General features: G+C 34.0%; 5 protein-coding genes and 2 long non-coding RNA genes across 10 annotated transcripts; 3 read left to right on the top strand and 4 right to left on the bottom strand.

Moving 5' to 3' along the window:
• The first annotated feature begins 820 nt into the window (after positions 1 to 820).
• On the top strand, positions 821 to 1,958 carry LOC113737235 (protein RESPONSE TO ABA AND SALT 1-like). The gene has a single exon (XM_027264493.2). It carries the CDS (start codon positions 1,238 to 1,240, stop codon positions 1,937 to 1,939), a length of 702 nt encoding a protein of 233 aa, XP_027120294.2. The 5' UTR covers positions 821 to 1,237; the 3' UTR covers positions 1,940 to 1,958.
• Positions 1,959 to 4,251: 2,293 nt separating this feature from the next.
• Positions 4,252 to 5,774, top strand: LOC140038931 (uncharacterized). Its single transcript, XR_011842435.1, has 2 exons — positions 4,252 to 4,617; positions 5,517 to 5,774. It is a non-coding gene; the product is annotated as an uncharacterized lncRNA (long non-coding RNA).
• Positions 5,775 to 25,680: 19,906 nt separating this feature from the next.
• Positions 25,681 to 27,662, top strand: LOC113736397 (9-cis-epoxycarotenoid dioxygenase NCED6, chloroplastic-like). Its single transcript, XM_027263338.2, has one exon. The coding sequence runs from the start codon at positions 25,785 to 25,787 to the stop codon at positions 27,582 to 27,584; it is 1,800 nt and encodes a 599-aa protein (XP_027119139.1). The 5' UTR covers positions 25,681 to 25,784; the 3' UTR covers positions 27,585 to 27,662.
• A 4,761-nt stretch (positions 27,663 to 32,423) lies between these two features.
• Positions 32,424 to 40,841, bottom strand: LOC113736276 (uncharacterized). Of its 2 annotated transcripts, XM_072084595.1 has the most exons (10): positions 40,582 to 40,841; positions 38,558 to 40,314; positions 37,395 to 38,383; positions 37,225 to 37,311; positions 35,665 to 35,817; positions 35,314 to 35,474; positions 35,087 to 35,234; positions 34,711 to 34,833; positions 34,505 to 34,592; positions 32,424 to 32,881 (listed from the first exon to the last, which is right to left on the bottom strand). In XM_072084595.1, exons 2-10 carry the CDS (start codon positions 39,987 to 39,989, stop codon positions 32,694 to 32,696), a joined length of 3,369 nt encoding a protein of 1,122 aa, XP_071940696.1. In that variant the 5' UTR covers positions 39,990 to 40,314; positions 40,582 to 40,841; the 3' UTR covers positions 32,424 to 32,693. The 2 variants fall into 2 exon arrangements, with proteins under 2 accessions (XP_071940696.1, XP_027118969.1); XM_027263168.2 differs by having other exon boundaries at positions 37,395 to 40,314.
• Positions 40,842 to 42,342: 1,501 nt separating this feature from the next.
• On the bottom strand, positions 42,343 to 47,030 carry LOC113736274 (probable voltage-gated potassium channel subunit beta). The gene is made up of 4 exons (XM_027263166.2): positions 46,310 to 47,030; positions 45,557 to 45,703; positions 43,736 to 43,900; positions 42,343 to 42,726 (listed from the first exon to the last, which is right to left on the bottom strand). Exons 1-4 carry the CDS (start codon positions 46,871 to 46,873, stop codon positions 42,613 to 42,615), a joined length of 990 nt encoding a protein of 329 aa, XP_027118967.1. The 5' UTR covers positions 46,874 to 47,030; the 3' UTR covers positions 42,343 to 42,612.
• A 1,243-nt stretch (positions 47,031 to 48,273) lies between these two features.
• Positions 48,274 to 52,573, bottom strand: LOC113736387 (purple acid phosphatase 23-like). Of its 2 annotated transcripts, XM_027263328.2 has the most exons (8): positions 52,075 to 52,567; positions 51,784 to 51,975; positions 50,576 to 50,912; positions 50,157 to 50,374; positions 49,870 to 50,060; positions 49,368 to 49,649; positions 49,134 to 49,256; positions 48,274 to 48,498 (listed from the first exon to the last, which is right to left on the bottom strand). In XM_027263328.2, exons 1-8 carry the CDS (start codon positions 52,337 to 52,339, stop codon positions 48,370 to 48,372), a joined length of 1,737 nt encoding a protein of 578 aa, XP_027119129.1. In that variant the 5' UTR covers positions 52,340 to 52,567; the 3' UTR covers positions 48,274 to 48,369. The 2 variants fall into 2 exon arrangements, with proteins under 2 accessions (XP_027119129.1, XP_027119130.1); XM_027263329.2 differs by lacking the exons at positions 48,274 to 48,498; positions 49,134 to 49,256 and having other exon boundaries at positions 49,509 to 49,649; positions 49,860 to 50,060; positions 52,075 to 52,573.
• Positions 52,574 to 53,545: 972 nt separating this feature from the next.
• LOC140038618 (uncharacterized) lies at positions 53,546 to 54,388 on the bottom strand. 2 transcript variants are annotated; one of them, XR_011842193.1, is made up of 3 exons: positions 54,231 to 54,388; positions 53,998 to 54,100; positions 53,546 to 53,880 (listed from the first exon to the last, which is right to left on the bottom strand). It is a non-coding gene; the product is annotated as an uncharacterized lncRNA (long non-coding RNA). The 2 variants fall into 2 exon arrangements; XR_011842192.1 differs by having other exon boundaries at positions 53,998 to 54,125; positions 54,231 to 54,387.
• Positions 54,389 to 72,089: the final 17,701 nt, after the last annotated feature.

Genomic DNA, 72,089 nt, shown 5'->3' with positions numbered 1-72,089 from the left:
AGTTCGTGACTCTTTGATTGTATCAAGTGCAATTATTTGAAGTATACTGTTGAAGGATTTGAAAACTAGCCATTGAGTATAAATTCAGAGAATGGTGCTAAAACTAGCCTGTCATTGAATGAGCTACATGCATCAAACGCACCCTTTCAATTCTCTGAATCACAAAATAATCTTAAGAAAAAACTTATCTCCACATTGGCCTGCCTATAAAACTTGAAAATATCCCCGCTTCCCCAAAATTGCCTCCCATAAAAGTTAATCACTTATTTTGCACTGTATTGAAAAAAGGCTTTTTAGCCATGTATAACTTGAAAAAAAAAATTTTAAAGGACGGTCAATGTAAGAGAAATTTCATTGCAGACTTCAAAAGAAATGAGCATCATATTCTTATATATATATAGGCGGCGTATTGCATTCAATTCAGCTGTAACATGACGTTGATGAATTACTATTCTCATATGTGCCTTTCTGTTACTGGAATTTTTCATTTTTTTTGTCCCTTTTGTTGTTCTTGGAGACTAATGGTACAAACTTCCCCAGCCATTTTCAATAGTTGTATATGGAACAAAATCAGGAAAAAAATAAATTATTTTACTTCTGCAGCAAACTTCCTGTGTCAAGTTAACAATTTTATATTTAATTTCATGCACAGTATCCGAAGAAAGACCTCTCTTCTTTTTCCCTTATTTTCTATATTGCTTTATTTATTTCTTTATGTAGTATTTCTCAACCGTCAAAGTCTTGACAGGTTTGTTTTTGTCATCAAGTCCACTGTACAAATAAAGCACAAAAATCAACCAGAATTGGGGTCAGAAGAAAAGTAGGAAACAACAAAAGATGTAGCATACATCAAGACTGGACCGAGTGACCGACCGACCCAGCTTCTCTTCATTATCATCTTCACCGCCATTTTTCCCAGCTTAAAGAGCACCTAAACATATACAAACAAAGAAATGCACGCACACACCCACTCACCTGAAGATAGAACAAGTCACATCCGCACTTCATTATTCTTATCGAAGAAGGAAATTTATTGGAACTACACAAATCAATCAGTTTTTTAATCAATTTTTCCCATGTTGTCGGCAACATCAACTTCTATGAGCTTCCCTGCCAAGAAAATTCCGGGTACTTCTGCTACTTCAAGAAATACAAGATTAGAAACATCCCATATAAATTCTCCTACTGGAAAACAGTCTTGCTTCTTCAATTCAACTTTGGAGGCTAGAGTTCCAAAATGGCTCAAGCATTCCCTGCCTTTTACGAGGGTTGGATGATGAACCACCAAAACTTGCTTGAAAAACTCTTGAGCTTTTCATCTTTAGACGCTTTAGCTGATGATAAAAATGACAAATGTCAAGACTTGCTTGCTGAAGTTCTAGCTCACTATCAACAGTACTATGAAGAGAAAACAAGAGCTGTAAATAAGAATGTATTTCTCATGCTTTCTCCACCATGGTTGAGCTCCTATGAAAGAGCTTTGCTTTGGATTTCTGACTTCATACCGACCACTCTTTTTCCTCTGATTGATAACTCACTAGGAGAAGATTTGGCTGATGAACAACGGGAGAGGATTCAGGTGATCAGAGCTGAGACTAGGAGACTAGAGAAGGAAGTTGAACAAGCAATGGCTGCAGTTCAAGAAAGCATTGCCGCCCCACCAATCTTTGATTTGCTGAGAAGACACGAGAGAACTGTGGATGGCGAAATATCAGAGCTGGATGCAGCTATGGATAAGTTTAAGGAAAATATGATGAGGGTCATCGAAAATGCTGATGCTCTTCGAGGATCAACTGTGACGAAATTGGTGGAGATTTTGTGCCCTGTTCAGGCTATCAAGTTCTTGGCTGGTGCTTTCCAGTTTACTCTTCGAGTAAGAAGGTGGGGTTCGCAAAGGGATGCCCAGAGTTCTAGAATAACAAGAGACGTTCATCCGTAAACGGGATGCTTGTTTGGTATTCCATTTATATCATGATTCTGATGTTTTTAGCTTTTTCCTTGTGCTGTCAAAGATGATTGCTGTGTTTGAATTTGGAAAGAAGGCTGCTAGTTCTCTCATTTGGTTATGTTTTGGCCATGGGGGACCTTTAGCCTTTAGGGGAGCCTTATATATATATATATATATATATATATATATATATAGGCTATTATTATTATTTACATTTACTCATACTTCTAGTTCTATTCTAACCTTTCTTAACCTATACTAAAGGACGACCCAACAGAATCACAACCAATGTTATCCAGAGTCTTGAGTCCTTTGTGTTTTTGTCAGCTTGGGGAGGTCTTCTATCCAAAAAAGAAAAAGTTGTGGAGGCCTCAACTTATTAAATCTTCCCAATCCAAAAGGAATAAAGTTGGAAAATATCTTGTCTCGCCCCATTTAAACCTAATTTTAAACCACTTCAAAAAAGAATATATCATAGTCTCAAGTGACAAAGAAGTGATTATAAGAATATATTATGGATTAATTATATATACACTGATAATGTATATACTATCACCGTTGAATGAATGATATATGTACATAATTTAAATTTTAAATTCAAAATCAGATTAGTCGCTATCAACGTATATCCATATATTATAGTCCTAAATGACAAATAGGAACACATTGTAGTTCCAAGTGACCAAAGAGTTAATATTAAAATGTACTTCTCAAACACTGTAAAGAAGGCTAATATATATTATAATTCTAAATGATAAATAGGAACATATTGTAGTTCCAATTGACCAAAAGTTAATATTAAAGTGCACTTCTTGTACAATTATAAATCGTATATAGACGGTTTAGATGCTACATGGCCACAAAATAAAAAAAGGTAATAATACTAATTCCAAAAAACAGAATAGGTGTAGAAGTTGAGAACTTGAGTACTTCATTTGAAAGTGGATTATACCACCCTCCAACCAACAAAAAAAAAAATGCAGTAGATTATACCTTTTTGTTATTTTTTTTCCTTTCTCTATTCAAACCTAGAGTAGTTTACACCCTGAAGTTGGCAAACTGCTCTTTATGTATTTACCTTTATGTATTGGGCTTCAATTGGAACACCATTTGAATTTGGGCAATTGTTTCCCATTGCTTTGAAACTACTGAAACCGAAACTACTGTGGGCATACATTAATTACCCAATTGTGATTTGTTTAGGCTTTACCCAAAACAACCCAGTATCTTTATAGGGCCAATTATTTTTTGCCCAAATTTTTTTGAATATAATTTCTATGTTTACCTAAACATAGAATAGAACAAGGACAGCCCAGATACAAAAGTTATGCACCAACACTCCAACAGAAGTAAGATGGTCAAACTCTGTCCAAGAAGAACGTCTTTATAGATTGACGAATGTAAACAATTTGGAGAGTGACAACGATTAGTTTTATTGACATTGATACATGTATAAAATTCGAAAGCTCACAAAAATTCTTTGAAGTTTTATCACATCTTGCGTCGATCTATCAGCGCTGCTGCGACGTAGAAGGAACAGGAAAGGATCCTATATTCGTTAATCCATGAACAAGATCTATACAGCTTGAACTAATATGGTACATTATCCTGCCCTTGAAACTATCATCTATGGACGCGAAGAACGCTGTGTAGAGATCTAAAAGTGTTGTTCGTTTGGGTGGTGTGTTTTCTGGATATTTAGTTAAATTTTTATTATAATTTACTTTAATTATTTTATATATAATACTGGTGTTCGCCTGAAACACTAATATTTTTCCAAGATGAACCCTTCTCAGAATTCAATTATATGTCACTCACTACTGGTACCCTCTCTAACATATTTTTGTGCTAGTGTTTTTACAGTGCTTTAGATGTGTGTTTTTGAATGTTATTGTAGACAGTACTTTAAGCATATTTTGTATTTCTAAAATAGGCCAAAAACACACCTAGCATCGATTATCTTTTTCTCTTCCCTTTTTGGTTGTGTGTTGTGTACATAATTTGGTTTTTTGTTTTTTAACGAAAGGCATGATTATATTCAACAGCAGGCGCATGAATGAGTTTTTTTTTTGCCCTTTTTTAAACTTGGATCCCACAACTAAAGGTTAAAGTTGTGAGGACATTTTTCTTTCACCTATATTTTCCACCTAAAACCTGTGTTTTCAGACTCGGACGGGACCGACCGATCAAACCGCTTGAACCAGGAACCGGCTAGGCATTCGGTCCGAGCTAGCTAAAAAACTTGGATATTAAAAAATCAGTCAAACTTGGTCAGAACTCAGGTTTGACCGGTGAACCAAGAATCCAATTAACCACGATTTTTTTTTTCCTTTTTCTGCCTTTTTTTCAGTCAAAAGTTTGACACTTTGACTGACCAACTAAAAAAGCTAAAAAAATGACTGAAAAAAAAATCAAACGAAATTGACAAAACTCTGCTAGTCTGCTACTCTGTTTCTCTTTCTCTAGTTTTCTTCCTTTCTTCAGCTCCGATAACCCTAAAGGCCTCCACTACCGTCTCTTGAGCTTCACCGATCGTTTCCTAATCATGATTGCTACCGGGTCATCTGTCCTTCAACCTCTAGCCTCCACCGCCGCAACACCACCAGTTTCTTCAGATTTCAAGGCTTAATCAAGGAATCAACATGTGAGGTGAACCAAAGCGGAATCTGGTAATTTTTAAAATCGTACACAGTCGTAAAGGCTATTATAGCTGATTCATTATGCAAAAGTTGATTTGTGAATGGAATTTAAGTTTTTTTTTATTCATTATGTTGGGTATTTGGGATTTGGATATTATGGGTGCAAATAAAGTTGTTTAGTTGGTAGTGGTGTTTTTAATTTCTTTATTTAAAGAGACAAATTGTTGATAAACTCAAATATGACAATAGAAAAAAAATGGTATCTGTTGATTTAGAGAAAACGAATTAATACCAATGCCCAAAGGAATAGAATATAATGATGATAGGGTATTTGGATTTGGGGAATCCCAGAAATGGGTTAAAGTTATTTAGGGAAATGATGAAGCTAGGATTTAAAGGCAATGAAACAACTATAGTGAACGTGCTTACTGCTTGTGGTAGGTCTGCTAGATTGAAAGAAGGAAAACCAGTTCATGGAACTCTTATTAGAGAATCTGGCAATTTGAGTGTGATTGTTAATACATCCTTAATTGATATGTATAGTAGATGTGAAAGGGTGGATAATACTCGATTAGTTTTTGATAGGATGCCGATGAAGAGTTTTGTTTCCTGGGATGCTATGATTTTAGGTCATTGTATTCATGAAAATCCGAAAGATGGGCTCAACCTATATGATTAGATGACAAGTGAAAATAGTAGATTAGAAGATGGGAAAACTCCTATGACTAATAAATGGAGTTTGGGCACTTCTTTTAAAATGATAGTCAAGGAAATCATTATATTCTTTTAAAATGTAATTAATATCAATTACTTAAACTTTGAATGCCTCTCAATCACGTAAGATTATGTTTGTTAACTTTATTTAAGTTTCATTTAGTTCTTGTCTATTTTTGAATATTTTTATTTGTGAGTATTTAAATGTTTTTTAGGTAAGAAAGACACAAATATTGTGCAACTTGATGATGAGGATGATAGTGATGATAATGAAATTGAAGATAAGGATGATGAAGATGAAGATGAAGAATCGCTTAGATAGTTCTTTGGTTTAGAAATTGAACATGTTGGTTTATTTGGATTGATATTTATCAAGGATTGAACATGAACTTGTTGCCTTATTTGGATTGCTATTTGTTAAAGATTAAACATTTATGGGAGTTCTAATTTATAAATTTTGTGAGTTTGATAAATTTGATGAATTGAATATAAATTTGGATAATTAGGTTCTTTGATTATATTTTGTAAATTTGATTTATAGAAATATATATATATATATATATATATATATATATATATATATATATATATATGACGTATTTATCCAATTTGACCTTTTATCGCCTCCAATCGAACACATTGATCCTGACCCTTGAACTTGAGTTGATTCCTGTTCAAGTATGAAAACATAGACTAAAACACATGCAAAAAGTCGAAAATAACGACAAAATATATAGTTTTGTCGAAGCCTCTTCAAAATGGTATAGCGGTTTCTACCATTTCTTTGGTATTAGACTGACACAATGGTACATGGTATTCTGCCTCACATCAAGTCAATAGGAACCAAAGGACAACTGACAAGGTTGACTTCACCTTGAAAATGAAGCACAAAATAAGAGAGTAGAACTAAAAGATTACCGGTAAGCTGATAAAGAGGTGTGCTGAGAATTACATCACATGATAGGCAGGTTATGAATGTGAATGTTTAGTTATATATTAAAATGATAATATTTCAATAAAAAAAATTTTGGTCTCCAAAATTTATAATTTTAAGCACATTTAGAACAATTGATGGAACTTAACATTGATTAACAGTCAAAATCGTTTTAGCAATAAAATTCTATTTCAATTTTTCCTATATTATAACCTCCTAATTTTTGTTCTGTATATCAAATATGTATTATTATCCAATTTTAACTTATTTAACGAAGATATACTTTTTAGGTTAAATGATAATGTTGTGCCTATATTATTCTATATAGAGTACATAGTGACTAACGACACTATGTTATCTAATTTGAATTATTTATCTATAGAACCAAAAAAGTAAAACAATCAAAATATATTTCATTAAAAAAAACTATAGTAGGTAAACTACATATAACCAAGAGACATTTAAAATACTTTGAACTCGTGCTAAATTGCTCTCGTAGTAGGGGCACAATTTATATACTTTTCTCAGTTTTCTGTCTATTAAATCCAAAGTTTCAATGGAAAGTTTTAAAATAGTTACTTTGCTATTTGTTTACCTTAATATTTTACCACAACCCTCCCCCTGTTACCTTAAGAATCTTATTGAATGATTCAAAGAATTATACAAAATATTAATGTCATCTTAAATTCAATTGATAATCTATTAAAATTGAAAAAAGAAAACAAACCTGATTTACTTATAGTTCATATTCTTTATAGTTTGAATGGATATCTAATTGAGCGTTTAAATATCAATACAAGTAACAAAAAAAAAAAGAATTCATTATCAATTAATTCTCCATAATGCAAAACCATACATACATATATAATGCTACATTTGGGACCAGTTATGCAAGACTAAAAGTCTATGAGAAACAAGTGGGATGAATACACAAAATAAAAGAATAAAAGAAAGAAGTTTTGTGAACCTTTGCACATTTTCAACATAATTTCAATCTAATTTGCATTTCTTTTCCTTTGAAACCGTTAATATCACTATTTAAAATCTAAGATACCATGATGATCCAAATTCGAAACATTGCTATAAAAAATGTAAAGTCAAAACTATTCAGTAGTGGCAACTTGACTTTGATCTTTAATCATCATTTTTTTGTCAATTTACTAAATATGCTTAAGATTTGAAACACTGGGGACCAAATTTGTTTTGATCCAAGCATTAATGACCAGTCTTACACACATGCAGAGTATTATAAACAGGAATTGTATTTCTTCCAAATTTTGGATATATGTTATGTATTGATTTAAATTACAAGTTTTAAACTTATTTTCTTCATAATGGTTGGTTAGTGATGATTTAGTTTTAATATTATCGTGATATCATTTTCTAATAAAATGGAGGTGATTTGTCACTTAATCATAAATTTTTATCTCTTTTTGCCTAAAAATATGTTCAAGTTCAGGAGTACCAGCTGTAAAAAGTTTTTATGTTATTTGAAAGAAAATTATTCATTCATTAGTAAATTTGGGCATGTCATCTTGTATTATATTATCCATGAAAATATATGGAATACTTTTAATGTGAAGATTGTTTGTTGTCCTACTTTTAGAATAGACAATAAGCAGTTATATTTTCGTATTTACACCTATTAAAAATATTTCTTAACTGTATCACTACATAGTTTAATTAATACGAATATTTGATTTCAAGCATGTATACCTTAGTACAAATACCATTAGTATTACTAGTGATAAAGGGCGCACTCAATCTATGTACAATTTAAACAATCACTTTTTATATGGAACAAAATGGAATAAAATTTTAATAAACAAAAAACTTTGATCTTTTAAAAAATTTTTAATATTATTTTAATGAATTTGGTAATTATAATGTTTGTGGTTGGTTATTGGTGAAAGTTAGTTGTGGTATTGGTTCACAATACATAGCCAACATGTTAATCAGATGATAAAAGTATAATTAAGTGATGGATTAATCTTTCCTACACTAACAGTGTATACACTATCAAAGTTGGATGAATTACAAATATGTAAAATTTGAATTTAAAATTAAACTTTTGCATATATGTCATAGATTCAATAGTGATAGTGTATACGCTGTCAGTGTATATAAGTTTTGCTCGTAAGTGATTGCGATGATAATGCTGAAAATTTAAAAGTGACAAATATGGTCTAATTAAATTTCACCTATACGCACTACGGTTATTATGTCATCAATTCATTCTCATTAATTTGGTCTAATACCATTACAAATGCATTTTTAAAACATTTCTTTATGTTCTACCCACAAAATATAAAAAACAATCATGCAACAACATATTACTTCTGCTACAAATATTCCATCTCAACTAATTAATTAACCATTCGTTTACTTATTTACAGTTATTAATTCATATGATTGGTTTAATTAATTGCACATACTAATTTACGATCATTTTCCTCCTACCCATGATTGGTTTAAGGGCTACTCACATTTAATACCCTTAAGGTATATCCTATTTCTCAATTTACCCCATAACCTTTAATTTTGCTCACTTAATCCCCTACAGGACAAAATTGCCCTTGCATTATTTTGACTTTTTATTTACCTTGTTTTCTTTTCTTTTATTTCTTTTCCTCTTTATTCTTTATTTAATTCTTCCTCTTTCCCACAAAAATATTCACCTTAATGATTGAAATTAAAAAAAAGGAATTGCAAAGATCTATCTTCTCCTTAAATGATTAAAAAAAAAATTCAAATCACTTTCTTAAAATATAATTTTTTTAGCCTTTCAATTCTTTTAATTTTGGATTTTCATCTTTCCTTTATAGTTTCTCATTTTATTCTCAAGAAAATATCATAAAATGAAATTGTTTTCCTTTCTTTTATTTCTTTTTCTCTTTCTTCTTTCTTTCATCATTCCCAATAGAAAATTCCATTTCAACGAAAATGTTTGTTTTGAGTTTGTAATTGCATATTTTTAGGTGAAGATTAAAAAGGCATCAAAAACTAATTTTGATTTTTTGTTTGATACCACGTGTCACAAATTTCAATTGATGATTATTAATCAGGTCACAATTTCATTTTAAGATATTTTTTTGGGAATAAAATGAGAAACTAGGAAGGAAAGAGGAAAATCAAAAAATAAAAGACTAGAAAGGTTAAAAAAATTGTATTTTAGGAAAGTGATTTGAATATTTTTTTAATCATTTAAGGAGAAGATAAATCTCTGTAATTTCTCTTTTTTAATTTCAATCAGTAAGGTGAAAATTTTTGTGGGAAAGAGGAAGAATTAAATAAAGAAAAAAGAGAAAGAGAAATAAAAGAAAGGAAAACAAGGTAAATGAAAAGTCAAATAATGCAAGGACAATTTTGTCCTATAGGAGGTTAAGTGAGCAAAATTAAAGGTTAGGGGGTAAACTGAAAAAATGAGGTATACTTTATGGGGATTAAATTTGATTAACCCTTGGTTTAATTCTCCTCGTTAGTTGCTTCAACCACTAACAAGTTGCTTTTTAACTTCCCCGACTCTGCCCACCACAACAATAGCTCTGCACTTTCAGTTCTCTCAATCATCTTTATGTCCATTCAATTTGGGTCCCATAACCCTGTCACAACAGCACCTCGTTCCTCTCAATCTTTATTAAGCCTTATGTCTCCCGGTAAAATTTACCACTCATGTGCCTGATCCAAACCGCTTTGACGTCAGTAATTGTGATCGTGTCTAACATTTACGTGATCCGTACCCCTTTCCAACCGATTGGTACAAACCACTATACCATTTTGTAGAATTTTCGATAGTTTTGTCCATGCCCGTGTTTTGGATTTTGCATGACGTTTGTACCAAGACTGGAAAATCTTGGACAAGGCAATTTGAAAAGACGTCTTTTCAGCTGACAGCACGTATGTTCGTATAGATTTAGGGATTAATGCCAATTTAATCCTCCAAACTAGGTTAAAATCTCAATTTGGCCTTTTTAAACTATGAAAAGTTTTAATTTGGTCCTCTAAACTGAAAACTGCAGTCTAACATGGCCTTTCCAACTTTATTCAAATTCATATGTTTAATTAGTCAATAAGGAACCTACATACCGATTAAAACATATGTATGAATAATTTTTATAATTCTATCGTCTCAAACGTCTCTATTCCTTTTTTTCCCTCTCTTTCTACCCTAAGAAAAGTTTCCCTCTCTTTCTACCCTAAGAAAAGTAACAAGAAAAAGTGAGATTGTTGCTAACAAGACAGGCGATTGACTTGTGACATTTTAGCCGCAATTCAATCATGTGATGAACTTCTAACAAATTACATATTTTTGAATTTGATTTTTCAAGTAAAATGTAATTCAGTTAAACAAAGTACAAAAGACCGATCAAAATGAGGTAAAAATAACCAAAAGCCATCTTTAATGACACATTACATAATCAAATCGTAATAACAAAACAATGAAAAAAAAGTGCTTATTCTTGTTGATGTGATTCTTTTTAAGGGAGAAAAAGAATATACACAAGAGGAAAAACAATTGAAAAGTTAAAGAAACTAGAAGTATAAAAGTTCATATCTAGAAATGTAGCTTTTAGGATGCACCTTATTGAGCTTTTTAAGTTTGGAGGGCCAAATTGAAACATTTTGGATATTTTAGAGCGCCAAGTTAGCATGAATCATATAATTTTAGATGCATGTTCCAGACTTTTGTTTTTTAACCCAAGCATGTACCAGACTTTGAGTGACAATGAAATATTGTGCACTTGGTTCATGCAGGGTCCAGAATACGGTGTTTAAAAAATTAGGGAATAATTTCGCAAACCTCCCCTAAGAGATTTAACAATTATAGAGATCTCTTCTCAAGTTTTAAAAATTACATATACCTCCCCTACTTTTATTATTTATGTAGCAATGTAGACCCAACAATTTAGATTGTCTCTCAAAAATCCTAAATTGCTATTTTGCACAAAACTAAAAAAGATCACTTTCTTCCACACTTTGCATCAATCGATTATCCTAGCCCTTAACAACCATCCAAACATAAATTCCAATTTCAAATTAAGTAGCTATCCAAAAGATCTCAAATTGCTATGCTATACAACAACAATGCTTGCCATGCAAAAAAAAAAAAAAAAACACACACACACACACATCACACACATGCATACACTTCCTATTGACAACCAATTTTATACCCCAAAATTAAATCACAATATCCAAATACCTTTCAAATATAAGCTAATCTAGTCTAAAATCACCATTATAGCAGTTCCATGTTTTTTAAAATATTAACATCTAAGAAGTAGAGAATAAATTCCACCTCTACAAAAAAAATCATAACCAACAATTATTAATTCAACGAAAGAAATTCTTATGCAAATTATTGACATTTTACAATAATTTTTCTTGACAACAAATAAAATAAGACAAATTCTATATATATTTTTTGTTATTCTTCCTATTTCAATCATAAATTTCATTATTTATTTCTTTATCACTTCAAGCCTTTTTATTTCCTTTTAGTTTGACAAATAATCTGCTATTTCTGTTGATTTTGCAATTTAAATTTGTTAATATCCAGAAAACTGAAAACAATAGAAAAATGGCATAGCAGTATAATATCTGGAAAACAGATGAACGGAAATAGGCACAAGATAGAGAAATAGGATTTTGTTTTTCTTGGATCATGTAGATCTATTGCCTTAGACTGTGAATTGTCTACCAAGTGGAGGCATTATAGGTACTTTATTATGTCAAAAGAGAGACAAGTATAATAACTTAAACCTAGGGGGAATTGAGTAAAATTGTCAGAAATCTCAAGGGAAGTTTCTAAAATTATTCCAAAAATTAGCTAAGAAGCACATTTATTTTGTGCAATCGTTTTCACAGCCAAGAAATATGATGCACGTTGTTCGAACTGCATCCAAGCAATCCACGTCGGTGTTCAATTTTTTTTTAATTTTTTGATAAGATAACAAGTTTGGGTAGGTTCGACTCCGATCATTATTGTGGGTCAGAACATGCCTATGAAACCATTGATTATTCACAAAAATTTTTACAGATTGCCTACTAACTCATCTCTTACATCGACGGTAGAATTCAAACACATGATTTTTTGTGAGAAAATCATGTATTATTGTCAATTGAATCAATTTGTGTTCGCAGTATTCCATTGATTGTGTGGTCGGTCATGCATGACCTGAGTAGCGGTTAGCATTGAATGCATATAGCTTCAGTGATCATTAACACTTTTCAAGGATGGCAGAATACTAGTGGCTTTTAATGTCAAACAACCTAAATTAAAGCCTGCTTGACCCTATCAATAGTCCTAATTGTATATTAATGATCTTAAGATGTGTGTACACTAACTTGTATATCCTCAGATGATTGTACACGTTTTCTTTTATATTGTTTCTTGATTACTAAATTAATATGTGCCTATAAATATAGACCATTTATGCTAATATATACTGGGACACCACTTTATCAATGTACATTATCTCTCCCAATCGCTGATTATTATTCTAACATAGTATAGGAAAAGATTTTGCACAACAAGTTGTTGATGGTCGTGGAGCAAAGTTCTCTTTTAAGGGCTTAAATGAATTATAATTTAGTACATAAAACGTATTTACCACATGTTTAAGGATGCTAGTCTCCTATTCGTGAAAAAACAGAAAAAGAATGATGCCAATTAGGCTTAAATTTGATCAGAGTATCAACTCATTGAGCATAAATTCTTTAAAGCTTCATTTGGATCAAAGAATTTAACGAAAGAATTAAACTTATTGTAGACTATTTTTCAGCATACAAGTCCTTTCTAAAATAATTAGAAGGATTTGAAATCCATCAAATCTTAAATCCTTTGATCTAAATACGACCTAAAATATGAAAAGGGAGATGTTGAGTAGGAGAGGATGAATTTAACACGAGGAAAACAAGCCAAAAATGCTCAGGCTTGAAAAACACAATACTATGAAACTAGAAAACAGTGCAAATGTGACACTCCTAATTATTAAAGTATCTAGATCAGAAGCCCAACTGTTTTGCAATTTAACGTGACGGTAGTGTTAGATAGAGATGCAATAAAAAATAATAGCTAAATAAAACTTCTATTTCTTTTTTTTTCCTTAGAAAATTTAATCTTTAATGCCCTATATATATATTTTTTAGTATTTACACATAAGTAAGGTACTATTTTTACTAATAGTTATTGATAATTTTGGTTGGTAAGTCTCTCAAGGGCTTTTAAAAGGGTTAGATTGTGCATACCTCGAACTGCTCAAGTACCTTGTGTACTACGGTTTCCAGTAATGCATTTCCCATTCACGAATTTTATGTATTTATGTCGTTAATTAACCAAAATAAAACCAGACCATTTGCTGAGTTATTATGTTTGTTCATGTAATGCTAATAACGATATTCACCACTTATTGTCACTGCTACGCTGTTATAGTATATACTGAATTCTAGAGGCAATCACCGCATCTTCAAGCTACTGGATTTAGAGGCTTCATTTGGATTGAAAATTTTGATGAAAGATGTGAAATCCACATAAATTGCTCTGGTTGTTTAGATTCTTTAAAAAATATTTGAATTTGTAATTTATCAGATATATAAATGCATTTTATATACTAAAATAATTGTTAATTTACAAATCTAAATATCCCATAAATAAATTAAACAACTATTGGGATCATAAGAACTTAGACAAAGAAATTAAAGCTTTTGGAATTTCCAAATAAGAAAAGCCTTGCTAAAGCAGGAAAGGAGGACATACACACACATATATATATATAGTATCTACCTTGATCCATCGCTCGAACTAGAAAAGTTCATGAAAGAACCTTGAGAAACTAACCCCATTGATTAATGTGAAATCCAGTAAGTCCCTGGATTAGATAATCATATTTTGTTCACCAATCTAAATCACGGAAAAAGGAAAATGATTGCCTTTGCAATATATCTTTTTTGGAGATCGACTAAAAAGACAAAATGATATCCAATTGGCATAAACAAGGGATATGCCAATTTATTATACGTACTTTTAACTGGTTTTGATCCTTCTGCTATCAAAGACGGAGTATTTCTTTCATTGTAACACAAGCAAATACCCTGTTATCGAATTTATAAATACATAACAGTGATACCACGACCACTTGCTTAGTACTTTACTGAAAATACCTTACAATTCTATCATACTATTACTTCCCATGCACCGGGCAGCTACCACTGTCTTTCTAAGAGCTACTTCGTTAACTCGTTTTGGTAGAATATTTCTCGTTGTAGAAATATACACAGCTTGTCCGGCAGCGCTGGTTTGTTGGGGGGGGGGGGGGGGGGGGGAATTGAGGAGTAAGGAGGTAAGTGAGTCAAGCTACTCGTGACAATTTGACATTCAGATTAGAGAAAATTACTATCTGACTCTTTATTACATATGTGCGAATTATTGTTGATCCTTAACTGTCCCTTTTACTTTAACAGATGTCAGGTTTGGCCTCCCTCTAATTCGTTGTACATTTTTCGGATATAAATAAATTAAGGGATGGCATCCCTATTAATTAAAAAAAACTATCTGACTCAATTTTATTAAATTCGAGTTCAAGATTGAGTAAGTTGAGTAGTAAATTGAGTCGAATTCGAACTTTAAAATACTATACTCACAAGCCTAATTGAGCCTAATCAAATATTTTTAGTATTATTTAATTTTTACTTTTAGTTTTATATATTTACAAAAATTTTGGTTTTTAGTTTTTAGTCTTTTTTTATTGATGGAATCGCTACTCCCATTTAAACATAGCTAATTTTTTTTTATTATTTGAATACTAGTTTAAGTGTTTTGGTTTTTATAATTGCACATGAGTTATTAAAAAAAATTTTGATAAAAATTTTTACAAAGAATTAATCAAACATATTCGATTGCGCTAAAGCAGGGGTAATTAAGCTACCTAAACAGGCAGGGTCTAAGCTATCCAGTACAATAAATTAACTTCTGGACACAGAAAAATGAGGTGATGAGTTATGCACGACTAGGGATGGCAATGGGGCGGGGGACACCTCCCCAACCCCCGCCCCGTTGCATTTTAATTCCCCTCGCCCCCGCCCCCTTCCCCAGTCCCCGCCTCCGCCCCACCCCGCTTCCCCTGCGGGGGCACCCATGGGGTTAAAAAAATTTATTATATAATTTCATTATAATTAAATTTGAGCAAATAATCAAGTACTAAAATATCAACACATCACCAAATTATTATTCATTGTAACTTCACAATTGAAACTCATAAAAATAATTAAACAAAGGTTATTTGAATGCAATCTAATATGATAAAACAAATATAACTAAAATAATCAAGTTTTCACTTTTGATACAAATACAATCACTAAATTATTATTGTACTTTTTTTTAGAAAAAAGTGTTATTGTATTAAGTGTAGTTAGGAATTTAACATAAATGTATTAATAAATTTAGTATAAATAATTAATAATTTTTATTAATAGACATGTATAATTAGTAGTATAATTGATAATATCATTATATATATATAATTATGTACATATATATATTTTCAAACGGGTGGCGGGGCGGGGGGTGGGGCGGGGGAGTATACCCCCGCCCCGTTTCTAAATGGGGGGAAAAAATTCCCCCCCAACCCCCGCCCCAATGACCTCCCGCAGGGCGGGTGCCCGCCCCCGTTGCCATCCCTATGCACGACATGGCTAACGGTAAAAAGTGCTAAAGTTACAACTTATTTCTGCATTTCCCAATCAGGATTTCCTTTATATATTTTCTGAGATAGTTTACTTCCCTCCAAATTATTAATAGCTTAGTTGAGTCCATTTCCATCCCCTCACCCCCCTAGTCTAGGAATAGTTGTAAAAATGTTGTACTAAAAAAAAAAGAAAAAATTCCTTCCAGATACGGTCATATTTCGCAAAATTTTATAAATCTTCTTGTAGCCTCTTAAAATTTTTGCAAGTCTTCATTTTTGTCTATGTAGAAATTAGAATTTATTCCCCCTAAAATTTTAATATCCTTATGCATCCCCTTCAAAGATTAAATATTATCACATATATCCTTAAAAAATTAGACTTTACCCCTCAAATATTTTATGAAAATGTAAAAGTACACCTTCTAAGTGTACATCTTTACTAGTTTCGAACCCCCAAATCTCAACTTGTGCTTCTGTCAATATTTTTATTGTTATGTATGAGTCTCGTATAGCAATTTAGCAAAATATGCATGTTGTTTGAAATGATTTACAACAATGATATATACCTGTTAAATGCATTTTACACTATTATAGAATGACTACACTGACAATATCTCGTCTTGTTATTTTTCAACCCCACCTTTTTTCTTCAGTTTTGGTCGTCAACTTTAGCATGTGTATAGTCAGTTCGAGTGAATTCAACATTCTCATAAACCATTGAGGATGAAGCTGCGGACAATCGCCCCTGCAATTCTACAAATTCTCCACACCTTTATGCAAACAAAAACCTTGAGGGGCTAGAAATTAGATTAAAGTTACCCGCCAACACAAATTGATTCAATTGACAAGGACGGACTACTTCCTCACAAAAGATCGTGTATTTGGATTCCGTTATTGATGTGAAAACTGTGTTAGTAAGCGATTTGTAAAAACTCCTGTAAGCTATCTACCATCTTAAGGGCATGTTATAACTCATGATGATGAGCGAAATCGAATTCAGTCAAACTTCTTTCTACCTAAAAAAAAAATTAGAGTTACCTAAACTTCATATGAAGTAACAAGTTACCATGTAATATACAGATTAATTCCACAAAATTTGCGGCCCCCGTGATAAACGACTTTTCAGTTTTCGTTTCTAACTACCAAAAAAAACCAAGAGGATATGATGTTAAGAGTTCAGTTATCCATGTGATACATGTAATTATTTCATGGAAGATAGTTGATGATCATGAAGATATTTCGGTTGCTACGTGCTTTTTGGTCCTTGCTGCTTTCAGTTGCCCTTCCACGTATTTGGAGCTATAGATTAAACAGCACATCCTTGTATGTAATCTTAGTTTATATGAATTAAAATTAGCTTTGATATATTACCCTTTTAGGATTTACTAGTATTTTGGGTCAACTCGGTTGTCCTTTAATTCAACTAGTAGTGTAGTCTTCTACATCCAAGCAATCCACAGTAACAAAAAGACAAACCATATGCTCTTAGTTTTTTTTTTTTCCTAATAATTGGCATTAGTCTACTCTACACCTACTCCTACTCTAATCCATTTTAGGAGGAGGACCCAATTGAATCAATAAAAAAACCAACAAGAACTAAACCATTATCGGATTAGACTGATGCACTGTACGTCCATATGAATTTAACCTACTTAAGTAGTAAGCCACATATAGTGGCAAAATTAGCTTTGATATATCACCCTTTTAGGATTTACAGTATTTTTGGTCGACTTGGTTATCCTTTTCTTCAACTAGTAGCGTGGCCTAATACATCGAAGCACTCCCCAGTAACAAATACATCCAAGCAATCCACCATCACATTTATAGTCTTAACACATCCAACTCCAAGCAATGCATTCACAGTAACGAAATACAAAACCATATGCTATTTCGTTTCTCAAACTTCCAACCAAATGCTATCAACTAAAGCTTGTGTATTTTTTTGATAATTGAAAGGTTTTGAATTCCAAACAAATTTTTCTATAACTTATAATTTTGTTCATCTTACCATCTAATCTAATCAAATTCTATTAAATATTAACTGAAGCTTGTATTTTTTTTCCCAATAAATATAAAATTTTAAATCTAATATTTCATACTTATAATTTCTCCAGTCTTTTCATATAAATCAATCCTTCCCCTCCCTCCAAGCTGTAAAGCTCTTGTACTTTGATATACTTCGCGTGGGTAGTCAGACACGTGTAGAATGGGCCCTACATGTTTAGAACATCAGCAAAATTGTCTGGAGCCCAATCATGCATCTGGTCATTAGCCCCAGGGTTTTGGATTATCATGCTGCCACGTGCTCTAAAAACATGTTTGGTGAAGAACACGTGTCTGACTATTTGAGGTTTATACCCGCGTGAAGTGTATCAAAGTACGCGAGCTTCAAGCGATGAGGGAGGGGAAGGGTTGGTTGTTGTTTTAAACATGTAGGGCCCATTCTACACGGGATGCGTACTGCACCCTCCGTTGAAACATGCGTTTCAAATTCTCTGTCCTCAAAATAGTTCATGTCCCCTCTATCTCTTATTTGTGCAGTTGACACGTATCTTTAACTTTTTGTTAATTCAAACTTAAATAAAATCGATAATAATCGATTTACAAGTTTTGTTAACCTAAATTCAAACAAACCAATAATAGTTGATTGACAGGTTTACTCAAAATCAATTAAAACAGATAACTCAAAACTATTAAGTAATTAATTTTAAATCATCGTATTTACATAATTACGAGATGTAAAAAAATTAGAAAGAGCTAAATAAGTTGATATAAACACACACATGGTTGATAAGAATGTTAGATATTGGAATTTGATTCTCAAAAAATCATCTGCTGGATAAAAATAAGAGAATAGTAATAAAATTTCAACCACTCTTACTAAGTACACCTAAAAACCCTGCTAATACTTGAATAACCATGGTCTATCAAGTTGGTTTGCAATATCAAACCCTTGCCTATTCATAATTCAAAACTTCTAAAGATTGTCGGATTTTCCATCAGTTGTGCATCTACAAACAAAACCACCAGGACATGTTCCATATCTACGACGTAATTAAATATCTACGACGTAATTAAATACAAATAGACCTGCTTAAATATCGAATGACATTAGTCAAAAATAAAAGCTTTTAACTATAATGTTTATCACTGAAAAAGTTTACTTCAATCACTTTGACTACTAAAGGCTTTACGGCATTACTGAAAGGGGATTGTACTAGTTTATTACTGAAAGGGGCTTTACGGCATTACCAAAGGCTTTACTTCAATTAGATACTAGTTTATGAACTATATTGACTTCACAGTGTATATAGATACTTATATGAACAATGATGTTGAGAGGGGATTGTACAATATTGTTCCCATCGCATACAAGTTCCAATGAATACAGGTAATTTCTAATATAACAAGACAAATCATGAATCAAATATATTGTAAAATTGGCATATATGATCTATTGATTTGTTTTACCTGGATAAAGATGAAATTGAATTTTACTACTTGATCCTTTGAGCGTTTTTGCTGCAAGATTAAAGATATAATGAGTGAATCAAAATACTTGTTAGGGTTTAAAAAAAAGATGATTTGGGGTAAAAAATAAAGAAGAGTTTTAGTTGATTTCTATGTTTATGATCAACAAGACTTTTTTGTTAAAAAGAAAATAAAAAAAAGTTTTAACATATCTGTTTTAATTGATTTTGAGTAAACCTGTCAATCAACTATTATCGATTTGTTTGAATTTGGGTTAACAAAACTTGTAAACCGATTATTATCGGTTTTATTTGAGTTTGGGTTAACAAAAGACTAAAGACACGTGTCAACTGTACAAATAAGGGACAGAGGGGACATGGACTATTTTGGGGACAGAGAATTTAAAGCCTAAAACGTGGGGGGAACAAAATCGCAACGGATCTTCTGTCCACATCCTGTGTCACTCTCTGTCCCACTTTTTATTATATTGCTATTTTTCCTACATAAACATCATTTTTTAATTCTTTTTTGTTTCATTAAGATCCAATGACTATTAATTGAGTAAAAAACAAAATTTAACAGTTTCAAAAAAGCAATATATAATAGAAAATTAAAAAATACAGCAGAAAATTCATAAAAAATCTCATTTTTTATGCATTTTGATTTTTTGAGTTTGTTAAATTTTGTTTTTTACTCAATTAATAGTCATTGGATCTTAATGAAACAAAAAAGAATTAAAACATGATGTTTATGTAGGAAAAATAGCAATATAATAAAAAGTGAGACAGAGAATGACACATGATGTGGAACAGAAGATCTGTTGCGGTACAAAACTCTCTTCCAATTACATGGCCTAAGCTAAAGAAACCCCATATGCTTGACCACGTGCAGGCCCGTATGCTATCCTCGAGTTCATGTTGACTTTGACTAAAATTTCCTACTGCATTTTCCCCCATTTTTTGGAACTCAAAATTTGGTACTTGGTATCTAGCAGCTTATTATAAGATTTGAAGACATCAGAGTTTGTTCCCAAGAATCTGAATCCCGTATATGGTAAGCTTAAATCATGACAAATTCATGGTACAAATACAAAACTACAAATCCTCTATGAAGTATGTTTGTTAAAAGGCCCTTTGTCTACATTTTACACCCGTCCTTCGTTCTTCTCCCCATTTGGGCGGCAACCAGAAAAAGGGGAACAAGGATTTTATTGGATTGTAATTGAAGTTAGGCCAATAGAATAAGGCTCTAGATTGTTTTAGATTTTGCATAGGTTAACCCTAGTAGTGTCTATTTAGAAACAATTGGAATCAGTTAGAGTTTTCGATTGTTGTAGATATTGCATAGCTTGTCGGAGAAACAATTATGTACAATAATCAGAATCAGTTAAAGCTATTTTTATTTTGACTTTTTTCGACTATTACAAAATACAAAATGCGTATTGAGAGCAAATGAAAACATACTGTGTTTGAATAGAAGGAGAGTTATATGGGAAAGTCAAGTAAAGGAAAGTGAGGTAAAGGAAAACGAAAATAAATTTTCCAACACGTTTGGTTACTACGAAAAATATTGAGAGAATATAAGACAGTTAGTAGTAGTAATTGAAAATTCTGCGAGTAACTAGCTATTTTCCTTCAAAATCCTGCAAATTTTGCAGGATACAAAATGCAAGAAAAATTTTCAACATTCTTGCCAACCAGACATGCATGTCATACTTTTCCCCGCAAACAAACGCTATCTAAAAAAAATCAAAATCCATAACCAAATAAAATGATCAAACAAGAACAAATCCTTAGGATATGAGACAATAATTTATGTGGCAAAGAAGAATCCAGATACATGTTGTATTTAATGAGTGTGTGTGTTGGTGGTTGCTTGGTACGGGAGGAGGGATTTGATCCTTTGGATTTGGACTAGTACTGCAACTTTGATTTGACCTGAAGGAACATGGAGTAATTAGCATAAGCAAGCACGCATGCATGCATGTTTTGTACAAGGAGGTCCAATGCTGTTGGCTTAACTGGGCTAACTGCATGCATGCACCTGAGACTGAGAGTGGAGTCTTGACTCTTTATTGGAGGAGAGGGTACACGACAAGATCCAGCCCCATGTTTTCTAGCCTACTGGTGAAAAAAAATGCCAAGATGTGAAGTAGAGAAACCAGGAGAAAAGCTCAGAAAATGACTTCCCCGAATCCGTGTCTTAGATTTCAGATGTTAACATTTCGGTTATCATTGATATGTACTGCTCGTTTTGTTTCTTCACTAATCTTTTCTGACAGTGAAATGTATTCTCCCTCTTAGAAAATGACTTCCCCGAATCTGTGTCTTAGATTTCGGATGTTAACATTTCGGTTATCTTTGATATGTACTGCTCGTTTTGTTTCTTCACTAACCTTTTCTGACAGTAAAATGTATTCTCCCTCTTTTGTAAAGCTTTCATAGTTGATCAATAAATGAAAAGTTTAATTTTACTCAAAAGAGAGAGGAAACGTTTCCATTATTTCAGAATAAGATCAGTAGCTGTACATTCGGAAGCAAAAATGGTCGAGTGAAGTAGAAGGCTAATTTTATAAAAGCAATAGCCTAATCAGTCAACTGAGAGACCTTAAGTTGAATTAGCGGCCGGAAGGATGTTCCTAAGGGCATCCACAATGGTTTACACTCTAAAGAGTATAATCTACATGCTACGTCAGCATTTCATTTTCTCCTCTTTTATTACACTTTCACTCACAATGGATTACACTCCACAAGATGTAATAGTATGGGTCCACAATTAAATCAAATATTTATTTTAATAATGCATAACGCATATCCCATAAATAAATAAAGTAATTTTTAAAAATAATTTTGTTATTTTTAAAAAATAAAGTACTAACTTTCATTAAATTTTTTACCTTTTGAATTTTTTATTTTCTAAAAATGATATTATTAATTTTTAAGTTTGAATAATATATCTTTTTCTATCTCTCAAAAATAATATATTGTTATTTTTTCAAAAATAATTATGCAGAAAATTAAACAAATATTTGATACCTCAAATGCGAAGATATCATAATAATCCATACTTAATTAATAATTCGGAATGTAATTTTCCATAACATAATATTACATAATTTAAATCAAATAAAATACAAATAATAACAAAATGAACGTTGCTGGCCAAAATTAGAGTCAGGCTCTTAAATTTTGTAGTGGGGGCCACCCATTATACGCATCATCAGCATGATGCGTGTAATGGATATTACACGGCCACAATGGGTGGCCGTGTAATACCCCTGGTGACATTACACTTGCGTTGGAGATGCTCTAATTAAGCAATAAGAAGAAAGAGCTTATCTAAGTTTTTCCTGTTTTGGCTAAACTTCTATAATAAATAGTATTAAAGTCTTGACTTGAGAGACCAGAAATACTAGTCCTATGTCACATATATAGTTCTTTATATGCATGAGTAGTGTCTTATAATTTTCTTAGGAGATTGTGGATAATTTTTGTCAAACTTAAAGAAATGGGACATTCAGAAGAAATATAAGTTGTATGGTGTGCCAAATGCACAGAAACGCGTCTACTATGTCAAGATTAAATAAAATTTAAGATAAATAGCTGTAAATCCAAGAGCACTTTTGCAAGCATTTAATTGTCAGATCTGCTGATTAACTGCTTTAAATCTAGATTATGATGAGATCTATTGAATCGACCCAAAATATTTCAGATTTGGCAATCAAATTCTGAAAAACTTCATATCTACTAGTAATAGAAAAAATGAAAAAAAAAACTACCTAAAATGAATCTTAGAAGAGAAGAAAATTTTTACTATAAAAGTCTATAAGAGGAAAAACTCTGGCTAAACAATTTAGAAGAGAAAAGTTCTCACTAGAAAATCCTAAAAGAAAGTCAATTCATACAAATAAAAATAAACTAGAGACAGATTCCTCCCACAGGAAAGATCGGAAAATTTTAAGAGAATATTTTGGTTAGAGAATTTTTTAAGAGAGAAGAGAGAGAAATTGTGCTGGGATGGGAGTTTCTTTGAAGTTTGGGAGTGCATTATTATGGGTGAAACAAGTATTATCATGTTTTCCTTTCATTAAAGATGGACGGTGACATCAGATATGGACGAGGAAGATCTCTTTGTCGCAACTTAAGATTTGGACATGCAAGGGAGGATATTTTGGTGTTTCTAAGTACCAAAGGTCGAGTAGCCAGTGTTAAGCCCACCAAAAAAATAAAAAAAGTTTTTAGTAACGTGTTTACATTTAAAGTGGTTTGGCTTCAAAAAATCTAGGTGGGTGCGTAGTATACTCGTCTGGTCCAATGGTGATTCAATCCCCTTTAGGTTATTCCTGAATCTCCTTAGGTCCGCCCCCTCCCCCTAGTGTAGGATATATTAGATTATACAACAATTATCGTCTCCGGAAAAAAAAAGTTTATGTATGAAGATTGTTTCTTTGATTTTATTGTAATTACATGTTAGTATTATGATGCTATAGAGTTTTAATATATTACATTTGTTTTTGTTAGGTGGCATGTCTAATTGAAAAGAATCAAAGGGTTAGCGAATACTTGGATTTTATGTATTTTGCATCTAACTCTTCCCAAATTAATTTTACGTATAATTTTTTCTTCTTCTTTTGACAACGTCTATCTCTTTTAATAAATTTAAATTATTCTTTTTATCTACCTATGGTAACTTTGCTTAGTGTAAATTTAACTATTACGTTGGTAAATTTATTAACTTTGATAGAAAGTAATAAATTATTCAAGTAAAAATATATTGCTATAAATTTTTTTGGTCTTGAATTGAAAATGAATTTAAGTTGTATAATCATACTTATGAAAAATTTAATTACTATCTTAAAGAATACATGTTCTTTTTTTTTTAAATGAATATTATCACATTAAAATAAATTTACATATAAAGTTTCTAAAGATTAATATGATTGTTAAATGTTTGGAATATAATAATTTTCTGATATAATTATGAATAATATGTAAAAAATATTGTTGATAATTCATTTATACCTTACATCGATTCATGGCCAATGACAATAAAAATTTTTCATACCAATGCACATGCTAAATACTTCTGATGTGATAAATCCAAAGTAACAGAAGAAATTAAAATATCACGTCACGTGTAATGATAAATAGAAACCAAAAAAGAAAGTAATCAAAGAGATGAAAGATGGCCCAGTACTAGTAAATGCTCCTGTCTACAAGTAAACTGTCATTTGTCCAATGAATACTATTTGTCCACTCTTTTAAACAAGGATTAACTCTACTTTGCACCTTTAAACTTGTATCATTTTTTATTTTATATTACTATGAACTTCAATTTTCGACAATTTGTACTCTAAACTCTCACTTTTGGACACTTTACACCCTAAACTCTTAAATTTGTCCTATTTAAATCCAATCAATGACAACTTTAGTAAAATTAACAGAATAGAGGACCTTGCAAATAAAAAAAAATGTAAAAAGTTGTCAAAATTAGCCGAGCCAAGAGATTGTAATTAGAAAAAAAAATACATTACCATTGATTTGCACCATCTTTGTCTCATTAATTTTGGTAACAATATTAATGATGAAAATCATACAAATCAATGAAAATATGTGTCAAAAGGAATCAAGATATTGTAGGTAGAACAAAATAATTGACACCATCCTTTATCTCATTAATTTCGCTATGTTGTCATTGATTAGATATGAGTGAGATAAATTTAAAAGGTCATAGTACAAAGTGTCTAGAATCGAGAATTTAGGATGCAAAGTGTTTATAATTTAAATTTACGATGTAAAATGAAAAAGTGGTACAAGTTTGAAAGCACAAAATGGAGTTAGCCCAAATTTGGAAGTGCAAAGTGGAGTTAGTCCTTTATAAAATTCACAAAGCCATATTTGTAGATTTAGTTTTGATAAAATGGAAGTTTTGAAAATCAATCGACATTTTTCATTTTTAATTTTTTGGTATATCTAATGGGCAGGTCTCAAATGCTAGGATTTACTGCCATTTCAAGGAAGTCGTGCCGTCGATAATTCCTAGATGATCAACCTTGAAAAATATATTCTGCTTATATCATCACATGTTATTACCTTTGAGATTATTCAATTTTCTTTTAGGCAAGATTATTCATTTGTTTGTTTCCTTCTAAGAAAATCAACATTTTCTTTTTTGTTGAATACGTTACAAATTACGCGTGTCCTGTTCTTCCTTCCACCTGGACTTGCATGCACTTTTCGGCCTCTATATATATATATATATATATAACTTCACAAGGGATCGATCTCAGTGATCTTTTGTGCTAGTCAAACTCTTAGGCGCTGTTCTCCTCTTAATTCTCACATTTATACTTTCTAACTCTTTTCCGACATTAAAATTCCCAATTACTAAGCATGCAAGCTTACCACCACCACCACCACCTTTCACCACCAGTACCCTCTAAACCTGTTAGCCCACAAAAATCTGTACATCCTGTCCAAGCAACAGTTTCATGCAAAATTCTTATCAATCCATCCGAGAAAACGCTTCCTATGAGGTTAAAATCACCTCCTCCACCACCGCCTCCGCTTCTTTCGCCGCCGCTGCAGCCACCGCCCATAACTTTTCCACCGCCACTAGATGGCCCTCCTAAACTGAACCCATTCCAAAAATTTGCAGCTGGAGCGCTAGACATGCTCGAAAATTCAGTCATAACCAAATGGGAAAAGAATCACAAGCTGAACCGGAAAGTCGACCCGGCGGTTCAGCTAGAAGGAAATTTCGCACCGGTTCAGGAGTGCCCGGTTAGGCACGGCCTCGAGGTGGTCGGTCGGATTCCTTCTTGCCTAGAAGGAGTCTACCTAAGAAATGGAGCCAACCCTTTATTCTCTCCGATCAGCGGTCACCACCTCTTCGACGGCGACGGCATGATTCATGCGGTGAAGTTGCAGCCGGAGACGAATAGTGCTAGCTATGCATGCCGGTTCACTCGGACGAACCGGTTGGTCCAAGAAGCCGCGTTAGGAAAACCGATTTTTCCCAAGCCAATTGGGGAGCTGCATGGCTACTTGGGCTTGGCTCGTCTTGCATTCCTGTCGGCTCGAGCCGGATTGGGCTTGGTGGATGCCTCACTGGGTATGGGACTAGCCAACGCTGGCTTAGCTTACTTCAACGGGCGGCTCTTAGCCATGTCGGAGGATGATCTTCCCTACAGCGTCCGCATTACCGAAGATGGTGATCTCGAAACGGTCGGACGGTTCGATTTTGACGGGGAGCTTGATGTTCCCGTGATTGCCCATCCAAAACTGGACCCCACCACAGGAGAGCTCTTCACCCTGAGCTACAACGTTGTCAGAAGGCCTCACCTTAGAGCCTTCAAATTCGACAAGTGGGGCCACAAGTCACGTGACATTTCGATCTCCCTCAAACAGCCTACCATGATGCATGACTTTGCCATCACGGAAAATCACGTGATCATCCCGGATCACCAAGTGGTATTCAAGCTATCCGAGTTGTTGCGGGGCGGGTCACCCGTGGTCCATGACCCGGAAAAGATTTCCCGTTTTGGAGTATTGGCGAAGGATGACTTTGATGAATCAAGAATCCAATGGATTGAAGTCCCAAATTGTTTTTGCTTCCATCTATGGAATGCATGGGAGGAAATCAGTGAGAGTGGTGATAAGGTCATTGCAGTAATTGGATCTTGCATGACACCACCTGACTCAATTTTTAGTAGCGAAAGTGACGAGGAATTCCGCTCCGAATTATCCGAGATCCGATTAGATTTAACCACGGGTGAATCAACCCGAAAAGTCATTGTGTCCGGGTTGAACCTAGAGGCTGGACAGGTGAACAAGAAGAAACTTGGCAATAAAACGCAATTTGCCTATTTGGCTATAGCTGAGCCATGGCCTAAATGTAGTGGGATCGCAAAGGTTGATTTGGTCACGGGGAATGTTACAAAATTTATGTATGGAGATGAAAGATTTGGTGGCGAGCCATATTTCGTACCTGGGGAGACAGAAAAGGAGGAAGATGATGGATACCTTGTGAGTTTTGTTAGAGATGAAAAAAATGGAATGTCTGAATTAGTAGTGGTTAAAGCTTCAACTATGAAGCAAGTAGCATTAGTCAAATTGCCCTCCCGGGTGCCATATGGTTTTCATGGCACATTTGTTACTTCAGAAGATTTAACCAAGCAAAAATCTTGTTGATAATAACTTTTTAGTTGTACACAATGTAGATGCTTATCTTTGGATCACTAATATATATATAGATGTTTCTCTAACAAACATTCCGTTTGGATTGGCTGTTTTTGGTCGATTAGTGAATTTTTGGTCGATTAGTGAATTGATAACCGATAGAACGTTTTGGATATAAGACCTCCCACTTAAAAAGAACAGTATATTAGTAGTGAGTAAAGCATGAAAAAGAAACCGAAAGAACAGTATATTAGTAGTGAGTAAAGCATGAAAAAGAAACCGAAAGAAGGTTTTAGATTTAAAATCTCTCACTTAAAAAAAAACAAATAGTATATTAGCAGTGAGTAAAACATGAAAAAGCCAGAGATTCTTGTTCCTATACAAAGTCGGTTATAAGATTTGGACCAGTAAAAGCAACTGTTATTGCTTTGCCTCGATCAACCCGTGTAACTTTATGTCACTTACTAGAAGTAAAGATTAAGAGGGGGATGGCAGATAGGAGTATTATTAACATTGAGATTAGACTGCATCAAATGACCTATGGTGGTAATTGCATAAAATAAGGAATACAAAGGGCTATGATAGGATCATTTGAGTTAATCTATGTTAGTCCTTTCCCAATTAAGTCCCATGCATGGCAAAAGTAAATTTGCTTGAGCATGCAACTACAATTTTTAGCTCCAAATAAATCCCACCTATATTGTACATACGGTTACCAATACCATTTATTTGGTATCCAGCACTGAAAGTACTCTCAGTGCTGCAACGTTGGATGAGAATAACCAATCTTTGCATCTTTTTCTGTTTCTCTTTCTCCTGGTGGCTTAAAAAGATAGAGAGGTTGGTGTGTAGCTTGGGAGGGTCTTTTCATGGACATTGATCTTTTTAGAGATAATGACCTTTACATTTCCACATTGTCGGTAGGAAGGAAAGGCAAGCTCAAAAGAATACTTTGCTACAAGTCAAAGCTTTTCATCCCATAATGCAGGGATATAATGATAGTGCTTCAGCACAAAATAGCATCTTAAACTGCTTTTTATGTCATGCAATTAAAGCCATAAGTATACGTGTTTAGTGCTAAATGGATGGATGTTTTAAAATTGGTTCCTTCATGATTATTTTCTTGAAGTTGAACCAACTATTTCAAACACATAGTGCATCTAGTTGGTCAATTGAACATACGACATCACATGGTCAGACAGCAAAACATCTGCTTCTGGTCTGTTTGATCATGTATTTATCATGCTTTACAGGTTTAGGCTAAGCTTTCTGAGCATTGATATTCATCAAGTGAGAAATATATTTCATTAAGGTGATCGAATGGGGTGCAAAAACAAAAAAAAACAAAAAAAAAAAAAGAAAGAAAGAAACAATTCAAGTGGTGAGGAGGAAAAGAAGAAGTAGGACAGAAAAGTTGGGATAATTTTATGGTACTCTTTGGAAACAAAGGAGTACTCTAGATCATATCAGATAGGCAACTTTATGTCGTTGCACCCAGTTTTCACATTTCCATTGGACGAAACAATATTTGTCACCAGGAGGGAACAACAGAAGCACGAGTAACTATTGTCGTGTAGTATATTCCATTAGAAGGATCAATGACAATTTTACTGTGATGCAAAAGTTAGATTCTCCATTGCTAGATACTTGAGAGATAAAATGTCCAATCCTTTTTTTTTTCTTTGGAAGGAATAAAATGTCCAATCACTATCATCTGATCTTGTGCTAATGTCCAATCCTGTAGTTCTTGTAACTGTTCCATGTAACACGTGTAACAAATTTATGGTCCAATCTTGTAGTCACATCCAATTCTATGGTGCTTAAAAAAATGTGATCACTCATCAGACTTGCATTATATTCCCTTTTGGAAGGCACTAAGACAATGTTGCAACAATGCTAGAGTTCGATTCCCTGTTGCTAGATACCCAAGGTCTTAAATTTTGCCAAAAGAACAGCATAATAACTGCAATTTTTATGCATTAAGTTATGCATTTTGTCACCTCATGTTTTGCTACATTAGCAGAATAGCCAAGTTCAGAGCAGCAGGAGGGTTGCCGCAACAACTTAGGAGTGTACGACCATAGCAGAAAACATGAACCAAATCTCACCTTTTTCTTGATTTAGTGCTAAGAAAGAGAAAAGATATGAATATTCCAATTTTCTTGTGTTTGGGTTGGAGAAGAAATTTGATTTAAGTGGGATTCCTTCCTTATTTGTGTTTCAGACTAGAACTTAGTGATAACTATCATCATCTTTCCTCTTTCCCTAGATCTTTTTAGTTTCAAATTGGCCTACATGTCCAAGGCAATTAGAGAGATGACTTTGTTTAAGTTGACCTCTAGCCGTAAAGTGTCAATGTCTAATCAATCTACTTAGTGATGTGCTATAAGACTAGATATGGTTTCTTTTTTCCTGTTACTGCTGGGATATGGTCGAATTAACAAAAATTAATCTGAAGTTGATTAAAGGGATGCAGTATTTAAACATTTTCTTAAAGGTTATTATATTACATTTATTGGTGTTGATTAAGAAAAGAATAATGAACACCATCCTAGAGGAATATGGCAAAGCAATGATGTAACATTTTGGTAATAAACATCCAACCAGGCACAAGTTCACTAAACAGTTGAAGCCATTTTAGTGTACAGGAGTGTTCAAGGAAATGAGTTTTAGTCAATTTGGAGGTTGATATGATATGATAGGTCCCTTGCACTGACAAATAAGAAACAAATATAGTGAGTTGCTATTCAGTTTTCAGGAAGATATGGGACACTTTATGCAGGATGCTGGGGTGGGGTGGGAGGTGGACCAGCCCCATGTGAATTGCAAGAGAACAACGAGAGAACAAACATCCAGAACAAATGACCTAACAATCAAATGCAGCAAAGTGAAGAAATTAAGAAACTTTCCACCACAAAGAAAATCTCTTTCTGCTAACCTACTCAATTTTGCTCCGATATCTTTACTCAAGTGTAATCTTGTGCCAGAAGATGAAACAAAGAATCAGAACTGAAACATCAAAGGGTGGGAGGCTACTTCCCCATGAGTTCCAAAGATACCAATTTATGGGTGAAGTTTATAAAACATAGATGTCAAACAGCTTTACTTCAGAGGAATATTTATCATGATAAATTTTGGTGGTTTGAAGTAATTGTTATGAAGAAGTCAAATGAAAGTACTAAACTATCAGCAGCTTAGAGAGTCAGAAATGGCATGGTTAAGGGTCTTTGTTCCTCCCCTTAGAACTACAGTGTGATCTTGATCATCCCTATTCCCTTATTCCACTATGCACTGTATGTAAAAACATCAATATGACGGATACACATTGGAAAAGAAGAATTTGTACCAGAAGATAGAAATTCTAGAGATATCTTACCTATTTACAAATTCCTTCTTTCATGGAAACAGAAGCTAGATACACCAGTAAAACAACATGATCACCAAAATATAATGTTTACCCAGCTAGGGAAGTGTACCAGCTGATATAGTTAACAGCATACCAGGTCTGTCAAGTCATTAATGGTGAAGCAGACTGTATCTCCCAGATGGTAATTAAGGATTAAACCATAAGTGGATGCAAGCGCATTAACATCTTGGAGCAGCACATGAATCAGGAGACATTCAAAAGCAATATGCGTTTTAGGTCACAGAAACAGGAATATCAATCACCTATTCTCTGAAAAGGCCACATTGCACTTGATTACCAGCTAACATTCCCAAAAGAGCTACACAGGAGTGAATAACTTGCTTTAACTGTCACCTAATAGTATGCTGGCCATTTTTTGCAAATCATTGAGTATGTCATCTTTTGGTCCCTAAATGTCTTATGGAGATATTTCTACAAAGAAGAACATTGCATATTCTCCTTTTGCCACCTTGCAAAACAAAGTTTACTCCATAATATATGACATGTTACATCATACTGTTATTTACCGAGAAATGAACAGATGCCTGAATCCTACTTATTATTGTTTTTTCAGGGGAAGATCTCTTATATATGCCATATTCCAGCTGGTATTTCAAACTTAAGCGTCATCAAGGAAGTAGCTAAAATTAATTACAATATTCTAAATGAAGATAAACTCAACCCAAAAGTCCTTTCCATTAGCTTTCCGTTCTTTGTTTTTAGGTGCGACAAAATGGCAATACAGTAAGCTTTATGTAAAATCCATAAACTGCGATAAATTTGTACGGTAGCAAATATGTTTCAAATAAAATGTTAACCATTAAAGGTGTCCATAAGCTGATAAAAAAGAATCTTTATACTAACATATATGTCAAAATCAATTAGCTGTAAAGAACTTTTTACCTCCCATGTCCTAGACGAGCATGATGCCAATGCTCTTGCTGCCGAAGAACTGCAGCACCAGAAGACTTGTCTAACCTATTTCTCTCTGCATTCTTATAATTTCTATCTGCATTCTCTATAATAAAGGTTAAGAGAAAATACTGAAATTATCTGTACTCTTTTGACCTATTACAGTACTAGACACTAAAAGTACTTCATGTATAGGAATAAGAAAGCCATGTTCATATTAATGCTGTTGTATAAGTTGTCGCTGCATGATCAACTGTGCGACTTCATATTCACATTTCTTGTTAAGTGGCAAGGAACTTGGTATAGAGCAGGAATATAAACCATACATTTTTCACATGGCAAATGTAAAATTCAAGATTTAGAGGATTCATTACTGTTACTATAGAAGGCTATAAGTCTCAAAGCACATTGTTACATCCAGTATGTTTGGCAAGGAAAATGTCAGTGGAAGATGGTATACCAAGACTTTCCCTATAACTTTTTGACAGGAAACTAAAAACTTCACCATCCCATCAAGAGATGGAGAATGAGAATTAGAAAAGCAAAATAAAATCAGGTGTCAAAATATATTATTCTCACACTGAATTAGCAACACAAATGTTAGAAAGTAAACACATGAATGCACAGTTGAGAACATGAATTTTAATTTTAGTCGGTTTCTCCATTAACTAAATTTCCGTACTGTACAAAAGACTACAGCAGGCTAGAATGGGGTTCTCTACTCTCTCTCTCTCTCTGTGTTTGTATGTATATTTTGTTCTTCTTACAAAATCTGTCTTTTTGACTTACATAAGATTTAAGTTTTATCTTCTAGCTCGAATCTGTCTCGTTGGCTGCAGTGCCTTTGACATGATACGCAGCCTGTTTGTTATTTGTGTGAATGATGGCCTTGCAGCTGGATCTGGTGACCAGCATTCTTCCATCAACTTTCTCCACTCAGGATCACAACGTTCAGGGATGCTAGGCCTGAGAGTGTTATTTACAATCCCACCTAAAAAAAGAGTCAAGAAAACAAACCTTAAACTAAATTATGATATACTGCATTTTGAGGGATAATAAACAGAAAATGAACAGCAGAACATTATGTTTAGGACCAAGCTGCGAAGTGCAGAAATCAGAACAGGACTGCTCATCACTGATCATACACTTGATGATGCAATGAGGCAGTCAATGTGATTGAACAAATTCTCCCTTAAGCACCAGCTGATTATTAAACAGAAAATAATATATTATCAATTAACACTTACCACCTCAATGGAATCTTATAACTTTAGTCGTCTATAGAACATACAGTATCACTCTACTGAATGTTTCTAAATATGGTAAAACCATTATTCTTGCCTATTAAGAATTACTTCATAAAACTCAAGGGTTACTTATCCAAATGCAACCTTTTTTTTTTATCAGAAATTACACAAATATTGTTTGTTCCCGAAATATAAGAAACTCAACTTTATTGTCCACAGATTTCCTTCTTCCCATCACTGCTTAGAAGTCAGACTTATATATCTTAGAACAGCTATTAAGCCCAATAATGTTTTTATGATTTCCAAAATATTTGGGTAAATAACCCCAAATCCTTTATCCAACAAGCATTGAAAAATCTCTTGGTTATATACCAAAAAAGTACTAATAATAATAAATATTAAAAAAATTGAAAAATCGTATAAGCTGGTCAAAATACAAACTTTTAAAGTAAACCTCAACAAGAACTTCTGCAAGCCAGATTAGGAGACTTAACTCATAACTGCATTAGATGAATCATTTTAAGAAATTACAGGAGCTAATACCCCACAGCATTTGATTTTGTTGAAATAAAAGGAAAATAAAAAAGCAAGGCCTATGTTGATTGATGAGATACTGTACATGTTACGAACTTCAATATCAACCTTCAAATTGATTCCATTCAGGTAGCTGCACATGAACCATCTGAGTTGCATTTTAGTTTCTCTTTCAAGTTCTATCCGCTTTCTGACAATGCATCAGAAACATATAACCAGTAGCCAAGAGTGAAAAGTAAGTTTAACTTTCCAATTTTTTTGAAGAGTTTAGTTGGAGAACCTAGTTGCCCTCATTTGTTTCTTGTACAGAAGCTACTAAGGAACGTCTTAACTGTCTTCAAATATGCATATAATGGTGTCCCAATGAAATGCAGAATTTCACAGCTGAGGTGCCTTTTCTTAGTTGTTTCTTCTTCTGCTTTTGCTCTTTCTCCAGACAACAGATGAACAAAGAAATTTTAATACAGAATTCCTGTACTCTAGTTCTAAACTAGCTTCAATAAAAGAAGTTAAGACTCAATCAAGCACATAGCATACATGAGGAGATCCTTAGATGCTTTTGCAAAACCAAGTTGCAGCTCTGTGGTGGCAGTTCCGAGCATAGTTATTTATGTAATAATTATGATGAAATGGCATTTCTTCATAAGAGCCTACCGCTTAATATAATCATAGGAAGCATTAAATCTCAAAGTTGATTAAACATATGGTGAATTTTTATCCAAGCTTAATTGTTACTCCAAGTATTAAAGTTCCAAAACAAATATTATGGGGCATATATCAGGAAGAAGATATTTCTTTTATAGATCCATTGCCAAAGTAACCACAAATCTTACCTATGATGGCGCCACAGTGCAAGTTGGCATAGGGCTCCTCTCCTGTTTGGATCTCCCACATTGTGATGCCAAATGAGAATACATCGACCTGTCAAAACCCATAGAAGGTGAATATGAGACTGAATGGACAATGTGTAAGGTTTGTATTCCAGTCTTCCTGATTATTTGCTCTCCAAAATCAGAAACTCTGGGAATAGAGAACTAACTTTTTCAGAAACTCGATTACTACTTCCATGCAATAGCTCTGGAGCCATCCAGGGAAGTGTTCCTCGCACACCACCCGAAACAAGTGTATTTCGCTTAATTCTTGACAGTCCAAAATCACCAACCTGAAAACGATGGCAATCATTTTCATATTTGAGGTACCAATCAATTCATTGAATAAAACCATGTTGGAATCATGTCTGACTGAATAAAGCATCTTGAACAAGGACCTTTCAGTTTACTAAAGAAGGCCTAATACTTGAGTCATTAAGACTTACAAGTGAATTTCAAAACAAACACAAATGGATGTATCCAATTGAAATTTAAACCAATTTTCTGGATTACTTGGTTCCGCATTGAGTTCATTAGCATAAGTACCTTGCACACTGGCCTTTGAGGATCTCCCAAGTTAACTAGCAAGTTGTCACATTTTAAATCAAAATGAACTATATTCTTCAAATGCAGATACTCCATGCCAAAAGCAGTATCAAGTGCAATCATAAGCTTTTTACGCCGATCAAGTGCTCTGAAAACAAAGTACCAAGTTCAGGAATCAGTTTTTTCTTCGATCTTCATTGAATGGATAAAGAAAGAACTTGAATTACCCCTTCCTTAAGAGTGCATGTTTTAACGACCCATCAACCATATATTCAGTTACAGTTGCCAATGTTCCCCCAGGTCCATCAGGAACGACCCCATAGAATGCCACAATATTGGGATGGTGTAGCTTAGAGAGGATCTGAGCCTCTTTCCAAAACTCTTTAGTCTGCAAGCATAGAAAAGGTCCTGTTTTATATCTTGAAGTTACATCGAGCATGAAATATCATCAACCTAAAATGGATACTTCATTTCCTTTTCTCTTTTGAAGGAAATTTAATAACTTCAAATTACTTCAGGTGTAAAATTGTATGCGGGAGAGATTATTTCTTCATCATAGTAGAGAGAAAAGAACCCACCAATCGCTCTTGCTCTGAATTTCTCCCAGCAAAACAGCTCTTTTTAATTCTCTTGATAGCAACATCTGTTCCCCTCCACTTTCCATGGTAAACAGTTCCAAATGTACCAGATCCTAACTCTTGCAGTTCTTCAAGATCAGCATATTTTATTATCTGCGAATAGTTTATGAACAAATTGATCAAAGTCAAATAAAATTATCACTAAATGTGAAGAGAAAAAGCTCATTATGAGCATTCAAATATTATCTCAGCCATTCATTTTGTTCTTTTACAAGAAATATAATTATAAAAGAAAAATAGTAATTCAACCATTTTATCTAGTTAGTACAGACAAAAAATTCATATTTTCTAGTCTTCACAGTATACATCTCAAATGTTTAGAAAGCAATACTACAATCTAGTCTCTCTACAGCATGATTTATCCAAATGTCCAAAGTTCTTCAAGCAACAATCCAAGAATGTGAGCATACATGGCAAAGGAAAAGCTAAAACAGCATCTAAGATAGTTTGCATGCCTATGTTAGATCCTGATCATTGAAAGTTTTCACAATCATATTCCTACAGCAGCCCTACTAAATGAGGATCCTAATATAATGTTATAATTATGATGAACTTCTGGAGTAGGAACATTAGAGGTAAAAACAATTATATATTGAGGCAATGGAACATGAGTCACCATCAAGGTATGATGCCAATGACATGCTCGCTAATTAATAGTTTTCTTGATTGAATCCAGTTCACTGTGAAGTTATGAAGCCCTGCCTTCTCTTTCTCTCTCTTAATCCCCGTTTCTTTGCAATATCTCATATTTTTTGCATAAACCAAATGGTTTATTAGCTTGGTTATCATGGGACAATCAGAAGACAGGAAAATTGTGACAGCCCTGCTCGGCAACTTCTTTACTGACCTCTGGCTTATTTTGACTTTAAGTTTCAACATTTTATGACAACTCAGTGTATAAGAGTTTCTATGAAAAAGCTTTTGACAATTAACTAATACAGAGTTACATTTGATGCTTAGGTTCAACATATTTCATTATCTGTATAGATTTTTCAAACTCAAAAATCTGAACAAACCATCTTTCGGGATCTAATATTTCATTTTTGGTCTTACTAAGTTTGAAAACTAAGAATATAAGATGGTATATCATGCACAAAATGATAAACAGATAGCTTTTTTCCTGGCAAATGTAACACTGACTTCATCAAGTATGATATCAACACTAAGAGATTTACATTAGTAGTTAATATATCAGATGGCCAAACCCATTGCAGATTATTGCTGTAACTCTGGACATAATTAGCCTTATCTAGCGAGTAAAAAGGCCAGATTTTCCGCCGGACTTATGAACTCCAGCAAGGTAACAATATATGAACCACAACTTTGCACCAAGTTTCATCCATATGTAGTATCATAATTTATGTGAATGAGGGACATTTCTTTCTCTAAGCTCAAGAAATTATGGCAATTCAGGAAATGCATAGACAAGAAGAGACGGCACTTCTAAGTACCCTTAGAACACTTTCACTTGTAACTCAGAAGTAACTAAATATTTTAAACCTGTAAGCCATAGATTCCAGCTTCAATTTCAATCAAAGCAGCATCACCAAGGGGGTCAATATTACCATCATGATCAACATTCCCTTCCTACAGATTGCACATTGATTTGTCAGATTTCAGAATATGAGTAAATAATGATTCAGTAAGGGCAAAAGAGAAAAAAATAACACCTCGTGGTCAGACTCTATGGCAACAGATTCAGTCTCTGTCCCATCACTTGGCTCATCTTGCACTAGTGGGATAACCACCAGGGAGGACGGAATATCTGGCGGAATGCTATCAGTTACATCCTCTACAACAACAGTTGATTCTGGTCGAATACCATCATGCTGATCAGTTGAAGGATGAGAGACAGACATCTGATCTGGAAAACAGGATGTCTCTGAAGAATCTTCCTTCAGACTCTCCTTTTTCACACTCTTATGAGGACCTTTCACCGTTTCAAATTCAGGATCATGCACAGATTCCTTGTGGACGGTATCCAACCCAACTTGTTTAGCACTATCAGCTGGATTAGGAAATGAAAGATCATTACTAAGAGGATAATTCAAGTTCAAGTGCAGGCAGGATTCATCCACTGGTCTGTCCATTCCCTGATGTGTAGATGATTTTAGTCCACAAGAGTTGTTAATGGCATCCCTGCTAAATGCTTTAGCCCTAGTCTCACTCTCTTTTTGGCTTCTGATGAGAAACTCAGATTCATTAGGTTCTGATTGATGACCTTGTGGTTGTGAGTTCTCAGATGTCAATGAATGCGATGTGGAGTTTCTGCTTGTGTTGCCTTCCGGCTCTACTGGCAAGGGACAGTCAATGAGCATTTGATCAACAGGTCTTACAATTTCATGAAGATTAATGTTATCTTCTACCAGAGTAGAATTAGATGTATTTCTATCAGTAAACATATTATGTGTCCTATCTTGGTTAAAAGTTGTGCCTTCATTCTCTGTCCACATGAATTCCTTGTTCAAATCTGGTGTTGACAGATTCTCATCCCTAGCATTTTGGTATTTCTCTGAGCTCTCCAGTTGTTGAAGCAGCCATTTTTGTGACGAATCACCATATGAAGGTGATTTTTCTACTACATAATTTGATGGGAATGGGTTCCTTTCTTCAACTGTGACTTTAGCTTCCTCTTTTTGTCGCAACTGTGGTTGAGATACTGCATGAACCATTCTGTTGTGAGTTTTAAATGAAGTACCAATACCAGGAAACACACCAGCTGTGTCTTGAGGGAAAGATAAATTTTCAGACTGCATTGCAATCTCATTTACCATATGCCTTTCTTTGTCCATTTGAAGTTGACCACAAGATGGTGAAGCCACAACACTCTTACCAGTGGTATGAATATGGGGATCCAGTTCAGGAATCTGGTTGGAGTCCATACAGTGGCTGACAGGGTGAAAGTAATTTCTCAATTGGACTGCTTCTGGTGGTTGATGATGATAGTAGCTTGTGTTGTTGAAATATTGATACTTGTCATATGATGGTTGCTCGGCAGCATTTGGACTGTTAAATTCATAAGCATTAGACCGTGTCATATCCTCATACAACTTTGTGTAGCAACTCCTAGGATCATTGATTTGAACAGGCACCGGAGACACAGAAGAAGAAAGAATTGACTTAGAAGGGTACTGTGGGGTATTAAAAACCTGAACTTTGGAGCTTGGATTACTCATTCTATTCAAGGAACTGCCCCCATCTGGTACCTCCAAAGGATGAAAGGAAATCGGAGAGTCTCTTTGAACAGGACTACTATCCAAGGCATTCCCCATCTGGCTTCCTAGACTCTCCCTGCTAGAGCTCCTCCGAGGACTTGGGTCCAGCATGCCATTAACTGCAACAACATATTGGTAGTCAGCATCACCCTGTGGTCCAGTCCTTGCTTCAAAAGAACATGGGCTTTCAGGATCATTCGAAGAAATAAGGAATATCCGCAACCTCTGAGAAGTTCTTTCCAAATCATGATATTCCTCTATCATATGATGGAGATCTTCATCAGAAGAGACAGATATAAGTGCATCAAGGTCCTCTCCTGGGAGCTGATATTTTATTGTGTGAGGTTGATTACAGATTGCAGCTGTCTTCCTGACAAGTTCGCTGTAAGTTAAATTTTTCCTAATTGACATAATTCTCGTCTCCCCGCCGACATATCTAAGCTTCCCATCTTTTGGCCTTGGCAAAATTCTTCCTCCAAAGCTGCAGAGAAACTTCATCTTTCCAGGAAAAGAACCATCTGTGTATCCCAAGCCAGAGTTGTGAGGCTGGTATGCATTTGGGGAATCTGAAGGATATATAGATAGACCAGAAAGAGTTCTATCGATATTACTTCCATCAGAGAATCTTCCTTGTTGCTGTCCATTGGTGGTAGTATACTCCATACGATATCTGTTTGCACCACCAAAGCTTTCCCGGTTCTCAGCATCTAATGCATATCCTCCTCCCTGAGGAGAAAACTCAGATAGCTCTGTACCACTTTCAGAGTCTTTTCTCTGTAGGCCAAGAAGGCCAGTAAGATCCTCATACACAAGAGGGCGACTCTGAGCAATATTTATGCCCGTTCTATTCTGCTGTTGCTGAAATGAATCAATTATTACTGGTCTTCTAGGTGTAAGACGTTCCCTAAGGAATTCTTCAGAAAATTCCTCACCCGTCTGCAAAGAAACATTAAGTCCACTATTATGTCTACAGTTTTCATCACTTGGAACAACATTAATTGGCTGAACATTGAACAGCTGGCCCGAAGTAACAGGAGTTTCACCCCTCATGATTCCAGAAGCAACCCAAGATCCTTAAAACCTATACAAACACAAAAACCCCCCGTCAAGATCTTCACAAAATCTTGGGAATCAACTCTTTCTAAACCTCAAGTATGCACAAACTAAATCCGGAAGATTCTGCAACTTGCTCCCTCTCCCAGCTACCCACAAATGCTTAGCATATGCATCCAGAAACTCCTCTAATTGGCCCAAACTACACCAATAAGCCAGACTAAATCGATGTACAGTTATCCTTTATTTTCTCAGATTGACAAACTTCCCTTCAAAAATTCCTGTTGCTGTCCACTCAAATCAGGAATTCAACTGTATCAACCTACCAAAAGAGCAAGAAAACGAAAACGGAAGCAATCAATCATGAGGGCATTATTTAATAAAGGCATAAGCTGAAAAAACGCTAACACATTTTATGATCAATGATCCCAAACTGAATGCATACTATTCTTTTCCCTGTACACAATTACAATTCTTGTTTTCATCAATACGTAAGAAATGATCATGAATTTCAAGGTTTCTTGATAAAATTAGAATAAAATGAATAAAACCAAATTATTTCTAGCAAGTTCATTGAACAATGACATACCTGTTTGTAATTTGTGTTGTGATCAAAATTTTATGATAATTTCAGGGTGACATTTGGGATGATGACGGCGAAATTAAGGTTAAAGGGTTCCAAGAAAGGAACAAAAATTGAAGAAATGGCGTTTTGATTTTATTTAATTTTTTTGAGGTAGGGAAGAGAAGAGAAGAGAAGAGGAGAGAGAGAGAGAGAGAGAAAGAGACAGAGAAAGGTGGGGGAAGGGCGTTGCATGGGTCTCGGCGTTTTCAAAGAGGGGAAGGAGTGTGAGAGCACTGTGTTATTATCGGTTAGCACTTACGTTAACGCGGCAACATCCCAGCGTGTGGTGGGGTCCTTTTAACTGTTTAACTAATTTTTCAACATTCCTAGTACCATGTACTACTATGTTAGTCTTGAATCTTTGCGCACTTGCCAGCACTAGATGCCTCGATTGATAAACACAATTACTTCTTCACAAAAAGTTGTATGTTGGGAATTTTGCCGTCGATGTGAGAGCCATGTTAGTAAGATCCTGTCTTTGAATTTTATTATCGATGTAAGAGTTGCGTTGGTGAGAAATACGTAAAAACTCTTGTAAACTTAAGTTTCAAAAGCATAATTTGACATGTGGTGATGATCGGAGCCGATCCCATCCAAATTTAGTTAACTCGAATCTTTACGCACTCCATTTCTCATCAAGGTTTTCTTTTTCTAGAAAATATTTGCATGTTTAAGGCAAAAGTCTTGTTTTCTAGAAAATATTTGCATGTTTAAGGCAAAAGTCTTGTATAATTTGAAGGAATCGTGGGAGCTATTGTTCATCTTAGGTGAAAAATAAAATATGCCATAAAAAATTACTACGATATTCTTATACAAGAAGATGCCATTTGTACAAAATGGTGGTATCTTTTTGTAATGGATGTGGCATGTAAGTTAAATTTAACTTAAGTTGAAAATATTTTCATCGTTCAATACTTAATTTATTATATATTCAATTAAAAGCGGAGAGTAATCAATTTCCATCCTCACATTTCACAGTAGTGTATTTTCCCTCAATACGAATATCCATCCTTCCTGTTTCATTAACTAAGATTTTCACTTTCTGTCAACAGTCAAGTGGCTATGAAAAAACTCCCAAATCCTCTCTTTTCTTCCCTTTCTCTTGCAAGGTTTGAAGTTTTCGTCGAAGAAAAAAAAAATTTCTCCTTTATCGCAAGAAATGATGGTCTATGGCTGTGTTTCCTTATTTCCTACTGCACATATCAAAATTGAACCTAGGACCTTTATACTCACAAGAAATCATTTTTGGGCCTTCATCTCCTTTGTAATCTGCCCACATTCTTACTGGCCTTCCAAAACGTATTTTAGCAGGTCAAAGCGAGGACTTATTACAGTTTAAAGTAACGCCCAAGGCAAAACATCCCTCCTCGACCAACAAAAAGTCCTACTTAAACTCTTCTGTTTCCTGCTCTTCTTTTCCTAGTCACGGATGGCCGAACTGAATATGCCACCCAATGAACCTACTGAATATGCTACCCAATGAATATGCTTCAAAGATGATATATTCTACAGAAAACTGCATTGGGTTCATTTAACTCTCATAGGAATTGACACGTTTTGTATAGGTTTCTTGGGACTTCAAGAACCTGTACTGTCGCAGATTTGTGTACCTAAGCAATCAAAGGAATTGAGGCCCCTTGTGCCAAATAAACAGGCACGCATATACGCAAACGGGGTGGGGAAAAAGCAGTGTATCTCAGCAACAGAAATATCAAACAAATCAAGTCCAAAACCCAAAGACAACATTGCGCACGTCTGCTGAGTGTGTTTCCATTATTTTCGATTTTTTCTCAAGTACGGGAAAAGGAAATCCTTATAGATAGCAAATACCATAAAAACACTACGTATCATGTAAAATTACAGCACATGAAATAGAGCCCATATTTGACTACTGCAAGAGCTTTCCTCCGAATAACATCATCAAGCATGGAAGAAAGTTGGCTCAAGAATCAATGATTGTGCACAGAATCCACACCCTTCGATCCTCTACCCCGTCTACCGGTATGAATCTGGCCGCTTTGGTTTAGTCTGAACTACAGCCTCGATCTTCTCCATCACAAGGGGTGTCAGCTTTGGAATGACATCTATAGCTTTCATGTTCTCTTTAATCTGAAATTCAGAAGTTTTTGTTTTCAAGCAGTGAATATGCAATATTGATTAAATATCCAGTAAGAAAAGCATAATTATTTGACGAACAGCATCAAAATAGTAGGATGTTGTCAAACCAGAGTACCGCATATATTTGGCCAAAAAATGCTATTGATACATTAAAAAACTTGGTTACTATTAAATATACAAGATCTAAATAGCAGTAGTCTGTGACATGCATTTTGCTAAATCAGAACCTTACATCAATGGGCAGAGGCATCAAATTTGATATGATAAGTAGAATCACGATTGCCACTATAAAGCAGAAAGGCAAATTCAACTGTGAAAAGCAAAGACAGAGACGCACGCGCGCACAAAAGAACAAAGGAGCAGAGTAAATTCTCAAAATTTTTTGATTTGGCAGGACATGCAAGACTTGATTCTGCAACATATACATTAATCAACATAACACTTGTTGCTTGCAAAGAACCACTTCCAGTAGGAGAAGAAAACAAATAAATCATCTCCCATGATAGCAGTCTCAAAAAGATTATCCATATCTGCATTGAGCAGATCAGATGAAACAAAGACTAACACATCATAAACGACTGTGTGAATCCAAAAATTCCAGCTAATTTCTGTCCTGGCTTTTATTATTTTATTGTGCTTCATTTTAATATTTTTGAAGCTTCTTTCCAATATAAGATATAATGTAAACCAAGTTCATTTACTTATTCTAGCTTTATTAAGATCATTACTAAGATTGGCAGGGAGAAGATAAGTGGTAAAATTCTAATACGATAGCATACAAATTAATCAACTCTATGGAAAAGCACATGGAATTAGTCAAAGAATTAATCCATTCTTATGAAAGAAGTCTAAACAGCATACAACTTAGAGGCTTGCATATCTCTGAAAAGCCAAAAACTTTCAAGAAGATAAAAAATTTAAAAGAAACGTAAGAAATCAGCAAGGCACAACTTTCCTAGAATAGGAAGCAGAGGAATAAGCCACCTTAAATCAAACTGACCTGAGATTCTTTGGTCGCACCAGTAATAACCGATGAGACATTAGGATTTGCAGCACACCAAGCAATTGCAAGTTGAGGCAAAGAAACATCCAACTCCTTAGCAATGGGTTTCAGTCCATCAACCTTCCTCAAGACGTCTTCTACCAATGATCTGCTTGCAAGATTCTACAAAGCATGCATTAAACATTAGTTTATTGATAGGACAGGGACCAAAGGGTAGCCAAACAGGCACAATGTACCAAGATAGAACTAAAACTGTACAAAGATGTATGTCAAGCGAGAGATGCAGCCACAAAGCTTCAGCAAAAATAGAATTAACCAAGTATATAAACACCCCAACTACCCTCAGCCCCTATTCAGAACAAGTATCAAAATATTTTAATCACAACAGTTAAAAGAGCTACTCTAATATCATCCAATCATGCATCAATTTAACGAAAAAGCAGTGACAGTTTGCGAACAAAGAGGATGAGCATATCCCACAAATTTCACACAATGCCATTCATTGATTTGAAAAAATTTTTGGAATGAACTTCTCGATGACATCAATATCAGTCAAAACAGTTAAACAGACTACGAACTATAACCAATCTCCTTATCAAGGGAGAAAGAAAGCAAATTTTCTAGTACTTCCTCTCTGACAAATTCTAAATGTCGTTCAAAGAAGGGCAAAAAATTGAACTACAAGCTATGCAGATTCAGAAGGTATAAAAAATCAATGTAACAATTGCCAAGCAGTATGATGTTGAAATTACCATGAGAGGCATACAGTAAATTCAAGAAAATCAGAAACTTTACCCAAAAAACAAAAAAGTGACGCAAATAAAATATGAAATGAGGAGACAGAAAAACCAGATTTCAAAAGAAAATCTCGTCATTCAGCAGGATTTTAACTTAATTTATTATGTTGTTTGAAGTATGTTGGTGCTTAAAGTAGTAAGTTATTTGTCCATAGGAGTTGCAGATGGGCTGCTGCAGTAATTATTTATTTAGTAGCTTTATGATGTCATTGACCAACACTGTTCTAAAAGCAGCCATATAATTACTTATCTTGAGCAGCAATACACTTGTAGATTGATTAAATCTTGGTCTCTAAGAATAGTTGTCACATAAAATAAAATGTATAGCTGTCTTATATCACCAATGTGGCTTAAGATATCTCCCCTCAATTATTCTAATTTCCTGCACTTTTTCCTGTCCGTCAAGTCCATATCTAGAACAGACAACTATCCCAATCCCTCCAAGTAGTCACTGTTTTCACACCAAATCAGCAGCTTTAAGTCTCGTAGTACTACTCCACAATCATAGTGGCTTCCTAGTCATAAACTTAATTTCGCAAACTGATGATTAACATAGACTCAGTGCTGACAAGTAGAGGTCCTGCAACAAGATGATTATGTCCAAAGTAGTAGTTTTCACCAGATTTACTTATAAGTGTCATGTCTCCAACACCTACCCACCCCCCCCCCCCAAAAAAAAACCAAAAAAAAAAAGCAAAGAGAAGCCTTTAGGCTGAAGCACTCAAGGCCTGTCATCAGTATTCAGTAGATTGTATGCTGGATAAAACCACAACTCTGAGCCCCATCAAACCCCCCCCCCCCCCCCGAAAAAAAAATAAAGAACAAAACCCCAAAGAGAAGCCTCTAGGCTAAATCACTCAAGCCAGTTGTCGGCAGATTGTATGCTGACTGACACCACAACTGAAATTCTCAGAGGAGGCTGAGTAGAGCAACTATGGCTAGACTAGGACGCAGATGAATTTTGTGGAATTTGTATTAAAGATTTACAGTAGCCTGTGTACCAACTCCGTGACCATTTTACCTTGTAATTATCCAGTGCAAACCGAGTGTCAGATGGACGAGGAGAACCCAATGAATACTTTCCGCTCAGAACACCAGACGCAAGTGGACTCCATGTGGTAAGACCAATACCATAGTTACTATAGAGAGGGAGATACTCCGACTCTACCTGCAGCATATCATAGCAAATCAGACACGTGAAAATTTTGATTATCACAGGGAACAACAATGAAACAAACAGATAGGTGAAATAACCATTGTCTCTACAAGTAACTGGTAAAAATCTAAGCAAAACAGTCTCCATTATCACAAGAATGGTATTACAGTAGACGATGATAGAAAGCTAAACTTAGATCCGGCCTTTAACAATCCCTTCCAGCAATCTACTAGACGTCCATAATTAGCTTCCTAACAAGGACCATGAAACTAAAACGATATGGATTTCAACGACCAAATGGTCCAGCTTCTATAAAATAACTGGTTTTGATGAGTTCCAAGGACATTTCCCGAACAAACAAATAGAAGACTACCATAAAATAAAAAATCCAATCGATCAATAATGCCATCAACTCCACAAATGGTGCCTATAAATCCCCAAGAAGCATATCAATCTCAAGAAATGATATTTCAAATTCAATCTATGAATATAAACACCAGCATTAACTCATAACTAAACAACAACATACTATCTCAAGAAACCATATAACTTTAATTTTTCAAAACAGAAATCCCAAGTAAAAACACAAACTTTATTCCATGAATAAACTTCACAAACCTTGTGCCTGGAGAGCAGATTATACTCAGGCTGTTCAACAATGGGACCCACAAGATCCAACCTCAGAGCAACAGACCAAGCTTCGGTGATCTGCTGAGCAGACCATTCACTGGTCCCCCAATAATAAGCCCACCCCTTATCGATCACATAGTTCATAGCCCTCACAGTCTCCTCAATCGGGGTGCTGACGTCGGGCCTGTGGCAGTAGATGACGTCAACATAGTCCATATCCAATCTCTTCAACGAAGCTTTGGTCCCTTCAATTACGTGTTTCCTCGACAACCCTTTATCATTCGGACCAGACCCGCCCCAGAAAATCTTGGTGGAGATTACGACGTCGCTTCTCTTCCATCCCAGCTCCCGAATCGCCTGTCCCATGATTTCCTCCGCCCGGCCGTTGGCGTAAACCTCGGCGTTGTCGAAGAAATTCACCCCGTGATCCCTGCAGCATTGGAGCAGACTCTTGGCTTCTTTCACGTCCAATTGATTCCCGAAGGTTACCCAGGCCCCGAAAGAAAGCTGGGAGACTTTCAACCCCGATCTACCCAAGTTTTTGTACTGCATCTTGGATATCTTGGAAGGATTTTTCTGGGCTTTTCTGTGGGTTTTTCTACTGCGTGCGTTGCGCGTGAGATAAGGAGTACGGAGGAGGAGGTGGAAATGGCTGGGCCTTGAGTGTGCCTGAGGCTGTAAGAGTACTGTCGGGGTTGGAATGGAATTTAAAGAGTTGAAGAAGCCAGCTTTAGGTAGAAAACTGCAATCAAGAACAAGTGACACTTGTCATTTTTGAAGTTTTTTTTTTTTTTTTTATCACAGGTCAATAGCTAGTCAAGCCAATTCCTATACACCAAGGGAGATATCCAACTAGATCTAAAAAAATCGATACAAATTCGATACAAATACCATCATTATCTGTATAGCCTTAGAAAAAATCACATATAGTGGCATATTAATAAAAAATAAGATTTAAATTTTTGATTTTTTACCTCACCAAGATTTAAAGACAAGATTTGAAGTCTTGACCTTTTACTCCATTAAAACTTAAAGTCTTTGGCGTTGGTTGTCATTTTTGGAAGTTGACAACTTCTTTTTTGATTGGTTTGTTTCAACTTTTTTGATCAAGAATGTTTGAGAGTGTCTGAGAAGTTTGAAGTCGGTATTTTGCTAAACAATTGGTTGATCAAGTGATAAAAAAAAAAAGTATCTTTTTCGATCAAGAATGTTTGAGGGTGTTCAAGAAGTTTGAAATCAGAGTATTTTGCTAAACAATTGGTTGATCAAGTGATTAAAAAAATGCTAATACATTCATTTATCATTTTTTATTGTGATTTACAAGTACTTAAATTGTTATTTGTCTATCAACTTTAGCAAACTCATGTTTGGAGCTGCGATAACTTGTTAGGAAGCACTCCAATTCATAAAATTTTTTGTCAAAATACTTATTAAGTGGTTGATCATATAATTGCTTAGGTGCCTAGTTACATAAGTAGTCTTTCCATTTGATAGTAAAGATAATTTTGAATTTGTAAAACATGTTTACACTTCATGTTTATCAAGATTTTTGGGCAAAAGCTACAAATTGATATATTATTATCTTTGTTAAAGTATTTAGCGATGCTCTTCTAAAATCACGTCCTTTCTTATGGTAGCATAATCAATCCAGATCAAGGACCTCTTCAACTGCAATATCTAATTGTGTTCTATAACTCAATCGAGCGAGCCCTTCTTGTCCCCCATGTAGAATGAGCAGAAGATTTGCAATTGGAAAGATGTCTTAGGATATACTGAACTCAAATCATAATTCAGTTACCATTAATCTCTATAAAAACGTTACCTTATCCGAAATCACTTGTGTTTATTTAAGAGTTTAGATTTTGAAAACATAATATCCCTTTAGTACCATTTCAATTGTTTCGATTTTTACATTTCAATCGTGATGATATGTACATTGCAAAGAATCCACCTACAAAAAGCGATTGGATGGTGCACTTTTATTTTATTTTATTTTTCCGAAACGATAGAGATTGACTGGATAATGGACTTGATCGTTCACCAATTTCTCAAGTCAACAACCATTGAAGGGAAAAACAAATCAAGGAAAACAAAGAAAACATGAATCCAGGGGACAAAGAGGCTTGCACTTGAGTTGCAGCATCTTTTGGAGATGGTGATGGGGTTATTTGAGAATGCTGCAATACGATGAACACAAATCATAATTTAGTGCTGCAATCATAATTTGTAAGGAGGGAAGTGGAGAGAGAATAAGTAAGTAAAAGGGATTTTCCAATCAAAATCTACTCGGAGAGAAGTAAAATTCAGTTATATACAAACGTGTGTGTATATATATGTGTGTGTGTGTTATATGTATATCTTGCTAAATTGTTGCAGAAAAGATGGAAATTTAACAAAGCACTACATATTACATACTTCTCCTCATGTTGCATGATCAAATTCTACCGATAAGAGATTCAGGACACCTTAAAGTGTCTCTCTAGTCTCTAGTGAATAGGAAAATAATATCCAGAAAAGAGCTACACAAAGAAGGAATGTATTTCAAGATTGATGTCCATTTCCAGTGCTTTTGTAGTCTCAAGAATGCCGCTTATATAAAACACTCAGAAATCAGAATGGAGAATGCCATGCGTAATGCTTTCATTATGATGATCCATTAATAATTGCTGATGTGAAAATGGCGATCCATTAAAGCAAAATGCTTTCACTATGATGCCGAATATTCTGGAGTTGTGATGGATTTGAAAAAGTTGTCTAACTAGTATCGGGCAATTTTCTAGCAGGCTAAAGAGAGAAGACAGGAGAAACTCACCTTAGAAGCAGAAGAACACAGCTGAGGTTGTCGAACAATGTAGATTTGATCACCAGGGCTTTTTAACCCATAAATTTCCTGATTCCTGTGCCATGTCCACAATGCATGTGTCGAATTTACAACCTGAGGAGGCAGTGACACAAGAAGTTTCTATGTAATCATGAAGGAATTAATCAGTGATGCAGTGCGGACTGCTGAGTAGTTGATATGGAGGTGGCTCAGAATCAGATTTACCTCAAGAATTCCATGTCCAAAGCTGCTCTCCCTGTATGCACTCCACTCGGGCTGTCTGTCCCAGCAAAACTGGCCTTTTGCAGGTCCAGAGGAGAAATTCAAATGACATACACCTCCAAATTCTGGCACATTGTCTCCAGGTGAAGGACATTTCCCGGGTTCATCTGCATGATCAACATCAACCTTCTCAATATTACCACCATCTCCGACTGTTATGTAGACTGGGCCACAAGGATCTAATGTGCGATTGTAAACTCGATTCATCCGCTCATACGCATGCACCTGCCATAGAAAACTATGTCTAATCAAAATGTCCAAATGCAACTTCATCATTATGAACTTTTTAATCATCACATTAGAACAAATTGTTGACCAAGGACACATGCATCTTTCTTCTATTAACACCATATGCAGGAATTTCTACCCAGGGTTTAAAAATCAAACAATAAGAGCAGCAAGAGAAATGGAATATATGCTCAAAGTTCAGCATACTTCAGCTTACATGACCAGAAAAGACGATGTCAATGCCATATTGGTATAGAAGTTCTTCCATTTGCAGCCTCATACACTCAAATTCCTGATAGTGAGATGAGTAGCTATTATACCAAGGAGGATGCCATGCAGCAACAACCCAAGGGGTCACACTGCGATCTATCTTGTGCAGGTCATCCTTGAGCCAAGCATACTGAATGCCTATAACATTTTCAGAATATCAGCAAGGCTTTGGTTACTGAAAAGTGAGTATAAACTAGAATGAAGTATATTACAAGAAGCTCATGAACTATTTACCAGTCTGATTGTAGTCAGTATAAGCTCCTAACATGATAAAATGTGCCCCTCCAGCATCAAAGGAATAGTAAAAATTACTGTTAGAGCCTGATTCGTTCGAAGGAACAGAGAACCTTGATAGATACGACTTGAATGTTACTCCAGCTGCTTGAGGCTCAATCTCATGGTTCCCTTCTACAACCATCATGGGGACTCTAGAAATGAGGGGCTCCATAAACCTGGCCATCTAAATCACCTCAATGAGACAAAGGAATAGGAAAATCTAGGTTATGATAGCACTTAAAACCTGATATTTGGATAAATCGTCCACTCCATTCATCCTAATAGACATATTTATGTTTTGAAAAAGGAGAAGAAGAAGAAGAAGAAAGCATGAAAGATTGCAATGAGTAATCTGTTACATAATAGGACTATTTTACCTTCCCCAGCCATCCCAGCGAGGCTGGTACGTCTCTCTTATAGGTGCATCTGGAAACTGACAAGAAAAGCATGAAGCTCCTTTACCCCCTGTTGTAAGATACTGGTTTGCATAAGTTAAGTCACCAACCATCAAAATTATTGCTGGATCATTGCTTGTGAGATGATCGATGGTTGTTGATGAATTGCTTGTGAGGCCTAAATCTCCAACAACAGCAATTCGAGGAGGATACTTGTTTGGGCTGGGCAATGGTAAGGTCTCAAACACAAACTCCTCACTCACAGCTGCTAAAGAACTATCACCACACTTGTAGTAATACTTTGTCTCAGGTTCAAGACCTGCAGGAAAGCCAGGGCTCCTTTAACTTCAAACTGAAAAGATCTATGACTTTCCTCTTGATAAGAATACTACCTCAAGATGATAGAAAGAGAAATGAGGCACCTCAAAAATCATTCTGATGTTTTAGGATTTTCAATATCATATCCCTAAGGACAATGTTCATGAAAGACCAAAACCTGAGTGCTCCAAACCTTGTGATACAATGTGCAACAGTACAGGCATCAAGATCATCAGAAGCCTGTATGACCATATTGAATTTGAACTTGATTGTTCTGTTTTGTTAAACTGGTCTGTAATTGAAAAACAAGAACTAAATATATGGCATCTATATATCTTATAAAAGATTGTTTTGCAGAATTTATAGGCCTTACTTCATGAAGAAAATACAGAAGTTACTAAAAGCAAGTTACTTCCCTCTGTTGAACATAGCTAGAGGTTGAGATATCTGTTAGCCAGAGGACTAACTTTTCCATGGACAGTTTGATGTATGACATGAGGAGGAAAGGAGGTATAACCCATGACCACTAATTTTTCTTCAATGCAGGATTAACTGGGGATATATGAAAAAGTAAGATGGCCTGATGTACATTAGTGAAAAAGTAATACAAGATTTCACAAGTCCATGGAAGCCAAATCTTGATACCTAACATTTTGACAAGAGCCCTATCATCTGATCCGTGAAACCAGACTTTAAGTTGAAGATATCAATATCAGATAACCTGTTTCTAATGTTAAAAGATTTAATTCTTTACCGCTTCTATTTGACCATAATAGATGCATCAGATAGCTGGCAGCTTGCATCATCCCACAGGTGTCTCAAAATATAGATATAGTATTAAAGAAAAAGGAAAGTTGGAGCATTATTGTTACCCTCAATTCTCACATGATGTATAATGCCGGAGGTATAATTCCACAGACCCTCGTACGGATACAACTGATTATAAACCAGTGAGACCCCAGTTTTGTTCATTGTATATTTTCCACTTTCCTTCCCATACCACACCTCACTGGCCACCGTTGATGGATCAAGTGCAGTTACATTTAATCCAATCTGTGCATCCCCTAAAATCCATCACAAGAAAATCAGCCTATTCAGACACAGATTTCACACGGGAAAAAATCAAGTTACTAGTTAAGTTTACAGCACAGTGCATAACTTACCAGTTATCCAAGAAATCCACATTGAAGTTGGAGTAGATAATGCAAGAGCAATCTGTTCTGGAAACATTCCCGTAACGTTCCTTTTGAGCCTTGGATGATCCATAGGCAAGTCATCACTGCCTAAACGTAGTGATGAATCAAACCTTTGAGTCACAGGCTCAAAAGGACCATCTAAAGTTGTCGGAATTTTTTGTGCAGCCACCAAAATGAATCCTAGTACAAATAGAATAATGCGAAAACCTGCACTAATCTTGATCTTCCCCATGAGGTTCTGTTACTCACAAGTGTTTCCCTTATTCTTTTCTTGGTGAAAATGGAGTCAAGATTGTACAAACATGGCTAAAGGTTTAGCCCAGTGTTTGATCAAATTTCGTTTTCTTTTGGTACAATTGGTGCTTCTATCACACTGGAAAGTTAGGACTCGATAAGTATGGGGAAAGGTATGGTTCAGAAGCAAAATCATCGCAGCTGTAGGTGGAAACTGGAATATTCTGTTGCTGTCACTAAGAAGCTACCAATAATTCTGTGAATATGATGTAATAGGTTGACTTTTTATACTAGAAAATAAATGACAGAATAAAAACTGGTAAACAATATTTGGTTATAATATTTGATTCTGCTTTCAAAGAACACTACTATTTTGTTGCTTTTGGTTCATGTCCAAAAAAGAAATTGTGGAAAGTGAGACAAGGTTTTGGTTAAGATGAAACACGAGCATTGGGAAAACTAGAAGTGTGTGAGTTTTCATGCAGTCAATCAAACAACAAATTAAGTAAAACATAGGAATACTGTAAGGCTTCATTTGAATTGAGAAATTTGATAAAGGATTTAAAATTCAATCAATTGCTCTAGTTGTTTGGATTTCTTAAGAGCAATTTTGGATTTGTAATTTATTAATTATTAAAATACTTTTTAAACACTACAATAATTTGTCTAAACAAAGAGAAGAATTTGACAGAATTTCAAATCCTTCGTCAAATCTCTCGATCCAAACGCAACCTAAAAGAATTGATTTTGCCAGCATTGTTTAAAATGCTGTATGTTTTTTTATACCAATGATTTTTTTTTTTTTTTTAGCAATGTGTAAACATACTGGATTATGATGTTAAATGTTGTTTAATTGTTTTTTCCCAAAAAAAAAAATGTTGTTTAATTTTCAAACTAGTTTGTCATTCCACTATGATGTGACTTCAAAATTCTTGAACCCTTTTTCTTTTTATGTCCATGGCGATGTAAACTACAAAGTTTTTCTTATGTTATTTCGTAAGTAGTTAAGTTCCTTTGTTGGCTTTTGACTGAAACGTTCAACCAATACCCAAAAAGATCGAAGAAACAAGAAACATAAAAGGCTGTTGCAACTATGATATGGAAAAAGTAAAATTCAAGAAAACATGATTAGGCAAGGCTAATGACTAAAATTAACAAACCTAACATTTAAACATGACTGGAATAAATAAAAGAAAAGATATGATTGTCAAATAAAATCTATATAAGCCCCCATCAAACATAAACAATGGTGGAATTGACAAGCAATCAGATCATAACTATATGGAGCAGATGCCTTGTTCTATAAGCAGTTGGTTGAAAAAATGAATTGAGAACAAGCCCAGAGTTAAAGGCGGGCATTCCACAGGAAATTCGGGCTAGCCTCCCCCGATTTCAACAGATGTTCAATTTCTTTAGGGGGTTTCAATCCCCAGGCTTCAGCTCTTTGCCAGCGCTCAAGTCTGCTAAGTCCAGTGCATGGTCCATATGCCATATTCATGTCAAATTGCCTTAATAATTGCTCATTTGCATCATAATCATCTGAATATAAGAGCCAGGCCACTTGTGGGTTAAGCAATTATCCATCATTCCCAAAAAAAAAGGATTGATTAAGACATTAGGAACTACAAGATTAAGGGGTGTTAAGAGGTCTTCAACCTTGAGGAACAGCAGCAGATTTGGTTGATTTCTTCTTCGAAGCTTGTGAGGATTTTGACTTATATTTTGTGATGCTTGTCTTCTTCTTTTGCCTAAAGTAACCCTTCATGTTGGATTTTGTGATTGTTCTTTATCAAATCGATTTCATAGATACAAATCTCAATCAAATTATAAGCAAGATAGATAATCATGGCGAAATTGATAAAATTGCTACAAAGAAATTAGAGGCCTACCTTAGTAGCTTGAAGCCTGACTTAATGGAGTGTTCAAATCAACTTCAAACTTCAAATTGCCTATAAATGCTACTTTTCGACATGGAAATTTTCTGGGGCCTGGACTTGTTGAAACAGTGGGACTCCTAATTGAAAAAATTCCCAGATATAATAGATTTCAACATGATATTAGTGGTTTCCTAATATCTTAAACAATGATATTTGATTGAAAAAAAAAATTTTGTGAGTAAATCTTATATACATCGACGGTGTATACGCTATCACGGTTAGATATACGATACATATGCAAAATTTGAGTTTCAAATTCAAATTCGGATTATTTATCATGTATCTAATGGTAAAAATGTATACTGTCAGTGTACAAAAGATTAATCTTTTTTTAATCGCTTGACATGTCCTATTCTCTAAATAGTTAAAAAAAAAAATTGTACGTTTCTTACTTTCTTAACAAAATTGAATGATTTTCCTCTTTCATTGGGTCACATGCGCTTGAGAAGTGTTGCCAATGTAAAAAAAAAAAAAAAAAAAAAAATGAAAACCCAAAAGGCTAAAATTTAGAATCCAAAAATGCAAAAATTCAACTTTACATCTGTGACAACCAAGATTCAGCATGTTTTCACCAATCACCATTATTTGTCAAGGTAATTGCTTGTGTCAGACTTTCACTTCCCCTTGATGCCCAATCTATATAAAGCAGAGCACAGACAAAATCAGAAAATTTAGTTAGAAGGGGTGAGTTTTAACATATCTAAAGTTATATACATACATATATATATATATATAGTATTTTCAAATTTTTTGCAAGGAAAAAAATTTGAATTCACAAAAAAGAAAACCTATTTGAAAATTCTTCAATTGTTAAGGAAGGAAAACCTAATTTTTAAAAACTTGCGAGGCCTCTCTCTAGTTCCGTCCTTGAAGCAGAGAAAATAAATTCAACTTCAATTTTGCTCACATCAATAATATTTGTAGCATTACACATTTACAAATATCACCGTCCAATTTTGCTGTACATTGGTACTTTCTCTTGCATGGAAATAGACCCGACTTAATGGCTTGGGCAAGAATACCAATCCACTGCAAAGCAAAGTGCAACTACTAAGTCCCACAACAGTGCATGATGATGGACGAGTGTCTGGATTGTATACCTTCCCAGACATGCGCTGGTGGTCTTGTGCATGATGGAAGCTATTCATGCCTCCTGCCTGCTCTTCTGCAGGATACAGCAATCAATCCATGAAATACAAAAGATGTGATATGATTTAATTTAGCCCTCTTCAAGGGTGCACATGTACACAAAGTTGATGGATGATTGTGGTCCAATGGCCAACAATCCTTGCATAAGTTGGGAAAATTGTCCAATATTGGTCCCAAAAATATTCATGGCATGTCACTTTTTAGGGGCGTAAATGAACCTGATCAAACTGAACAACCTAGTGTTTAAGGCTGTTTAATTACTTTAACCAGTTTGAAATTTTGTTCAACCTTGACTTGTTTATTTATCGAACCGAGGTTGAACGAGCCTTTTTTTTTAAATCGAGTTCAAATGTTATCAAATATAAAATACTATTCAAATTTGACTTGACTAGTTAGGCAATAAAGCTTGAACGAGCTCTTATCAAGCCAAGCTCGATTCGAAGATCGAGCAGTTTGATTCATCTTTCAACCGTAGTCAATTTAGAATCAAGTTTAATATGATAATAATTTTGATATCCTTATATAATACTTGTACCATTTCAATTTTTACTAAATGGCTTTTCATTGCTTTCTTCTTTTTTTTTTTTTTGGTGGGTTAGCCTTTGCAGTTTTGGATGTCTGTAAGAAACCCAGAGCCCAAGCGAACTTCCGCTAAGATAGCAGCAGGTGCAGTGCTTTGTTGAATAACGCCGCTGCTTTTGCTTTTAAAGTCGGCCCACTTGCTGCTGGAACCATCCGTTTTGGAGAGCCAGTCTATCGTGGGCCAAGTACTTTTAGCTACACTAAAATATTTCTTTTTCAATAATTGAAAATATTTCTTCAACCCAAAAAAAAAAAAAGGCCTGGAATAACTTAGAGTAGGAAACAATGCCTCTTTATTTGAGTTTTGTTCAGTTCTCTTTGATTGATGTAGTTCTTACAATATTTGACGTAAAATCAGACGATTTTGGTATAATTGTAAATTTTACACCAATTAGTTGACAAATTTTACTATTACACCAAAATTGCATCAGTTTACACTGAAAGTTGTGACGAATTACATCAACCGAACAAAACTCAACTAGAGAGACCCTAAATCCGAATAGAGTAAAGCGCAGTGAAACATGTATTTCATATTGTCATTTTCACTAGACGGAAATAGTCTGTATGGAAATACTTTAGTAATTAGCTGACTTGTTAGCCACTAATCCTATTGCTTGACAAGATCAGTCCTAGTTCGCAAAGCCTAGTTTGGAGACAAAACTATATGTACTATGTGATTTGAGTGATTACGACTTTGCATCTCAAGAATGTTGATGCAGTCACTACGCGTTATTCCATTCTTTTTTTCCCAACTATTTCAAAGCTAAAATGTCAACCCTATTTGATGCTTCACAATCCACACGTAAGAGCTTTTCTAGATTTGTTCCTAAAATTTTTGTAAAAGCAACTTTTTAAGATGATGCATGTAAGCTGGCAGTTGGATTTGCTACAGCTAATTAATTAGAATGTTAAAGCAAAAATTATAGTAAAAGGGTTACAAACCAAAAAGTTCATGCCATTCGATTATGACTGGTTAACACTAACAGACAACTTTTCTTAGTGGTTGTGGCTGCTGTTGAAGCAAATGTCGAACAAAGTTGTCTAAGTAGTTTGACCTAAGCTAACTAATTGAAGACTGAATTTTACAGCTGCAAATGTTGAAGAGTTGAGTAAAATGTCAAGAATCTAGAATGTAATGATGGGTAGGTTTGTGTTACTTTGCCAATCTGTTTCGTACATCACGGCTTTGCAGTCTGCACTTTGCAGCCATGAAACTTCTTTAATGCATTCCTCGTATAGTCTTTCAAGTTCCATACCAGAAACAAGAAAGTCTCTGTTTCAACCAATCAATTTCATTTTTCAATGGGATTGGTCCAAATTAATTGATCTCCTTCAAAAGACAAGGGGACATGAATTTGTACCCTCAATTGGACCACACGTAAAATTTCTATTTGAGCCACAGGTTAGGGTTTGACTGCGGAGGTGGTGTAGTTGCACCCATATATATAATATATATTCCCTCTACCCCAATATATAACTATTTGGGTTCAATTTTTCAGAAAGTGGGATAGTATCAATATGGATTAATCTATGACAGTGTATACATTTTTACTATTAGACACATGATGTATAATTCGAATTTGAATTTGAAACCCAAATTTTATAAATGTGTCGTGCATCTGACCGTGATAATATATACACTGTCAGTGTATATAAGATTTACCCTATAAATATTGCCCTTTAAATTTTTTTTTTCCTTATTTTCTGGCCAGATACAAAAAAAAATTCGCATTTGAGTTTTGATTTAATTAGGAAAAATTGAGCATTGAATTTTGAAATCACCGAATTGCTCTTTACCAACTCCTCTGCATTTTGCACTTTCATTTTCTTTTATTGAGAAGGCGTGGAATGGGAATCCTTTAGAAAAATAATAATAATAACTTTGCAGAAGTCTCTGAAAGAAAGAGATTCAACTTAAAAGTTAGAGAAGTGGTATTTCAAGATATTATTGACTGTATGCTATTTGGCTCCTTGATGTTATCATTTTTTTTGGCTTTTTCCATAGATGTGTAACTTAGAGTCTTAGACCATGAAAATATTTTAGTAATTCACAGAAATAATAGATCAAGGCGACTTGCTAAGCTAAGTTGATTAGCTACTAGATTATCAGAAAAGGACAAATGTTTTGGTTTAGTAAATTGGAATCTTAAATGTTCAATCAACATTTGCTTGGTTAACATATAAAATCTAACATGGGATGGGGCAATAGTCAACATTTGGACCATTTCCTTTTGTTCTTTTGGATAAAATCATGCATGGCACTTAGTCATACGCTCCAAAAAGTATCCACATTATCTTCCAAGAATAAAGGCACTTATTGATCTTCATATACAGGAGTCTCAAATCAACACATAACCTAAAAGAATAAGAAAAGACAATTCAACCATGCAATTATCAAATCAATCAATCTTGTATTTTTTTTTTCCTTTTTTTTTCTTTTTTTTTTGGGTTTCATGCACTTGCTTCTATCATTCATGCATGTTCAATAATTTTCAACTTGCTTGCCTTAGAAGTAAAAAAAAAAACAGAATTGTACCCTCATGCAGGCTGCCGTTGACTTGTGTTTCCAAATTGTAATAATTTTTACTAATCTCAGCATCATTGATCCCTTTGTAAAAGCAATCATGTTTAAAGAATAGATTTGTTTTCTTGTTGAGTAACTTAGCATCATAAGAACATTTGCTTCAAGAGGAACATTATCAGTCCTTTAATTTATGGAAACAGCACGTCTCAGCCTTTTTTTTTTTTTTTTTTTTTTACCCTTTTAGCTGGTGGGAAACTAGCCAATGAGATATATATAGAGCTAATCTCAAAATTCAAATCCTGCATTTTCTTGGTGATCTTTCTTTCTATGGTAAGAATAAAGGGCAAATTTCATGCCAAAACATCATCCAGAATTCTCCATACCACAAATAAAAACATTGTTGGATATATTGATCAGCTGCAATGGATCATGGTTGATGAATTAAAAGTATCACATAAAGGCACAGCTGGAACATTGAATAATTGATAGGCAATAAAGGCCAACCTTATTTATTTTTTCTTTAGAATTATTCTTTGATTCCCACCTAACACTAATCTGCTTAAAAGTAGGGACTTACATATGCCATTATATTTACTTGTAAACCCTCTTCTCTTTCTCCTACTCTGTCTTCAATTTTATCCATTGATTGCGGATCACTCTTTTTCCAATTTAGGGTTCTATAGGCCACTCTTCTTTCTACATTTGTTGGCACCAACCTGACCTAATTACCATTACGCGGAGAGTTTTCCTTTTCTTTTCATTTTTTCTCCCTTCAAGAAGATAACGTAATAGTTTTGGAAAAGAAATACAATAACTCTCTTGATTTCTGGTTTCTTCTTTGGGTAGTGAAAATTGTGTAGGTCTTAGGATAGTTAAACCAATCCACTGACCCCTTAAGAGGGTTGTTAACATATTCAATCACCACTATCATTTTTGGAGAAATCTAACAGTTCATCACTAGTTAGTAGTTACTCACTTTAAAAGTTTCCAACAAACTGAATTCTGACAATCTAGTTGGTTGAGTTAGACAAAATTGAGAAAAATTGGCGGAATGTTGAAACGTCTTTGTCTAAATTGTCAATTTGAAAAAGAAAATCTATAATGGTCTATTTCAAGATATGAGAAATTTTAGTAGGTCCAAAAGTTATGCAACAGTAGTAAAATTTTACTCTCAACGATAGTAACTTTTTTTTTTTTGTTTGGCGGGGGGGGGGGGGGGGGGGAGGGGGTGATTATATATAGTTAACCTAAATGGCAGTCTCAATATATAAGGATGATAACTCAACAAAATTAAAACTAATAATAACAAGATGAAAACTATCATCTAGTGAAAACAGGCTCACAATTTCTTTAGTTTAAAATTTGACGATAAAACCAATGTCTTATCAAAACAATAGTAACTTGAAGATGCATTAATCAGAAAATTTTAAGTTTCTTTGCTCAAACTTCAAATCATGAGGGTTAAAAAAATCAGAAATTTGCTCTAACAAAATTGTTAATACATGTAATCGAATGTTGATAAACACACATTTCTTCTTCAAAATTTTCCTTGATATACGCTATATAAATATTCATGTTAGTGTGTTTCACACTCAATATTTGTTAGTTACTCATCTAATACTTAAATTAGTAGTTACGTACATGTTTTTCTTGTCCTGTTTTTCATGCACTAAACCATGCTATTGATAGTAGCAGTCAAATCAAGGGGTTGGAGGCTCAAGAGATATCAAAGAGAAAATACCGCCAATCACTCCGTAAGCAAAGATTATAATCGTCTATCACAAGAAAGTGTGTGTGTATATATATAGCAAAGATTATAATCATCTATCACAAGTGTGTGTGTATATAGCAAAGATTATAATCGTCTATCACAAGAAACTGTGTGTGTATATATAGCAAAGATTATAATCGTCTATCACAAGAAAGTGTATATATATATATATACACAGAGGATTTTTCTAAGAGGTGCTCTTATAGCACTCGTTAATACATGTAGTATTTATATACACACACAAAGGGTTTTTCTAACAGGTGCTCTTGTGGCACTCGTTAACACACGTAGTATTTATTTAACCTATTATATATATATACACACACATACATAAATATACATATTAATAATTATTATCTTTTCTTGCATTTATATATTTTTTCTATTTAATCTTACTTATTCTCCCTTATATTTATTTATTTATTCTGATTAATTTTATATTTTCAAAAATTTAACACCTGAAATATATAATAACCATATATATATATAGAGAGAGAGAGAGGGGAAGAAGAGAAATGAATTATATACTAATATAAAAAATTAAAAAGTCGGCCAAGTGAAGTTGAGTTGGTGTTCCTTGATAACCGGAGAGTGCCCATGTGACCTGGTTTCGTGTGCATGGGTGGTCGAACCATGATGGCGGATGGAGCCCACAAGAAAAGTCCATCCGGCCTGATCGTACTTTGGTTTTGGATCACGGCTAGGACCCAACTCAACGTGTAAACGGTTTTAGTCAATCCATCCACTTTGGCGTATTCTCTAAATTTCCAATTGCCTTATTCTTCACCAATTATTTACACCAATTATTTAATGATCAATAAAGTAGTTGCAAGAACCACTACTACAAAAGAGTTTATTGATATTCAAATTAGAAATATGTAGAATAGTACTATAGGTAAATTGGAAAAAATTAGCCCCTTTGACATTTTTCTCTTCTTTTTTCTTATATTTATTTTTTTTCTTTTCCTCGTTTTGGTTTTTGACAACTTGAGGAGTTGACTTGACGTAAACCATCCAAATCCAAATATTAATTAATTCATCTTCTTCCCATAGAAATAAACTTGTAGTAGCTACATCACTTCATCCATAACATCAACATGTTACTTGACATTAGTCTTTCACAAGAAAGCAAAAAGGAGAAAGGAAAAAAAAAAGAAAGAAAAAGAGAAGAGGGCAATGCAAGTCATGTATTATTTATAAAATTATAATGTTGCTTAACTCGACAATAGTCTTTTATAAGGCAACAAAAGGGAAAAGAAAAAAGAGAAAGAGAAAAGAATAATACGAGTCACGTATTATTCATGACATCAAAATGTTACTTAACTCGACATTAGTCTATTCCAAAACAACAAAAAGGAAAAAGAAAAAAAAAAAAAAAAGGAGAAAAGAACAATGCGAGTCACGTATCATCCATAGCATAAAAAATGTTGCTTAACTCGGCAATATTAGTCTATTACAAGAAAGCAAAAAAGGAAAGAGGAAAAAATAAGAAAGGAAAGAACAATGCAAGTTACGTATTACCCATAAGATCAAAATGTTACTTAATTCAGTATTAGTCTATTACAAGAAAATAAAAGGGGCAAGAACAAATGCAAGCCACGTATTACCCTATTACACGACAGCAAAAAGAATAAAGAAAAAATAAATAGAGGAAAGAACAACGCAAGTACATTAAAAGAGTAACGACAAATACATTAATGCTGTGTCGGTAGAAGATCTGATTGAATTTAGATTGTCAAAATTATTTAAGTTGCTTCACTCAAAATTAAACTGATTTGTCTTTTTCCATTTTGTATGAAAGACATCAAAAGACGGGTATTTTGATAATTTTTTGTATTTTTAATTTTTTTTTGTTAATTCTTTAACTTTTTATTGAAATGAATTTAAGTTTTCTAGCTTAGCTAAAGAGTCCTATTATTCGTTCAACCCTAGAAGAAGAAGAAAAATCCATCTTGAATTGGATAACCCTTTTTTTTCAAAAAAAAAAAAAAGAAAAAATCTTCAACTGGATAAGGTAAACAAGGAAAGAAATGATATATCCATCTAAGAAATGTCAATTCATCAGCTCAAGAAAGTTAATATGTGTGAAGTTCCCAGGTTGAAGGTTGTCTCTTTCTTTCTTTCTTTCTGACCTGTGGAGTTGATAGCTGGTAAGTTAAACGGTCAAGTAAAGGATCTTGAATTGGAACCCACAAGAAAGTGATAAATGTATAAACAACCCTCAAGAAAGTGATAAAGATATAATAATATTAGGGTCAATGATTAAAAAACATTTGCTAATCGAATTATTCTCCTCAGATTCTGAATTGACAAATGACAAATGAATCTTCTTTAAGGAGTAAAACTGAAAAGGGCAGAGAATAATCCAGGCGCAAGGTGCCAATCAAATGTTGAAAGAATCTATCTGCTCAAGATTAAAGCTCTAAACGGCTAATCAAACCGTCAATTCATGCATGTGGACGCTTCTTCATAAGTTCTTTTTTTTTTTTTTATATATTAGCAATAATTGGTTGTTCTACTTACTCTTTTTTATATTTTTATGTTTTAATTTTCCAGTCTATGTATTAATTATACGCTTAATTTAGTATGTATTCAGTTATGGGCTTCTATTTTTGACTGAAATCAAAGTACTAATATTTGGGACTGACTGAAACTAATTATTTCTAGTACGGCACACTCTCCAGAAGTGTTATCACTTTTTTTTATAATGTGATGTATATATAATAAAAATTTATTAGAAAACAAATTCATGATGCGACCAAAATTTTTTTTTCCGAATAATCATTTATCCAACAACAAAAAAAGGTAAAGGGACTAAATATTCTCGTTAAAAAACTAAGTAATTAATAATCACTTTGTCATCTTTATAAAACCTAAATTATCTATTAACCCCAAATTATCACATCTAAGTCTTGTAGCAAGTGAGAATGTACCAATATAATCCAACCAAATCACAACATTAACGGATATCATCTGTCTTCTACTCTGATTTCGTAAAATAAAAGCATAGATATTATGCGTACAGAAACCAGATGATTGTAAGGACAGCCTGAGGAAGCTGAACTAAAACAAAAAAGCCCCACTTATCCAGCAAATGGAAGACAATGGTTGTTGTCAAACACTTGAATAAATCATAAGACAAAAATATATGGTGAGATATTGAAAAGAACATTTCAGCAGCAAATCATGTTGAGAAGGGCAGGCATGTATATCTATTTACTCCAAACAATAAATGACGGGGGGAAAACATTAATATGTGAAAAGGGGTTTTTCTCTAATGAAGTTGATGGACAACAGAAACTAGAAAAAATTGATGTGATCGATGGGTTATTCCTGCGGCTGTAGCGGCCGTTGTGTACCACTTTTGCACATGGTATACACATGCAAGGTCGATTATGCTTGCAAGATTACTCAAACTTGTGGATCTCTCTGTGTTTTTCATGCATGCAGGGGGATTTTAGGCCTTGTTTGCAAACAAGTTTTCGGCCAAATTTGTCTGCTACAAGTTTTTTAACAATTTTAGCTACAGTAACTTCAAAATATCCAAAAATTTACACACTTTAAAATTTTTTTCTACAACTTCTACAGTAAGTTACAGTAAAACTTTAAACAAATACCCAAAAAAAACTCACTTGCTAAACGGGATCTTAGATTAGATCAAATACATTGCGTGTCAAAAGTGGATTGTATTAGGGTTTAGATTAATAGCCAACAATGTGGGATTATTCATTGATGACCAAATTGTAGTTGGAAGGGTGATGCATCATTTGGATGGTGCAAATTAAATTCCATGTGCACAAATTGTATGGTAGGGGGACATGGGGTCTAGTGACAAGTCTCCAATGCAAATCTAGTTTGGACCTTGAAAGAAAAATAAAGACTTGGACAGCCTTTCTCTTTTATCATCTTTTATCTATGAATCTCTTTTTTGGTTGGGCAAAACATAGCACATATTAGTGTCATTGACTAATGCAGAAATTAACTTTTATAAAAGAGAATTTCGAAAGCAAGAGCCCTAGTTTATCAAAATTTCTCATTATGTTCCAACAGATAAACTAAATTAGAGTATAGCAACAAATGCCAAATACCCAAAAACAGGAATCAACTTTTTCTTGGTATTAAGCTTTTTTGAACTAGCTAGCTCATAAGGCATGGTTGCCCCTCCATTATGTCATAAACATATCAATGTTTTTGGTAATTAGGATAGTTTGATTTGATTACTTGTAGATCTAGCGGAACGAATGTCCCATGGAGGCTCTGGCATGTGCAGAGGTATACCTAAATCTTGTCAAAACCTATAAGTGGCATGAAGTATTAATGCATAGTAGTTGACAATAGGGAGAAGGTTGGGTTGGATTGGACAGTAAAGTAAGAGGGATTATAAGTGGCAGATTTTGAATTCAAAACCTCCAATTTAAAAAAAAAAAAAAAAAACTTGCTTTGCAGTAGACAATAATAGACTAGGTACCATCAAAGAAAATGCGATCCTAATAACAAAAATTAGCAAAATCTAGTTTAAATTTAGTTGGGATGCAGCTTTCAAACTTTTTTGGGTCTCCATCAATTGTTGCTCAACGAGATCCAACTAATCATAGTAACTAGCTTCATATTGTCATAATATCTGGGGTTATTGATTCCATAAATGCATTTGGTTTACTACCCCATTGTTCATAACATTATTTATAAATGTCTTTATCCCAGGAACATCCAGTACTTAACAATTTCGAAAAGTTTCTTTTCTGAGGCCTATTGATGACCATAAATTCTGAAAGCAACTTCCATGTGTTTTTGCGTGTCTCTGGTTTTGTAGTAAGATGAAGACTGAATAGTCACAATTTTTAAACCCTTTTCTGTGCATTAGGAACAGCTGCGAATGAGATGACTCTCAACTGAATCCAAGAATTCATTTGCTTTTAAGAAATTTGAATTCATTTTCTTTTCCATAATCATCATGTACACTATCAGCCTATTCAAATTGGAAGAAAAATAAAAGGTGAAAAATAATAGATTATTTAATCTCCTGGGTATATTTAGTTAATCCAAGTTCTTTTTGTTTAAGTCCTAAAAATTGTAGGGAAAATTTTCATATGTAGCATAAATGAATTACTAAATTGTCAAGAATTAATTTCTGACTTTTCTCAAATCATAACCATTTGAAATGCTATTTTTAGGAGTTTTTGTTAAAAAAAAAATGTGCTGCAGCGATTGATGTATGTGAAATAAAAAGATGATTGAAAAACGTATTCACGAAAAACATAAAAAATTTTCCGCAAAAAATTACAATCCAAACAAGAACATTTTTAAAATAATATTCTAAATCAAGACATTCCAATTTTGGAATGTTGTGACACAATAATATATGTTGCTTTTGTTCCACTGAACCCTTTCCCTTGCCCTTTCCCAAGTCCCAACCACCACGAGCATTAGTTAAATGAAACCACAATTACAGGGACTCGTTGGACAAATTTCTGTGTGGTCCTAATAAAAACGATGATACAGCTGGGTAATATTTTGACATTTATTTACAAGGACAATACAGAAAAATATGTATAAAAAACCTTTCTAGCATGTGATGTGATTTGCCAGTTTGTTGTCATTTTGTTAACGGCTCCACAAATAACGAAAGACTTCAGGGGTGAAAACGTGATTAATTAAACATCTAACGGGTCATTGGGCAGCATACGGACATCCAAACGGGCATATGTGCAAATCTTGACCAAAAGCAAATTAGACCAAATGGGTCAGCCTATTTGCATAGTCGTTGTCCTATGGACGTCCAAACGGCAATCTACCAGACAACTAAACGGGAAGAAAAAGAAAATTACGAAATTTGCCATAATATTGTATTACAAACAATTACTATTAGCTAGTTGCATTTTATAGTCGAAAATGATACTTGTAATTGAAGGTTTATAGTATTTGTTAAATGCTAGATTAATATTTTTTGCACTGTTAGTGTAAAGAATTTTTTATTCACGTGTGCAAAAAATGAATTTGAATATTGAATTAAAATTAGTGTCATAAATCCAAACCTGTTAATGTATAAAAACTTTTGCACTAACAGTATAAAAAAGATTAATCCTCAAATTAAATACTTGTACAGTTTAGTGAATCTAAATTTAAAGACAAAAGTAAGAGATTGTAAACGTACTCGTGTTGGATATGTGGGAAAAAAATTGAACATGTGAATTTGAATTTAAAGTGAAGCTTTGGTGCAATCGAAACATATAGTAAATGTGAGTATCTTAAGTTTTATACTCATAATGCAGTTAAGCTTTCTGTAATGTGATATATGTGAGATAAAAAGATGATTAAAAAACGTGTGTATGACATAAACAAAATAATTATATTTCTACATAATCATCAATTGAAACGCGCTCATAGTACTACTCTAAAAGAAACCATTTGGTATAATATGCAGTAATCTTGGCATTATTCATATTCAGATCCGTCAAAAAGCTTTTCTGATCTCTTTCAAAATTACACCAAAAAAAAGAAAACTACAACAGAAGAAACAAAAAAATTATATATCAGCAAACTTGAAGGCCATTCCGACTTGTCAGTAAAAATTCAAAGAAGTTTTCACCTTTACCAAAATTTGTGGTTCAAACTTCAAATGAGACAGGTAGGATCTTGACTGGCACAATGCAGTGCACTTTGGAAGAAATGCTAGGAAAAGTCCATGAGCTAAGACCCGCCAAATTTCGATGCAAACAGGGCCTACAAAATCTAGCTTTCACTTTTCATTATGTAAAAGATGTTAATAAAACACCTCCCTTCAGCCACAACTAAGGAAAATAAAAACTTAAAAAAAAATTTCTTTCACACTTTCTCTCTATGAGGCAGATGATTTCTTCTTGCTTCTAGGCCAAGGAATGCAAATGATGAAGGCTTTATAACCTTGTGGGCCTCTTTTTAAGGACCATTTTTTTTTTCTTTTGGTTGGCAAGCACCCTGTACTTAAATTGAGATAAGTATAAAAGGAGAGGGACATGCACCTCCTCGAAAATAAGGAAGGACCTGAATATTGTAAGACTTAATTTTTCCTACACTGACAATGTATATACTGTTAGCATTGGATGAATGATAACTATGCAAATTTTGAATTTAAACTCCAACTTTTACATATGTGTCACGGATCAAATGATGAAAGCATATACACTGTTAGTATATATAAGATTTATTCATATTGTAATACTAAAGTTACCATAAATTAAAGAAACCTCAAAGCAAAGTTCTACTGGTTGAAATGGAAATTGTAATGCAAAATGTTGGAAGAAAAACTTCTTTTTCTACTATAACAACCAGTTTTGATGCAAATAATATGGTGGTTAGAATTATATTAACATATTTATAATATTTACCCACACTTTCTTGGGGGAAAAAACGTATATTCCACATAGGTAACATAATTCTAGACCTTTTTTCCTATGGGGACTTAGCCTAATATTTCTTTCTTTGTCAGTCTCTATTTGGTTCCTTAAAACTTGCAATCTAAATGGAAGTGATACAAGTTGTTGAAGTCATGAACGAGTATATTTGCTGAAATGTCACTACCTTAAAGGTATAAACCTAATTAACCACCAATAATCATAGACAATAGGGATGAAATGACCAAGTTAGTTAATGAATAATTACCAGATGTTTGTTAGGATGTAACAAGTATAAATTGATTATTTTGTGGATTATAAGATCTGAGAGGATTGGTCCAGGGCTCCATGCAATTGATTATGTGGTTCCCCAAGGGTATATCTCTATCATTATACTTGTTTTGCTAACCTTTTGAACTTGTTTGGCATGGGCTGGGAATTGAGGTAAAACTTTGGAAGATGCTTTTTGTTACAGGCGTGAAATCTTGTTATGATGGGAGCCACTTGGTTGTTGCATGGAAACATAATAGTGGCCCCTTAAAAAAGTGTAAATAAGGAAGGGCTCAAAAAACTTAATTAACACCTTAAGAGCAATTTGAAGCAACACGATTTGAAAGGAAACTTGTTCTTCAATTTTAATGTTTTTGCACACTACTCCTAAGGAAAATTATATTAACCAAACTTGCAAGGAGCTATAGAGCAAGATGTTGTAAGAAAAAAAAGGAGGAAAGAATGAGTATTCTTTCCATGGTAATTAATAGTTATGCAACTAAAGAGTACCCACAAGACACTCGTTAGGATGGAGTTTAATAATTAATATTTAAAAAAAAAACAAAGTTAAATAGGAAGAGCATACAAATCCAAGGTTAAGTAATAATTATTAGTATGTGTATTCATATGGTATGTTACGAATCATTTTTGATGTACTAACGAGAGTACTCACTAAGCATCTGTTAGAAAAATTGAATAGTTATTAAGAAAAAATCTATACGAAAAAGAAATACTATAATGCATCTATATGGATAAAGGGCATCAATCCTAAAAGAAAGAAGAAGGGAAAAAATGTTGTACTTGCAAAATAATCCTAAAAATTATAATGATGAAAAGAGATAATTCTCTTTAAATTTTCTAATTATTAAAAATTGTTGTTTCAGTGTTTTGACTTGCGACATATTCTTATCAGCCAAGGAGGTTTAGAAAGAAGGAAAAGGTGAAATTAAATTACCTAAGAGAAAATTTTCTCGACCAGATGAAGGAGAACTTTTCACTGAATCCCTATTAATTGTCTGTAGAAATGTTCTAAAACTTGAATAGTTGTAGTCATCCTTGTATTGCAAGTGTCTTGTACTCATTGAACATTTCTACTTGAGAATTAGCTTGCATGCTTAAATGATGGAATTTGAGTTAATATGATCTGATTAAGTGTAATTTAGGCAGTAGGAGCAAGAGGTTAATTATGATTCAGAACTTCTAATTTCTTGATTTTGAGCTAAAATGAGGAACATTTTCACCCATAGAGTTCTTTAGGGTGTATGACAAAGTAAAAAAGCAAGACATCTATGAATACATTTTTCTGCTATCATTCACTGTATAAAAAAAAATGGAAGATCACATAGTCCCTAAAAGAAAAGCATACTTTTTTCTGCCATAATTCACTATATAAAGAAGGAAAATCACATAACACCTAAAAAAAAGCATATTTATCTCAATGGAAATTACATTGAACCAAAGCTGCAACTTCGTCCAAAACAAGAAAAGTAGTAGTAAATACTCCTAAATACGTGTGCATTGAATTCGTCTACTGAAGTTTCCACTTGTAATTCAAAAAGATAAGTTCCTGTCTAGAGTATCAAAAAGGGGTTGTCTTGGTAAGTGATTTAAGGGCTTATGCCTAGTAGAACTCTCACACTTAAATGCAAGAAAACAAATATATTATTGGCCATTAACTTGTAAAAGGTCCAAAATTTGAACTGTTTATGTTGTAATCAAATAGCAAATTTTTTTTGTTTAATACTAAAACATGATTTGATATCGAAATGCAATAATGATGGTTAGATTGCTAGTCATTAGTGAAATACGAATTCTTGCGCTTTTTAAGGTATTCAAGATCAGCAATTTTGGAGAGTGTCGGATCAGATGGTAAGGTGGAATAATTGTAAATAAAGAGTCTTGAATTCAAAACCTCTCACTTATCAAAAAAAAAAAAAATACGATAGCAATTTTATTTGAATAAAAAGTAGTAATAGTAAACCCAATAAATATTAGTAGGACGAGACAAGTTACTCCTAAAAGTAAAACAAAATTCCAACGTCAACCTAAAACATAGTTGCATGTTACCCCAAAAAGGCAAAGAGACAATCTCCTCAACTCCCAACCCCCAAAACTAAAAACAGTGCATCTTAAACTACACACTTAGAACATCATAAAGTAACCAAAAAGAAAAAAAAAATATTAAAAAGAAATGAAGTTTCCCATCCATCCCATTTCCCTCCCTCTTTCTTTTTCTCCCAATTTCCACCCCCAAAATTTGAAATCCAGTCTGGACCCAACTCCCAATGACTTCTGCCGAGACTCCCGGCAAAGGAAATCATTTTCCACCCAACCAACACATCAAAAACAAAATAAAATAAAATAAAGATATAAAGGAACAATTTTTTTTTTCTTAACAAACGGTCACACCTATATTATCCTACCTTAACAAGAAGAATGAACCTAATTAAGTTAATTAGAGAGGGTGAGAATGCGCACCTGCTAGATTTTTCTTAATTATAGAGTTTGGAATTTTTAAACTTCTGGGTGTGCGTGCAGAGTTTAAACTGTTAATCTATATTTTTAAGAATAATTTTAAAGAGATTTAATCATCAACGTGTCTTGAATTTTATTCCAAGAAAAAAAAGAAGAAAAAGCCTTGGACAAGTAGTTCTGAATTACAAATTTTCTATCCCCTCTCCATTTTTTTAAATCTCATCCCTTCTCTGCTTTTTTTTTTTTTTTTTTTTGTTGACACAGAGTGTCCGGATCAATCCTTACGGAGCCCGACTAATCCTCTGCGGCCCGGGCCCGGCTTAGAAAAAAAAATTATAAAAATTTTCTTGTTCTGATATAAGTGGGAGGTTTCAAACTCACTTACACTTTCTAAATCCACGGAGGAAATCAAATTCCAAGAATTCCTCCTTTTTAATTGTTTGTGGCGGAGAAATTCAATTCCGCGGAATCAGCCTTCTAAAAAGCGAGAATGCCCCGTGAAATCTGTTCTGTTTTCTTTCCTTCGCCACCCCACCCATGGAATGTTCGTACGGCCACCGTAACTTCTTTCCCATCCCCCATCCCCATGTGGCCATATCCATTACAACGTTTGTGGGGCCCCGCAAACGTCGTAACATAACGGAGTTTTCCTACGTGGCCCTGCAGTTAACATCCACGAGTATTACCCGCCTCGCCCAACATTTACTACCGTTAGTTAACCGTTAATAAATGTTCGGACGAAAATGACTATGCCACATTTGCTTTCTGAACAAGTGCATACTAACTAAAGTACTTACCACTAATATTAAATACTTCATTATGGAACTAATTGTCAGTATCACTTAACTGGTTAATGAACCGTACGCACTATAATAGGGTTTTAGGTTTGGAAATGAAGGACTGCTTAAGTTGTCATCAAATGAAATTAATGGAAGTAAGCAACCGAAAAAGTAATTTGTATAAATCAAATTTGACGCGTACACGGTTTATTATCTGGTCTTGTTGGGATTGCATTTTTTTTAAAGAAAAATTTTATGACTTTCGTAAATGCATTTATCAATCAACTTTTTACTTCATATACATCAAATTACTGCAGTACTTTTTTTTCACAAAAATTTCTAAAAATAGCAACCAAAATGGGAGATTTTTGTAACTTTCTTTTGGAAGAAAATGACTAATAGTATATTGTTTTGGGCTCACGAATATGTATAAAATTTGAGACATACATTAATTAGAATAATGATAACTAGTTAAGCTAGTAAATTGGCCAAACACTCAACTCAAAAAAAAGGAAGGAAATTGGTCAAACCCTATCAACACCCAACAAATCAAAAAAATTAAATATTGGCTAGTCAAATTGCTCACAAAAATTTCTTTTCTTCTTTCATGAATTTTGAAACTTGATTCAATCTGCGTTACATTCTTGCACTATTAGCAATTAACTGTCAATAATTTTGCCTTTTAAAATAAATGAATAAGGATTATACATCAAATTAGAAAATGCTACCATTACAAATCTTATCTCTCATAAAATTTAACCATTATGCAAATTTCTTCTATAAATGATCACATGGGCAAATGATGGAGTTAATACAATTTTCTTTATATGATAAAAATCAAGAAATTTCATACTCTATTTGATTTCCGCTTTCTTTCCCTTTAAAAAACAA

This window comes from Coffea arabica, chromosome 3e (assembly GCF_036785885.1).
Source record: "Coffea arabica cultivar ET-39 chromosome 3e, Coffea Arabica ET-39 HiFi, whole genome shotgun sequence".
NCBI lineage: Eukaryota > Viridiplantae > Streptophyta > Magnoliopsida > Gentianales > Rubiaceae > Coffea > Coffea arabica.
The sequence above is the reverse complement of the archived record's forward strand: the minus strand, read 5'-3'. Positions and strand labels throughout refer to the sequence as shown.

Excerpts from the sequence above, each read along its gene's own strand:
- LOC113736276 (XM_027263168.2), bottom strand. The coding sequence starts at position 39,989 with ATGAGGGGTGAAACTCCTGTTACTTCGGGCCAGCTGTTCAATGTTCAG. Across the intron at positions 35,818-37,224 it reads CTGGAATCTATGGCTTACAG|ATAATAAAATATGCTGATCT; the intron begins GTTTAAAATATT and ends AACTATTCGCAG. Across the intron at positions 34,593-34,710 it reads GTAATCGAGTTTCTGAAAAA|GTCGATGTATTCTCATTTGG; the intron begins GTTAGTTCTCTA and ends GGGTTTTGACAG.
- LOC113737235 (XM_027264493.2), top strand. The coding sequence starts at position 1,238 with ATGGCTCAAGCATTCCCTGCCTTTTACGAGGGTTGGATGATGAACCAC.
- LOC113736387 (XM_027263328.2), bottom strand. The coding sequence starts at position 52,339 with ATGGGGAAGATCAAGATTAGTGCAGGTTTTCGCATTATTCTATTTGTA. Across the intron at positions 50,061-50,156 it reads TACTGACTACAATCAGACTG|GCATTCAGTATGCTTGGCTC; the intron begins GTAAATAGTTCA and ends AAAATGTTATAG. Across the intron at positions 49,650-49,869 it reads ACATCGTCTTTTCTGGTCAT|GTGCATGCGTATGAGCGGAT; the intron begins GTAAGCTGAAGT and ends TTTCTATGGCAG.
- LOC113736274 (XM_027263166.2), bottom strand. The coding sequence starts at position 46,873 with ATGCAGTACAAAAACTTGGGTAGATCGGGGTTGAAAGTCTCCCAGCTT. Across the intron at positions 43,901-45,556 it reads TTGCACTGGATAATTACAAG|AATCTTGCAAGCAGATCATT; the intron begins GTAAAATGGTCA and ends CATGCTTTGTAG. Across the intron at positions 42,727-43,735 it reads GTGCGACCAAAGAATCTCAG|ATTAAAGAGAACATGAAAGC; the intron begins GTCAGTTTGATT and ends TCTGAATTTCAG.
- LOC113736397 (XM_027263338.2), top strand. The coding sequence starts at position 25,785 with ATGCAAGCTTACCACCACCACCACCACCTTTCACCACCAGTACCCTCT.